The sequence below is a fragment of the Leopardus geoffroyi genome, chromosome C1, assembly GCF_018350155.1.
Source record: "Leopardus geoffroyi isolate Oge1 chromosome C1, O.geoffroyi_Oge1_pat1.0, whole genome shotgun sequence".
In the NCBI taxonomy this organism is placed as follows: Eukaryota; Metazoa; Chordata; class Mammalia; order Carnivora; family Felidae; genus Leopardus; species Leopardus geoffroyi.
This window is the reverse complement of record NC_059328.1, coordinates 99,517,102-99,587,761: the sequence shown is the minus strand read 5'-3', so window position 1 is coordinate 99,587,761 and position 70,660 is coordinate 99,517,102. Positions and strand designations below refer to the sequence as shown.

The 70,660-nt window shown below is 48.0% G+C and overlaps 1 protein-coding gene and 1 long non-coding RNA gene across 3 annotated transcripts; both read right to left on the bottom strand.

Annotated features, from left to right (window-relative positions):
• Nucleotides 1-25,530: 25,530 nt before the first annotated feature.
• On the bottom strand, nt 25,531-55,351 carry ATP1A1 (ATPase Na+/K+ transporting subunit alpha 1). 2 transcript variants are annotated; one of them, XM_045478787.1, is made up of 23 exons: nt 55,021-55,351; nt 44,108-44,212; nt 43,358-43,417; nt 41,248-41,451; nt 40,475-40,588; nt 39,946-40,080; nt 39,741-39,858; nt 39,028-39,296; nt 38,342-38,540; nt 37,969-38,078; nt 35,937-36,071; nt 35,195-35,387; nt 33,677-33,852; nt 32,532-32,668; nt 31,567-31,717; nt 30,854-31,022; nt 30,578-30,732; nt 30,130-30,253; nt 29,061-29,206; nt 28,812-28,942; nt 28,430-28,531; nt 26,313-26,404; nt 25,531-25,892 (listed from the first exon to the last, which is right to left on the bottom strand). In XM_045478787.1, the coding sequence occupies exons 1-23, from the start codon at nt 55,030-55,032 to the stop codon at nt 25,864-25,866; spliced, it is 3,066 nt and encodes a 1,021-aa protein (XP_045334743.1). In that variant the 5' UTR covers nt 55,033-55,351; the 3' UTR covers nt 25,531-25,863. The 2 variants fall into 2 exon arrangements, with proteins under 2 accessions (XP_045334743.1, XP_045334744.1); XM_045478788.1 differs by lacking the exon at nt 55,021-55,351 and adding an exon at nt 54,249-54,504.
• Nucleotides 55,352-61,684: 6,333 nt separating this feature from the next.
• LOC123598523 lies at nt 61,685-68,036 on the bottom strand. The gene is made up of 3 exons (XR_006712665.1): nt 67,630-68,036; nt 63,532-63,679; nt 61,685-63,435 (listed from the first exon to the last, which is right to left on the bottom strand). It is a non-coding gene; the product is annotated as an uncharacterized LOC123598523 (long non-coding RNA).
• Nucleotides 68,037-70,660: the final 2,624 nt, after the last annotated feature.

Sequence of the window (70,660 nt, the reverse complement as noted above, 5' to 3'; positions counted from 1 at the left end):
GAAGTTTGGAATGGAGCAGGCCCCAGGGCCGTTGGTATAGGCTCCATCATGCTCCCAAGGATGCCAAGCCTTAGTGGTGGGTTTAGCCTCAGGGTGATCGCACAGTGGCCCCGGAAGCTCCATGTCGCATCCAGAGAACATCCACGGACAGGAGAGATGGGCTGTGCTTGTGTCTCTGAAGAGGGAGGAAATCCTTCCTAGAAGCCTCCGGCTGCCTTCTCTACATCGATGGAGAATCAGTCACGACTCTTGTCTTAGACCCGTCCCTGGTGAGGGGGTAGGACTCCCTCAAATAGATGAGACTGAGCAGGATGTCCCCTGGAGCTGAAGCCAGGAGGGAGGGGGCCTCTCTGATCAGAAATAGGATTCTGACCGTGGACCAGAAGGCAGAATGGGAGAAGATGCTTTCGGCGTCTGACAGGAACACGTGACTGACGGCAAGAATACACAGGAAATTCCTGCGAGTCAGGAAAAAGAGGGCAACCCCAACAGAAGAATAGGCAAAAAAAGATAACACAATTTTCATAGAACAGTTAACCCTAAAAGCTAACAAACGTGTGACAAAACACCCAGTCATTAATCACCAAAGAAATACGTATTTAAATGAGGTTATACAACCATTAGATTAAAAGTTGGAAAGCTGGGTATCGAGCTGTTGGCAACCCAAAGACACAGCCCGTGGGAGTATGGACGGGTGCAGCCATTCTGGAAGGCAGTCTGGTCTTCCTGTCAAATGATGTACGTGCATCAAATATGGGACCAGCACGTCTCCTCCCGGGGAAGTTCTCACAAAGGCCACTGGGGACACGTCTGACCACGTACCTGAGGCTTTGTTTGTGGTGGAGGGGAGTTGTCCACAACTCTGCTGCCCATCCCTGAGAGAAAGAAGAGGTCAAATGTGGGCATACCAACAAGGCATTTTGTAGCACTTCTGGGCGATGGCTTAGGAGTACCCAGGACAACACGGATGGATCTTAAAAACAAAGTGTTTAAAAAAAAAAGAATCTAGGGGCACCTGGGTGGCTCAGTCGGTTAAGCGTCCGACTTTGGCTCAGGTCACGATCTCGCAGTTTGTGAGTTCGAGCCCCGTGTCGGGCTCTGTGCCAACAGCTCAGAGCCTGGAGCCTGCTTCGGGTTCTGTGTCTCTTTCTGTCTCTGTTCCGCCCCTGCTTGCACTCTGTCTCTCTCTCTCTCTCTCTCTCAAAAATAAATAAAGATGAAAAAAATTAAAAAAAAGAATCTACTTGGTTATGAATTTTTTAAAGGTCATTTTTTGTTGTCGTTGTTGTTAGAGACACGTACTGTAGTATTTCTGGGTGAAATGATACGATGTCTGGAATTTGTGTTAAAATACTCCTGAAAGAAAAAAAGTGAGCATGGGGAAGAGAGAACAGAGGAAACAAAATTGGCAAATGTTGGTAATTGTTCAAGCCTGGTCATGGCTGCATGGAGCTTTATTAATATCATCTCTCCTTTGGTGTACATTCGAGATTTTTCCTAACAAAAGCTTAAAACAACTCACTAAGCAATGCCTGGGTTGCAGGAACACACTGAAATAAAAAGACGCACATTAAAACGGTACCTGCAAGGCAGAAGAATGGAATGGAAGTTGGTTATGGTGAATAAAAGGGAAAAGAACGTAGAGAACACCCTTACCGTTCCATCAGAAAGGGCCAGAAGACTAAGGATGCCTGCCTCCCTCCCGGGGAGCCTGGGGTGGGTAAGGACACAGCATTTGTAGGGCCAATGGGATCTGCTCAGTGCCCACCTTTATTTTCTCAAGGAGCCTCCTCCTAACCCCCCGGGCTTGGTTAGGCTCTTCCTGTGGGTTTCTGCGCCACGGGGGGCTCTCCTGCTCCTGGCATTTACTTCACCACATCTCACTACGCCATCCTCCCCACCAGATGTGAGCTACAGGGCCTGGGACTGTGTGTTGTGTTTTGCTCTACGGCACATCCCCAGCCCGAGGCATAGAGCCCACCACACTGGGTGTGCGCTGCAAAATCTGTTAAATGGAAAACAATGGCCAGGGCTTGTGGGGCATTGTCTCGCTTTATTCTCACAGCAACCTTGCGAGGTAGGAAACAGTACTTTCCCCATTTGGTCCGCAGGGAAATGGAGGCTCGGAGAGGTTAAGGAACGTGCTCAAAGTCACACAGCTAGAACATGGCAGAGCCAGGATCCAGTCGGACCTTCTGCCGTTAGAACCAATATTCTCAACCACTGTACCTGTACGTACTGTCCTGAAGGAGGGATTGCATCCGCTGAGGCTGAGAGGAGATGCTAACACCCCGGAAGCTTTGAGAGCACCCAGCAGGGGCGCCTGGGTGGCGCAGTCAGTTAAGCGTCTGACTTCAGCCAGGTCACGATCTCGCGGTCCGTGAGTTCGAGCCCCGTGTCGGGCTCTGGGCTGATGGCTCAGAGCCTGGAGCCTGTTTCCGATTCTGTGTCTCCCTCTTTCTCTGCCCCTCCCCCGTTCATGCTCTGTCTCTCTTTGTCCCAAAAATAAATAAACGTCGAAAAAAAAAAAAAAAAAAAAGGAGAGCACCCAGGAGGCACTCCCAAACCAAGAGCCGAAGGTGGTGGTACAGGTTCTGATGTCAAAGACACGGTTGAGAAGGAAATGGCATGATCAGGGAGAAGGGAAGCAAAGGAAAAGACCCTGCTAAAGAAAGCTGCAGGAGGCCAGCATGTGACTGAATCCAGGAACATCTTTTCTAAACTGTGCAGGGCTGAAATTAGAGGCTGAGCCAGCCTCCCCAACGGTGTGTGTCTTCCCTTCTAGTACTTCTTTTATTTTAATGTTTATCTTTTATTTTTTTAAATGTTTTTAATGTTTACTTATTTTTGAGAGAGAGAGACAGGCAGAGCATGAGAGAGGAAGGGGCAGAGAGATGGAGAACTGGAACTTGAAGCAGGCTCCAGGCTCCGGGCTGTCAGCACAGAGCCCGACGCGGGGCTCGAACTCACAGACCGCGAGATCATGACCTGAGCCAAAGTCAGAAGCCCAACCGACTGAGCCACCCAGGCGCCCCAATGTTTATCTTTTATTTTTGAGAGAGAAAGAGTGCAAGCGGGGCAGGTACAGAGAGAGAGAGGGAGACAGAGGATCCTAGGGGGCTCCGTGCTGACAGCACAGAGCCTGATGCAGGGCTCAAACTCAAGAACTGTGAGATCATGACCTGAGCTAAAGTCAGACGCTCAACCAACTGAGCCGCCCAGGTGCCCCCCCTTCTAGTGGTTCTTAATCAGTAGTTCTCACCTGGGGGTGGTTTTGCCCTCTAGGGGTCATTTGGGAATGTCCAGAGCGAGAGGGTAACCAATGGCCTCTAATGGGTAGAGGCCAAGGATGCTGCTAACCATGGTACAATGCACAGGACAGCCCTGCCCTCGCCTGTGAGATAGTTCCATTCACCCCCTTGGCTTACTCTGGTCCTCTTTCAGCTTCCAGAAGCTCTAAATATAAGGACTTGGCAAAGACAGGGTGTTGTCAGGAAAAGCCTGAATGTTGGCTGGGCCTAGGGGGTCTCCCATGTCGTGGTATCATTTCCTCTGATGGTTTGTTATGGTCCAGGACCGTTGCACCACGCCGCCTTCCCACTCTCGGGTACTTGGTCCCAACGACGTGCTGGTTAGTGTTTAACAACCAGCTCTGGGAAAACAGGCTTTGGTTTCAACGTTTGATAATTTCCTTGGTGTAAACATTCCAACCTTGGCCAATTTCAGGCTACCCTGGTGAAGTCAGCTGGCATGCAGAATACCTGAAAATTAATCAAATGAGCTGGTAGAGGGCCGCTCTCACACACGACTGCTTAGACTCCCCTTCTAATCTTCCAGATTCTCTTCAGCCACATACACTTACCTACTGAGCCAATGGCTTAACCAAGTAAAAGTTTATTCCTCCCTCCTCCTCCAACCCGGGTATTCCTCATACAGTTCTCCTATGTGACTCTCCTCCAGACAGCTCGGGACCCAAACTCCTTCTATCTTGCAACTTACGTTCCTCTTGAGCAGTGGCTCTCAAGCTTCGTGTGCCTCAGAATCCGCTAGAGAGCTGGAAACCCAATTCCCCAGAGCCCTGATTCAGCTGCCCGGGAGCCTGGGAATAGCCATTTCCTTACAAGCCCCCCAAGTGATGCTGCTAGACGGGGCACACGTGTTGAGAACCACATTGGAATCATCTGGAGAGCTTTAGTAAATCCCGATGGTTGGGTACCACCTCCAGAGATCCTGATCTGATTGGCCTAGGAGGCAGCCTGGTCGTGAAGACAGATAGCAAGGGTCCCCAGGTGATTTCAGTGTGCAGCCAAGGATGAGAACCACTGTTTTAAGGGCCCATCGCTTTTTTCATTCAGCAGGTGGATGTAGGAAGAGAATGAGAACTTTATGCGGAAGGGCTTATGGGCCAGGCCCGAAGGTGATCTGTATATGAGCTCACGTCTCATCGCGTGCCTGCCTCTCACAGGGGAGACCGGGAAATGCTGGACACTCGGGAGGAAGGGGGGCACAGCTTGTTGAACAACCGGCAAGCTGCTGCCATGCCTTCCCCTAACTGCTACTCTGGAACAATTGTAAGGAGATGGACACCCGTGCGTGTGGACCCACAGTGTCAGCCATGTGAGTGTGTGGGAGTTGCTGGCTTTAGGATGATTGTGTTGATGTAAAAAACTACCGGAGGCTACATAAGGTGCACTTGAGTCCCTGGAGGGAGGCAGCCTGTTGTGGTGGGAAAACCAAGCTTGCAGATCCGTGCGCAAACCTTTCCTCAACCACCCTTTACAAGTTCCTAATCTCTCCGAGTCTCGGTTCCCCTCTGTAAAGTGGGAATCATTTCTACTTCTGGCTACTTCATAGGATTAGGTGAGATAAGCAGTGGGCTGCGAAGACAGTGCTGTAGGCACAAAGTCCACGTGCCCGCAAATGTCAGTTTCCTGAGGGCACCAGAGATCCGGGGACCAGAGCAGATGCCTCGGACGACTCTGGGCTTCTCTCCTGGGGTGTGCACGAAGAGCTGCGGGTGCTGGCTGAGAGCTAGCTGGCCTTCAGGGTTCTGCTGTCTGTTCTTTGGGAGAGAACGAACCCCCACCCCTCGCCTCGTCGTGAAGGATGAAACTATGTTTCTGGGACAATATTTATTGGGATTCGTGTCCTCGGAGGTCTGTCATTTTCAGGAAGGATTTGAAACCTTGCAACCAGTTTTCAATGGGGCAGTTATTTCTACTCGAGAAAGATCCTTTACATGACCGAACTGCTTCTTTAAACAGTTCCGCTTTCCTACGCACCTGTTACACCAAGGCCGTCCTGACGGCAGGAAGGGAAGGGATCCTTGCTGCCTAGAGAAGGCAGGGCCAGGAAGGACGGTGGTAGAACCACTGCCCGCTGGAGAGCAGTCCTTCACTTGGGGGCTGCGGGAGGTAAGGGACTCGCCGCCCTCCAGCTCTCAGCCCTGCCACTGCAGAGACGGCCTGGGATTAGAGCCGCCTGGCCTCACGCTTCCCAGTTACCCAAGCTGCAGCTCAGTCACCTGGCAGTCCCTGGGGGCAAATCCGTTCGAGTAACTGGTCAACAGCATGTGCTTGATTTCTAAGAAACTTTCCATGATCTTATGTCTAAACACCGGCTCTGACCTTCCCCGTGCTTTTTAATAAAACCGCTGCCCTTCTTAGGGGTCTTGGCCCCAGTCCTTGCCTTCCACCACAATGCCAACGCTTCCCTGGCACTTGCTTCTGAGTACCAGGTACAGAGTTTTAGGAGCCTGGCCTCTGAGCTCAGCTGTTCGGGTTTCAGGCTGACTCCCCCACTTCTGTCCCTTACTAGCCATGTGACTTCAGGCAAGCTCCTCCACTCGGCAGGGGCCTCACTCTTCTCTTCATAAATGGTTGTGGTTTAGGACATTCCCTGGCACAAGTAGCTATTTCTGTGCTGTGGGAGCCGCAAGTACGCTCTCCTGGGTTTATCTTCAGGGGCCCCTTGGAGCACAGTTCTGGTGGAGATGTGCGTATAGGCGGGGGTGGCTCTTCATGGTGCCCCCACAAGGAAGGTATGACAGTCTTCTCTGTTCTGTAGACAGAGGGGCTTGGAGAAAGTAAAGGCCTTGCACGGCTCACCTACCTATTACACTGAGGAAGCAGGCTTCCCAAACCACTGCTGACTCGACTTCTCTCTAGTCCCCCGCCCCGGGGGCGGGGAAGGAGGAGGGAAAATGAAACCCACCGCATGAAACTCTGCAGGCCCATGCAGCCCCAAGGCCAAGCCTGAGCCCGCCCGGAAGGCGCTCTACTCTGCCAAAGCCTCTTCTGAAGCTCTGTACTTGGCGGGTCTGCCTCCAGGAGGACAGGAGACAAAAGACCGCCGGCCAGAGCCACATGAGGTTCTGGAGAAGTCCTTCTGCGCCTTGGCCCTTCTCTTTATTTTTTTTTTTTCCACGCATCAAACGACTTCACTGCCGCTTTTCTTAATTGAGGTATAATTGGAATATGTATTACTTTCAGGTGTACAACGTTTGCATGTATTTCCAAATGACCACCACAGGAAAGTCTGTCACCAGACATAGTTACACTTTTTTTTTTTTTTTTTTTTTTTTTTTTTTTGCTTATGAGAACTTTTAAAATGTACTCTCTTAGCCACTTTCAAAACTACAATACGGTATTATGAGCCATAGTCTCCATGCTGGACACTCCATCCCCAGGACTTACTTATTTTTTAACCAGAAATTTGTACCTTTTGAACCCCTTCACCCATTTCACCCACCCCTCAACCCCTGCCTCAAGCACCCACCAATCTGTTCTGTTATCTATTTGCTTGGGTTTTATTTTTTGCTTGTTTTATTAGAGTCCACATATAAGTGAGATCATACAGTATTTGCCTTTCTCTGGCCGACTTATTTCATATAATAATGCTCTCAAGTTCCATTCTTGGGGTCACAAATGGCAAGATCGCATTCCTTTCGTGGCTGAACATTCCGTCATACACACGCCACGTCATCTTTATTCATTCAACCATTGATGGCCACTGAGGTTGTCTCCATATTTTTGGCTATTATAAACAATGCTGCAATGACACGGGGGCACAGATAGCTTTTTGAGTTCGTGTTTTCATTTTCGCTGGATAAATACCCGGAAGTGGAACTGCCGGGTCATGTGGTAGTCCTAGTTTTTGTTTTCTGAGCAAACTCCATACTGTTTTCCGCGGTGGCTGCATCAGTTTGCGGTCGAACCAACAGTACCTTTGTTTCCTTTACTCTGCATCCCAGCCAACACTTGTTATTTCTTGTCTTTTGGGTAAGAGGCATTCTGACAGGTGTCAGGTGCTATCTTGTGGTTTCGATAGGCATTTCTCTGATGATGAGTGATGTGGACCACCTTTTCCTGTACCCATTGGCCGTTGTACGTCTTCTTTGGAAAACCGTTCAGATCCTTTGCTCATTTTTATTTTTTTTTATTTTATTTTTTTTTCCAACGTTTATTTATTTTTGGGACAGAGAGAGACAGAGCATGAACGGGGGAGGGGCAGAGAGAGAGGGAGACACAGAATCGGAAACAGGCTCCAGGCTCTGAGCCATCAGCCCAGAGCCCGACGCGGGGCTCGAACTCACGGACCGCGAGATCGTGACCTGGCTGAAGTCGGACGCTTAACCGACTGCGCCACCCAGGCGCCCCAGCCTTTGCTCATTTTTAAATCAGATTGTTTTTGCTGTTAAATTGTGAGTTCCTTATATAGTTTGGACCTTAACCCCTTATCTGATCTATAATTTGCAAATTTTTTTTTTCCGTTTTGCAGGTTAACTTTTTATTTTGCCGATGGCTTTCTTTCTGTGCAGAAGCGTATAGTTTAATATAGTCCCAGTGTCAAATCCAGAGTCATCTCCAAGACCCATGTCCAGGAGCTTACTGCCTACATTTTCTTCTAGGACTTCTATGGTTTCCGGTCTTACATTCACATCTTTAATCCATGTTGAATTATTTTTTGTGTATAGTTTAAAATAGTGGTTCAGTTTCATTCTTATGTTTGTGTCAGTCCAGTTTTCCCAACACCATTCATTGAGGAGACTGTCTCCATTGTATATTCTTGGCTCCTTTGTCATAAATTAACTAACCATATATGCGTGAATTTATTTCTGGGGTTTCTATTCTGTTCCGTTGATCTGTATGTCTGTTTTGTTTTTTTATTAAAGTATAACAATCTTATGTTAGTTTCAGGTGTGTGATAGATCATTGTGACAGTTCCATACATGAGTCAGTACTTACCATGAAAAGTGTAGTCCCCATCTGTCGCTCTACAATGCTTTTAGAATATCATTGACTATATTCTCTATGCCATACTGTTCATCACTGAGACTAACTTATTTCATGGAAGTTTGTACTTCTTACTCCCCTTATTTTTCCCATCACCATCACCCGCCTCCTGCTGGCAACCACCAGTTTGTTCTCTGTATTTAAAAGTCTGTTTGTTTGGCTTTTTAGACTCCCCATATGAGTGGAAGCATATGGTATTTGTCTTTCTCCGGCTGACTTGTTCCACTTAGCATAATGCCCTCTAGGTCCATCCGTGTTGTCACAAATGGCAAGATTTCATTCCTTTTAACATGCCATCGTGCGTGCGCGTGTGCGTGTACGTGTATATGCACACCCATCTTCTTTATCCATTCATCTACCAATGGAGAATCAGGTTGCTTCCATACCTTGGTTATTGTAAATAATTCTGCAACAAACATAGGGGTGCATATGTATTTTCAAATTAGTGTTTTCATTTTCTTTGGGTAAATACCCGGTAGTGGAATTGCTAGATCATATGGGAATTCTATTTCTGATTTTTTGTGGAACCTCCATACTGTTTTCCATGGTAGCTTCACCAAATTGCATTGCTGTCAACAGGGCACAAGGGTTCCTTTTTCTCCACTTCCTGGTCAGGACTTGTTATTTCTTGTGTTTTTGATGTTAGCCATTCTGACAGGTGTGAGGTGATATCTCATTGTGGTTTTGATTTGCATTTCCCTGATGATGAGTGATGTTGAGCATCTTTTGATGTGTCTGTTGGCCACGTGTGTGTCTTCTTTGGAAAAACGTCTATTCATGTCTTCTCCCATTTTTTAATTGGATCATTTGTGTCTTGGGTGTTGAGTTTTATAAGTGTACACACACACACACACACACACACACACACACACACTGGAATATTACTCAGCCAAAAAAAAAAAAAGAATGAAATATTGCCATTTGCAACAAGACGGATGGAGCTAGAGAGTATTATGCCAAGCGACGTAAGTCAGAGAAAGACCGATACCGTATGATTTCACTAATATGTGGAATTTAAGAAACAAACAAGCTAAGGGGAAAGAAAGAGAAAGGCCAAGAAACCAAGCAACAGATTATTAACTGTAGAGAACAAACTGGTTACCACAGGGGAGGTGGGTGGAGGGAGGGGTGAAATACACAATGGGGATTAAGGAGTGTGATTGCAATGGGCATGGGTGGTATAGGGAAGTGTTGAACCACTATATTATATACCTGCAACTCCTATTACACTGTATGTTAGCTAACTGGAATTTAAATAAAAACTGAAAAATGAAGAAGTGTCAGTTGAGGTCCTTTGCCCGTTTTTTAATAGGGCTCTTTGTCCTCTGGTGTTGAGTTGTATAAATTCTCTATATGTTTTGGTTATAACACCTTATTGGCTATGTCCTTTCGAATATCTTCTCCCATTCAGCAGATTGCCTTTTGTTTTGTTGATCATTTCTTTTGCTGTGTTGTAAGAGCTTTTTATTTTGGCGTAATCCCAATAGTTTGTTTTTGTTCTCCTTACCTGAGGAGACAGATCCATAAATATGTTCCTAAGGGCAATGTCCAAGAGATTACTGCCTAGATTTATGTTAGAATTTTTATGGTTTCAGGTCTCACATGTAGGTCTTTAACCCATTTTGAGTTTATTTTTGTGTATGGCGTCTGAAAGTGGTCCAGTTTCATGCTTTTGCATGTGGCTGTCCAGTTTTCCCAATAGTGTTTATTGCAAAGAATGTCTTTTCCTCAGTGTATATTTTTGCTCCCTTTGTCATAGATTAATTGACCATATACACATGGTTTTTATTTCTGGGCTCTCTATCCTGTTCCGTTGATCCATACGTCTACTTTTGTGCCAGCACCATGCTGTTTTGATTACTTCATCTTTGTAGTATACCTTGAAATCTGGGAAAGGTTTTCTCCAGCTTTGTTCTCAAGATTTCTTTGGCTATTTGGGGTCTTTTGTGGTTCCATAGAAATTTTAGGATTATTTGTTCTAGTGCTGTGAAAAATGTTATTGGTATTTTGATAGAGATTGCATTGAACCTGTAGGTTGCTTTGGGTAGTATGGACACTTTAATGATATTCTTCTAACCCACGAGCATGGAATATGTTCCACTTGTTTGTGTCCTCTTCAGTTTCTTTCACCAGTGTTTTATCGTTTTCAGAGCACAGGTCTTTCACTTTCTTGGTTAAGTTTACCCCTGGGTATTTTATTCTTTTTGGTGCAATCGTGAATGGTATTGTTTTCTTAATTTCTCTTTCTGCTACTTCATCATTAGTATGTAGAAAAAATGCAATTGATTTCTGTATATTAACTTTGTATCCTGCAACTTTACTGAATTCAGTATTCTAATAGTTTATTGGTGAAGTCTTCAGGGTTTTCTCTGTATAGTATGTCATTTTCAAACAGTGACAGTTTTACTTATCAATTTGAATGACTTTTATTTCTTTTTCTTATCTGATTGCCATGGCCAAGACTTCCAGCACTATGTTGAATAAAAGTGGTAAGAATGGACATTCTTATTCCTGATCTTAAGGAATAGCTTTCAGGTTTTCACCATTGAGGATGATGTTAGCTGGGGGTTTATCCTATTTGGCCTTTTTTTTTTTTAATTTTTATTAAATTTATTTGTTTATTTTTAAATTTACATCCAAGTTAGTTAGCATATAGTGCAACAATGATTTCAGTAGGTTCCTTAATGCCCCTTACCCATTTAGCCCATCCCCCCTCCCACCACCCCTCCAATAACCCTCTGTTTGTTCTCCACATTTAAGAGTCTCTTATGTTTTGTCCCCCTCCCTGTTTTTATATTATTTTTGCTTCCTTTCCCTTATGTTCATCTGTGTTGTATCTTAAGTTCCTCACATGAGTGAAGTCATATGATGTTTGTCTTTCTCTGACTAATTTCACTTAGCATATAATACCCTCTAGTTCCATCCACGTAGTTGCAAATGGCAAGATTTCCTTCTTTTTCATTGCCTAGATGCCCTTTATTATGTTGAGGTGTATGTTCCCTCTGAATCTGCTTTGTTGAGATTTTTTATCATGAACAGGTGTTGAATTTTGTTGAATGCTCCTTTTTTGCATCTATGAAATGATCGTCATTTTTGTCCTTCATATTATTTGTTATATATTACATTGATTTATGAAATTGAACTATCGTTGTATCCCCAGAATAAATCCCACTTGTTCATGGTGAATGGATCCTTTTAATGTATTGTGGAATGCAGTTTGCTAACATTTTGTTCAACAGTTTTGAATCTATGTTATTATAGTTCTTCCTGATTCAGTTTTGGGAGGCTATCTGGTTTCTAGTAATTTATCCATTTCTTCTACGTTGTCCAATTTGTTGGCATATAATCTTCCATAGTAGTCTCTTCTAATCCTTGTGTTTCTGTGGTGTGGGTTGCTATTTCTCTTTCATTTCTGATTTTATTTATTTGGGTTCTCTCTTTTTTATTGATAAGTCTGGCTAAACGTTTATCCATTTTTGCTTATCTTTAAAAAGAATTTTTTTAAATGTTTATTTTTGAGACCATGCGAGAGACAGAGTGCAAGCAGCAGAGGGGCAGACAGAGGGAGACACAGAATCTGAAGTGGGCTCCAGGCTCTGAACTGTCAGCCCAGAGTCCGATGTGGGGCTCGAACTCACGAACTGTTAGATCATGAGTTGAGCCAAAGTCAGACACCCAATGGACTGAGCACTCAGGTGCCCCTATTTTTGCTTATCTTATTAACGAAACAACTCTTGACTTCGCTGATCTGTTCTATGGTTTCTTAAGTCTCTATTTCATTTATTTTGACTCTGATCTTCATTATTTCCTTTTTTCTACTATCCTTGGGCTTTATTTTTCTTTTTCTAATTCCTTTAGTTATAAGATCAGATCGTCTGGGATTTTTCTTGGTTTTTGAGGTAGGCTTGTATCACTATAAATTTCCCTCTCAGAGCTGCCTTTGCTTTGTCCTAGGGATTTTGGACCATTGTGTTTTCATTTTCATTTGTCTTCGTGTATTTTTTATTTTCTCCTTGATTTCTTCACTGACCCATTGGTTGTTTAGTAGTATGTTGTTTAGCCTCCACGTGTTTGTGTTTTTTTCCAGTTTTTTTCTTGTAACTGATTTCTAGTTTTATATTGTTGTGATCAGAAAGGATGCTTGATGTGATTCCAATTTTCTTTAATTTATTGAGACATGTTTTGTGGCCTAACATGTGATCTATCCCAAAGAATGTCCCATGTACACTTGAAAATAATATGTATTCTCTTGTTTTGGGATGATGGAATATTCTGTATATATCTGTGAAGTCCATCTGGTCTCATGCATTATTCAAAGACACTGTTTCCTTATTGATTTGCTGCCTGGATGACTGATCTATTGATGTAATTGGGATAATAAAGTCCCCTAATATTATTCTACTACTGTCAATTTCTCCCTATGGCTGTTAATATTTGCTTTATGTATTTAGGTGCTCCAATGGTGCATGCATACATATTTACAATTGCTGTATCCTTTTGTTGGATTGATCTTTTATCGTTATGTTTTTATGGCAGCATATAGATGGCTCTTGGGTTTTTTTAAATCCATTCTGTCACCCTATGTATTTTGATTGGAGCATTTAGACTACTTACTTATAAGGTAATTAATAGGGTTGTACTTATTGCCATTTTGTTAATTGTTTTCTGGTTTTTTGGACAGTTCTTTTCTGTTCCTTTCTTCTCTTGCCCGCTTTCCTTTTGAGTGATGACTTTGGTGTTATGCTTGCCTTTGCTTGGCTTTCTTTTTCTTTATTTTTTGTGTATCTATTGTAGATATTTGGTTTCTTATTGCCATGAGGCTCATATAGAACATATTGAGTATATAGCTGTCTATATTAGTTGTCACTTAAGTTAGAACACATTCTAGAATGACTTTAGGGGCACCTGGGTGGCTCAGTCAGTTGAGTGTCTGACTCTTGATTTCAGCTCGGATCATGACTTCATGGTTTGTGAGATTGAGCTTGCATTGGGCCTTGCACCAACAGCTTGGAGCCTGCTCGGGGTTCTCTGTCTCTCTCCCATGCTCTCTGCCTCTCCCATGCTCGGGGTTCTCTCTCTCTCTCTCTCCCTTGCTCTCTGCTTCTCCCCTGCTTGTGTTCTCTGTCAATCTGTCTATCTCTCTCTCTCTCAAAATAAATAAACGTAAAAAAAAAAAAAAAAAAAGAACTTGGGGGCACCTAGGTGGCTCAGTTGGTTAAGCATCTGACTCCAGGTCAGGTCATGATCTCGCGGTTCATGAGTTTGAGCCCGGCATTGGGCTCCGTGCTGACAGCTCAGAGCCTGGAGCTTGCTTCAGGTTCTGTGTCTCCCTCTTGCTCTCTCTTTCTGCCTCTCCCCTGCACGCACACACACACACACACACACACACACACACACAGACACATACACATTCTTGCTCTCTCTCAAAAATAAAAAAATATTTAAAAAAATTTATTTTTACTCTCCCCGCCACATTTTATGTGTATATTGTCATATTTTCTATCTTTTTATTTTGTGAGTTTAACTGAGTTTTTAGATATTTTTACTACCTTCTAAAATTTTTATACTGGCTTTGTAAGTGATTGCTCTACTACCTTTACTCTATGTTTACTTTTACCCATGAAATTTTTTCCTTTCTAATTTTCTTCTAAGTTCTAATCATGGCCTTTTCCATTTGAACAAGTCCCTTTTAACATTTCTTGTAGGGCCAATTTAATGGTGATGAGTTTATTTAATGTTTATTTGGGAAATTCTTTATTCCTCCTTCAATTCTGGGTGACAACTTTGGCAGGTAGAATGTTCTTGGTTGTGGGTTTCCCCCCCTTTCAGTACTTCAAGTATTCCATGCCACTCCCTTTTGGCTTGCAAAGTTTCTGATGAAAAATCAGCCGGTAGACTTACGGCATTTCCCTTGTACGTAACCCCTTGCCTTTGTCTCGCTGCTTTTAAAATTCTCTCTTCATTTTTTGGCATTTTAATTATTATGTGCGAAGGTATGGACCTCCTTGAGTTCGTCTTGTTTGGAACTCTCTATACTTGCTGAACTGGGATGTCTGTTTCCTTCTCCAGGTTAGGGAAGTTTTCAGCTGTTTATTTCTCCAAATAAGTCTTCTGTCCCATTCTTTCTCTCTTCTCCTTCCTGGACCACTATAATGTGAATGTTTGCTTGCTTGATGTTATCCAAGGGATCCCTTAACCTATCCTCATTTAAAAAAAAAAACATTCTTTTTCCTTTTTGCTGTTCAACTTAGGTGCTTTCCATTCTCCTTTCCAAATTGCTGGTCTGTCCTCTGCATCCTATAATCTACTGTTGATTCCTTCTAGTTTATTTTTCATTTCAGTTATTGTACTCTTCAGCTCTGGTTTTTTTTAATGTATTTTTTTTTAAATCTCTTTCTTAAAGTTCTCACTGAGTTCATCTACTCTTCAGTCTGATGAGCATCTTTATGACTATTTGAACTCTATTAGATTGGTTATCTACATTTCATTAGTTCTTTTTCTGAGGTTTTGTCTTGTTCTTTCATTTGTGGAGCATATTCCTCTGTCTCCTCGTTTTGCTTGACTTGCTGTGTTTGTTTCTATGAATTGGGTGGAACGACTGCTTCTTCTAAGTCTGAGGGAACGCGCCCGTGTGTGGCCATCCCCTGTATGGACTGTGTGTGCCTGATGACTTTGCTGGCTGGCCGGTTGGAGCTGTGGCTGGCATGGGCCAAGGGTCCTGGGGCACTCCATACTGGAGTTGCCCTGGTGGGATGGCTGGAGCTGAAGTGGACACGGGCCACAGCAGTTCCAGGGCACCCTGGCAGGACAGCTGAAGCTTCAGCGAGTGCAAGACAGGGGGTCCTGGTATGCTCCACACAGGACTGCCCTGATGGGGCAATTGGATCTGAGGCAGGTGTGAGCCAGCACTTCCTGAAGCCCTCTGTGTTGGGGGGTGCTCTGGCAAATCCTCTGAAGCTGAAGTGGCACAGGCTGAGTGTTCCATGGTGCATTGTGTCTGTGTCACCTCGGTGAGTCAGATGGAGCTGTGAGCACTGACCAGGGGTGTCCTAGTGTGTGTTGCACTGGACCGCCTTGTGGGACATCTGGGGCTTGTGTGGGCGAGGGACTGGGTCTCACTGAGATGCAGGCCAGCTAAGGCACCTGGACCCTCCCCCTGTCCATGTCATCAAGGTGGAGAGGAAACATATTCTGTGGTGGTTGCCAGTCCCTCTGACCCAGAGTTCCAGCAGCTCTCATGCCTTTTGCTGGTTTCTTTATATTCTAGTTGCATGTTTAAACCATGGCTTTTTCCTGTGCCCCACAGTAGATGGATCTGCTCATGGTCCCTCAGTGTTATCCCTCCCTACTGCCAAATCGCAGCGCTGGGGGGTGTGTGTTAGGGGGGAGGTGGCTTTTGTTACCATGTCTCCATCTCTCTTGCCTTTCTCTATGTGGTCTCTCTGTTGTGCAGACGCTGTTCAGACAGCCCTCAGTTCTTTTTCAGGAAGAATTAATTGCTCTAGAAGTATGTATATATTTGGTGTGTATGTGGAGATGACTTCTGGGTCTTCTGGGTCACCATCTTGGACGGGAACGAATCTTATTTCTTTTTCTTACTTAATTGCTGTGTCCAGGACTTCCAATACTACGTTGAATAAAAGTGGTGAGGGGCGCCTGGGTGGCTCAGTCGGTTGAGCATCCAGCTCTTAATTTCAGCTCAAGGCATGATCCCAGAGTTGTGGGATCTAGCTCTGCATCAGGCTCCATGCTGGGCGTGGGGCCCGCTCTTGGGATTCTCCCTCTCCCTCTCTCTGCCCCGCCCCACTCGCACACTCTTTCTCACTCTCAAAATAAATAAACAAACTTAAAAAAAATTGGTGAGAGTGGGGATCCTTGTTTTGCTCCTGACCCGAGAGGAAAAACTTCCAGCTTTTCACCACTGAATGTGATGTTTGAGTTTGTCATATATGGCCTTTATTATGCTGAGGTATCTTCTCTCTGTACCCACTTTGTTGAGAGTTATTTTTTTTTTAATCATAAATGGGTAAAACCATAAAAAATGGTTTTATCCATTTATTTGAGTTTTGTCAAATGCTTTTCTGCATCTAAATCCTATTTGATCATGATGTATGATCTTTTAATGGATTTAATGTAATGTATTGTATTTAATGTATGTAATGTATTTTAATTTATTGTTTGCTAGTATTTTGTTGAGGATTTTTGCATCTATGTTTATCAGGAATATTGACCTGTAAATTTCCTTTTTTGTGGACTCCCTATCTAGTTTAGGTATCAGGATATTGCTGGCCTCATAGATACATTTGGAAGTATTCCCTCCTTTTCTATTTTTTTGGAAAATTTTGAGAAGGATTAGCATTAATTCTTCTTTAAATGTTTGGTAGAGTTCACAGTGAAACCATCTGGTCCTGGACTTTGTTTTTTGAGAGATTTTTTTATTACTGATTCAATCTCCTTACTAGTAATTGGTCTGTGCACATTTTCTATTTTTTCATGATTCAATCTTAATAGTTTGTATGTTTCTAGGAATTTATCCATTTCTTCTACATTGTCAAATTTATTGGCATATAATTGTTCATGGTATTCTCTTACAATCTCATCTATTTCTGTGTCATCACTTGTAATATCCCTTCTTTCATTTCTGATTTTGAGACCTCCCTTTCTCTCTCTCTTCTTGGTGAGTATAGGTAAAATTTTGTCAATTTTGTTCATCTTTTCAAGGAACCAGCCCTTGGTTTCATTGATCTTTTCTATTATCTTTTTGGTCTCTATTTCATTTATTTCTGGTCTGATCTTTGTCATTTCCTTCCTTCTACTATCTTTGCATTTTGTCCCTTGAGGTATAATGTTAGGTTGTTGGAGATGTTTTGTTTCTTGAGGAAGGCATTTACTGCTATGCTACATCCCATAAGTTTTCGTACATTGTATTTCCATTTTCATTTGTCTCGAGGTACTTTTTTTCATTTGTGTTAAGTTTTTAATTTTAATTCCAATATAGTTGACATACAGTGTTATATTAGTTTCAGATATACAATATAGTGATGGAACAATTATTAAAAAAATTTTTTTTAATGTTTATTTCTGAGAGACCGAGTGTAAGCGGGGGACGAGCAGAGAGAGAGGGAGACACAGAATCTGAAGCAGGCTCCAGGCTCTGAGCTGTCAGCACAGAGCCCAATGTGGGGCTCGAACTCATGAATCTTGAGATCAATGCCTGAGCCGAAGTCTCAGTGGCTTAACGGACTGAGCCACCCAGGCACCCCCAGTGATTCAACAATTCTATACATTACTCAGTGCTCATCATGATAAATGCAAGGTACATTTTGATTTCTTCTGATTTCTTTTTTCTTTTCTTTTTTTTTTTTTTGACTGGTTGTTTTAAGTAGCATGCTGTTTTATCTCCACATATTTGTGAATTTTCCAGCTTTCTTCTTATAGTTGATTTCTAGTTTTGTACCATTTTGGTCAGAAAAGATGCTTGATTATATTTCAGTCTTTATTAGGACTTGTTTTGGGGCCTAACATATGATCTGTCCTGGAGAATGTTTCATGTGTACTTGAAGAATATTAGTTCTGCTGCTTTTGGATGGGATATTCTCTAGACCAGATGAATTTAATAGGCATCTAATGTATCATATAAGGCTGATGTTTCCTTATTGATACTCTATCTGGACGATCTATCCATTGACGAAAGTGCAGTATTGAATTCCCCTACTATTGTTATATTGCTGTCTGTGTCTCCCTTTAGGTCTGTTACTGTTTGCTTTATATATTTAGGTGCTTCTACATTGAGTGCATAAATACCTACAACTCTTCTATCATCTTGTCAGATTGACCCCTTATCATTATATAATGCCTTTCTTTGTCTCTTCCTACAGCATTTGTTTTAAAGTCTATTTGTCTGGTATGAGTATAGCCACACCAGCTTTCTTTTGGTTTCCATTTGTATGGAGTATCGAATATCTCTCCCCATCCTTTCATTTTCAGCCTGTGTGCATCCTTATATTTGAAGAGAGTCTATTGTAGGCAGCAATAGATGGGTCTTTTTTTTTTTTTTTTTTTTTTTAATTGTTTCAGCCACTGTCTTTCAGTTGGAGAAGCTAGTCCATTTACATTTAAAGTAATGATTGATAGGTCTATAGTTACTGCCATTTTGTTTTGTTATTTGTTTTCTGGCAGGTTTCGTTTTCACTGTTTTCTTCTGTGATTGGATGACTTTCTTCAGTGGTATGCTTAGATTTCTTTATCTTTGGTGTATCTACTATAAGGTTTTGCCTTGTGGTTATCATGAGGCTGACACATAACAACTGATAATTTATAACAGTATAAATTTATAACTTAAGTTTGAATGCATTCTAAGGCTCTACATTTTTACTCTGCTCCCCACCCCCACGTTTTATGTTTTTAATGTCATATTCTACATCTGTTTATCTTGTGCATCTGTTAACTGTTGTAGTCAACAGTTAACCTTCACGCTAGCTTTAGTGGGTGATCCACTATCTTTACAACTTTCATCGAAATTGTATGATGTATTTAGCTTTTACCAGTGAGATTTATATTTTTATATTTGCTACTTTCTTATATTTTCTGTCTCTTTTTTGAAGTTCTCACTGTGTTCATCCATGCTTTTCCTGAGTTTGGTGAGCATCTTTATGACGATTATTTTGAACTCTATCAAATAAATCACATATCTCTGGTTCATTAATGGTGAGGGAGCATGGGGCAAGCTGAGGGCGAAATACAGGCCGGTACCCACTCCCACCCCCAACTCCAGGTGGGATATGTGTGATATCCTCGGACATTCCTGGCTACCTAAGAACAAAGGGAAGGGGTTTAAGTGCCTGCCATGTGGGAAACTAAGGCAAAAATGAAAAATCAAATTCCCTTCCTGCCTACAGCCCATTGACAAGTCCTTGAGACCTGCAGAGTGACCTTTCCTCTAGGAGCTCAGCTACCTCAAGATGACACTTTGCTGGGGACAAAAGAGAATCTTAGCTTAACATTGTCCCAACCTCAAGGATCCTGTAAGTCTACTTCCTTTATCTCAACTGCCCTAAGATCTAGGCTGTCAATCATACTCCAAGCTTATGGCCCCCTGATATACATCGAAAGGGTCTCATGACTGAGGTTTTATTAAGTGGTAATAAACGGCATTTCCCTAGCAACAGCTAGCCCCTCAAGATCCTGGAAACCTTGCCTCCAAAATTCCATAGAGACTTACTTACATAGAGACCCTGATCCCCTCCCAACCTGAGGGTATATAATGAGTTACCTGTCACGACCCTAGTGTAGCTCTTCCTGCCCATGGGTCCTGTCTCCATGTTAATAAAATCACCTCTTTGCACCAAAGAGGTCTTCAAGAATTCTTTCTTGGCCGTTGGCTCCGGACCCCATGAACCCCCCCATCACCCCAAAACTTCATCAGTTAAGCACTTCTTCAAGGTTTTATCTTGTTCTTTCATTTGGAACATATTCCATTTTCTTCATTTTCCTTGACTCCCTGTGTTGGTTTCTATGCATTAGATAAAACAACTCCCTCTCCCCATCTTTAAGGAGCAGCCTCATGTAGGAAATGAACCTTATAGTTCAACCCTGCCTTAGCTTTTGGTTGTTGCAAACCTTTGTGATTGTCCAAGCATTGTTTTCAGTGGCCCTCAGTAGTTGAGGGTGTACCAACATCTGTCAGTGTCCCAAAGGGGAGGAGCTCAATCAGCACCTAAACTCAGGCTGATTGGAAACCAGACCCTTAGGCAGTATCTTTTAGAGAATGACTATATAGTCATGAACATTATGCCATGACCATTTTATATATATGTGTATATATATATAGTTATATATATAGTTATAGTTATATATATAGTTATAGTTATATATATAGTTATAGTTATATATATAGTTATAGTTATATATATAGTTATAGTTATATATAGTTATAGTTATATATATAGTTATATATAGTTATATATAGTTATAGTTATATATATAGTTCTCTCTCTATATATAGTTCTGTGGGGCTGCCAGCTCAAGTCCCACCAGACGCCAAACCCAGGCAATCTGGAGGTGCCCTCTGGGTAGTAGTCGCAGAAATTAGGGTGTCAGACGAGAGTCCGAGTTCCTTTCTGGGAGATGCTGGCGATCTGGAGCCAGGCAGAAGGACAGTGCAAAGATGGCGTCCAGTGGCCTCCATCCCCAGAGTGCATCTCAGCTGTGTACCAAACCCGAAGCCTGCTCTTGGGGCTGAGGCTCTTGGACAAGCAGATAGGTCTCTCACAAAGAGACTTAGTGCGTCTCTCAGTCTGCTGTCTGTGCAGTGCCCTGGAGGTGATAAACAGCCAAGAACAAGCCCCTGAATTGTTCTAGTTCCCTAGGATCCCGGAATGCAAGCCCTGCTGCTCACCTAGGACTAGGCAATCCAGGAGCATCTCCCGGGGGGAAGCCATGAAAGCCGGGGCACCAGACGCATGTACAAGCTCCTCTCCAGGAGATACTGGCACCGTGGAGTGTGGCAGAGAGAAAGCGAAAAGATAGCGCCCACCTTCTGTGGGCTCCGGAAAGGAGGACCGCAGGGCCTTGACTGTGTGCTTCATTAGAAGCTTGCCCCTCAGTTGATGCCTTAAGATCAGCAAACAAACCTCTTTCACATAAAGTCTGGGTTCCTCTCAACTGGCTGCTTCTGTGCTGCTCCCTGGGCCAAGTAAGACTGTGCACAAGCTTTGTAAATGAGCTTGTTCAGGGGCGCCTGGGTGGCTCAGTCGGTTGAGCGTCTGACTCTTGATTCTGGCTCAGGTCATGATCTCACGGTTTGTGGGTTCGAGCCCCACATCTGGCTCTTGCACTGACAGCGTGGAACCTGCTTAGGATTCTCTCTCTCTGCTCTCATAAACTTTTTTTTTTTTTTTTACAGCTGTTTTCAGTTTGCTGTACCATTATGGGCATGATGGATGTAAACCCCGTTGGTTTCCAAAGCTAAATGTTTTAGGGGCTTGTCTCTCAGGTGAAGGTGGAGTGCCCACTGTGGAGGACGAAACCTTTGCTCCCCCGGGGTAGTAAAAAACTCCAGGTTTTGAGTTCTGTCCAGTTGTGGCAGTCATGCCAGGGTTGGGGTTTCCGGAAAGGCTGTGTTTCCGCCTCTCCTACGTGCTTCAGTGTGGGTTTTTCTTGTTTGCCTGATGTGTAGGCATCACTCTGCTTCTTTGTAGGTTTTTTTTTCCCAGAGGAAGCTGTTCCATATGCAGCCGTAGATTTGGTGTGTCCATGGAAGGAGGTGAGTTCAGGATCTTCCTATGATGCCATCTTGAAGTGGAGCCCGCCTTTCTCCTTAAATAGGGAGTATTGGCCACTGTGCTAAAGTGCCAACTTCTCTTCTGAAGGCGCTGGGCTGAACATGATGGGGAAAACAGAAAAGACAGGCTCCTGGACCTCACAGAACTTACAGGTTAGCAGGGGAAAATGGATATTAATGATTGCATAATTGAATGACAGAATTGTGACTTCTGTGAAGGGGTACTAAGTAACCAGCTATCTAATAGGAGGTGACAACCTAGTAGGGAGTTGCAGTGGGGTGGGGGGTTTCAATGAGCTCGTTTGAGGCCCAAGACAGGGATTCAAAAGCTCTGGGATGCAGGCACGTCCAAGGACCTGTGTCCACCTTGGTGCCTCTGTTTGTACATCTCTTTGCCTCCTATCATCACTTGCCATGGTCTCCCACCAAACTTCTTCACATCCTCATTCCATGAATGGCTCCTGAATACTCTCTAAATTCCAGCCTCAAAGTTTTAGGAGACAGGCAAATTCATAGGCTCCTGCAGACCTGGGCATACATTTTCCTTGGGTGAAGCGTCAGCCCGGATTCAAGAAACTGAAATGCAGGGTGAGGGTGAAGTGTTAAAAAATATGGAAAAGGTCTGGTAATGAGCATTCATTCATTCAACGAGTACTCAACGTGCCAGATGTTGGGGAGGGTATGGCCTGGGCTGCGTGCTCAGGAACTCGTAGTTTATCAGGGAACACACTAATAAATAGGCGTAGGTGCTAGAAGGTGTGAAAACACGAGGGCCCACTGAGCCTTTCCCAAGGAGGAGAGGCCTGAATGGTAGCCGGAGAGTTGAGTCAGTCAGCGGGGGCAATGCAGGTTGGGCCCACGCGGGTGGCTTGCCAGGGGGACTTGTAGGACGGCGGGGGGAGGCAGTATGTAGCACAAAAGGGACTTCCTGGGAGCCTGAACGGCTGAGCAGAGATAGGTTTCTGTGCTGGAGTCAAGGGTGAAGGCGTGGATGGTGAGAGAGGCAGCCACGCAGAGCTTGGAAGGTGGGATTGAGCAATGCTTCTCAGATTTTGACACGCATCAGAATCACCTGGAAGGCTCCTTGAAGCAGATTGCTGTGTCCCGCCTCCAGTTTCAGATTCAGTCAGTGCGCATCAGAAGGTGCATTGCCATCAAGTTCCCCGGGAGATACTGGTCCAGAGACCACATTTAGAGAAGCACTGGACTGAAGGCTGAGAGTCAGGGGACCGGCCAGGAGCTCTTGCGGGTGTCCAGAAGTGAAGGGCAGTGCCAGAAGAGAAAGGGTTTTATCGAGGACCAGCCACCGTGCCAATCTCTTTACGTATAACCTCCGTGCTTTCAACAATTCTCAAATGTCATTGGGATTCTAAAGGAAGCACCGAGAGGCAAAATTCTGTACCCATGGTCGGTAAGTGACTGTGCCTAGGCCAAGACCCAAAGCCTGTTGTCAGCCACACTGGAACTGAGTGGCGATTGCATGGTGGCAGGGGCTGCAGCGGGGTAAGGGAGACAGAAACCTCACGTGACTTCCGGCTTTCTGATTTGGGCAACGGGGCGATAGATGTCATTGCCTAGACTATGTTCATTTTGAGACTAGCGTGTTATGCTTTGTGGGCAAATACCGATGTCGGGTCTGGGGGCTCAGAAGAGAGGAAAGCATTGTCGGTGTTGTGTTGTGAAACGCACGTGAATAGGAAGCGGGCAGAGGGAAAGGCATGGGGACCCCCCCTGAGGAAACGAACAGCCAAGGAGCAGGTGAGGAGGAGGCAGAAGGCTAAGGAGTGGGCAGCCATGATGATGGTAGAGGTGATGGGTCCGGTTTGGGCAAGGGGGTGATGGAGACACAGGTGCTGTAGAAGCCAAGGACCGGGAATCAGGTCGGAGACGACAGTTATCAGTGGACTGGTGTTATTAACAGGAGCCGGGAGGCGGCGGAGGGATGATTAGGTGAGCGAGTGGAGGAGGCTGGTCAGGATGGCTGTGTTGCAGATTTGTGGGGGTGCACCGTCTCTGGGGTCAGCATCCCTCAGCTGTTTCTGCCCTTGTTCTGGAGCCATACTTAGCTACTACCGAGAGGGCTAAAGTGAGAATTGGAGTGCAAAGCAGAAATGAGCCCAGGCGTTGAGTCTTTTAGAAAGGTTGGAAACATCTGACCCATCAGGAGGCCTGGTTCTGGTACCAGTTTTACGCATCACTTAGCTGGTTCCTCTGAAGCAAACTTTTGGCTGTAAAACTGGTTATTCAGTGATTGTCAGAAGGTAGAAATGTTCTGGTGGGAAGGGGGTGGGAGGTTCGGAGACTCCCCTTGTCCTGCCCCACGCTTCCTCCAGGTGTTTCGAAGTCGAGGGCCGCTTAGAGCAGTGAGAAGCCTGGCCTGGAATCTACCTGGGGTCACCCCCTGACCCTGACTCTACCGTGTCAGGCTGCTTCGAGCTCTTTGGGAATACCCATGACCTTCGTTGTAGTGGTGTTGGGTTCACCGGTCAACCCTCCAGGGGTGCCAGAGAGCAGACACAGGGGCAGTAGGGGTGGGGACAGCAAATCTGACAGGGCTGTGCCGGTTGAAGCATGGGGAGGGGGTAGGGTGCTCATGAGGGCCATCGTAGCAGTGAAGGGCAAGGTGTCCTCGAGTGGCCAGTTACCACCTGTCTCCTGGACTCATAATCCTGAGGACTATGTTAGCTTCATCCTAGTTTCCATGTTGGGCGAGCAGACGGCTATTTTGAAAGATGATTTGCTGGGGCATCTGATGGGCTCAGTGGAGTATCGACTTGATTTCGGCTCAGGTCACGATTCCGGGGTGGCGGGATTGAGGTCTGCGTCGGGCTCCGCACTGAACTTGGAGCTTCTCTCTCTCTCCTTCCACTCCCCTCCCCCCACCGCCCCACTCACTCTAAAAGCAAAAACTTAAAAACTGACTTGCTTACAAGTGCAGAGATCATCCCAGGGGAAAGTGTCCCGAGAGAGGAGGTTAGAACTGGTTAGACTAAGGTGAGCCCTCCCAGTTCCTCCAGCTGGAGAGGGGACAGCCGATGACAGCCAGTATGCGGGAATTCACTGGTTCCCTTCCTCTCCCATCGGTATAGCTTGGAAGTGAGCTGCAGTCAAGAGGCATGAGCAATGCATTAAGCTTTCAGAGAGAAAAAAAAAATACTTGAACTCCTTCTCTGCCTGCCTGTCGACGTACTCAGGTGCCAGAACTAAGGACTCTATTGGATCTGCTTGAAGCAGGGACAGCCTCAGAGCAAGGCTAGGTGACAGCAGGCACACTGTGGAGTGCTGAGCCCTGAGACGGAGGGCTGGGGGGAAGGGAGGGGGGTTACACTCACTCTTCGAGAACAGGTGTTTTCAGACTTGACCCTGACGTAAACAGCTCTCTCTTACCTTTTTCTTTAAGTGCCTTCTGGCACCTAAGCTCTTTCTGCAATGGAGCTGTCTGATGCTACATTAGGAACGAGCTATGTGATAGGGAAGCGCTTTGTGATACACGGGCCACGAGACCGTGTAGGCCTGCTTCTCAGACCTTGGTCTAGAGACGCTTGAGGCTGCTGTGGTGGGGACCCGGGGGGCTGTGCCAGCTTGACAAGAGGGTATGGTACTAAGGCACTGAATCCTTCACAGGACATGTGCCTCTGTCAAGGAGCAGATGTGAGACAGCTGGAGTTGCAGCCACACCACTCACCCTGAGGTAGGTCCACAAATGTATCTACTCAGAACAAAAGAGCCAGGGCACAAAGTTCCCCCTCAACAGCGGTTCTCGAACTTGAATGGGACTCAGAATCGCCTAGAGAGCTTTTATACAACCAGAGGACTGGTTAGCTTTGGTTTGGGGGGGGTCTGGGTTTGCTGTGCCAACAAGTTCCGGGCTGTTGAAGCAGCCAGTACAGGGATGCGCGCAGAGAACCACACTCTGACATCAGGGCCACGAAGGTGATGAGGGCACAAGATCGATTCCGTTATAATAGCCATCTTTATTTGTAAAAATCCAGATATAAAATGTATTCTTTCAGTCTTTCCAAGTTTTCCTTTTTACAAAAACAAAAAGGCACATAAAAACCTTCCCCGCTGTCATTCCCATAGACGGTGTTTGTCAGGCAGCCCTCCCCCCTCCCCCCCCGTATAGCTACATGCTTCATTCCGGGACGTCTCGCTTCCCCCACATGCTTCGGTGCTTTCCTACCAGGGTAGAGTTCCGAATTCCAAGACTGAAGTACACAAAGAGGGCGTGGGGGGTGGGTGCAGGTGCGTGGTAGGATGCTCCACGGCGTGCAGGACACGGGGGGCCTAGTAGTAGGTTTCCTTCTCTACCCAGCCTATAGGCAGCAAAGAGAGACAAGACACTTGCAGTAAGTCCTGGCTCTAGGGCACAGTGGGAGAAAGAGTGTCGAGGAGTGACCTGGGGGTGGGTGACGAAGCTCAGGGTCAGGGGGTGGGGGGGTCACTCAAATTCGGCATTAGACCTCAACTCTCTTTCTTTGTTTTTAGAAAGAACATGTTAATTGGGAAGATGGTTTAGGTTTCTGCCCAACTTTCCACTGGATCGTATTTGGTTTGTAGTCTAAAATACGATTGGTTCTGAAACCTCAATGGAGATCGTGAGGATGGGACTGTAGCGTTGGGCAGTTTGCAGTTGGCTGGTCCAATGGCCTGGGCCGAGCCCAGACACTTCAGAGGAAATAAAAGACACAAATACCGCCTCTCCCACAACCCTGCTGAAGGTAAGATGAAATTACCGCCAGGGCGTCGCCTGATGATGAGTTTTCGGACTTCGTCGTACACGAAGATGAGAAGAGAGTAGGGGAAGGCACAGAACCACCAGGTAGGTCTGGAAATAGAATCAGGTACTAATTTATACATGAACACAAGTCAAAGGAAAGAGAAGCCACATATCACCCAGGACAGTGGAATAGCCTGGAAGGAGGAGCCAAGTACAATCATGGTTAACTATTGAGCCATTAGCACAGAACACACAGAAAGGTCTTAAGAACAGAATGCTGCTCCCTGTGCCCAGGGCCTGGAGAGGCTGAGGAAACCAGACTGCAGACTTTATGAAGGAATCCCCTTTTACAAGTTTGGTTTATAGGGTAAGTTGAGATTTTCTGTTGACCATCCCCCAGCAAATGGGCATTTACTTTCTTCCCCTTTCTAAAGTGTTTGAGGAACTTGAGTGTGGTATATATATATTATATCTAACGTCCTGGCATCTGAAGATAAAGCACTGCCAGAGTAGATCAGAACCATGTATCCATCCCTTGAATTCAGTCAGCTGGGTGCTGAATCCCAGCGCCAGGGAATGAAAAAAGCTGAGCCCTAATAGAGAGCAGAGCTTTGGGAGCCCAGCAGCTGCTGCCACATCCCCAGCCTGGAGACAGGCACCCTGGACAGCCCTGTCAAGGGCCATGCTTTCCTGACTACCAACTTCTGCAGTCAACAGAGGAAGGCGTTCCCAGGGCAGAAGCCTGGCAATCTCTTCTTCCTGGCGCTAGAGGTCTTCCTTCACAGCTAAGAGATGATCTCCTTTGGCTCGGTCGCCCAGAGTAACTGAACCACCTTCCTAATTGGGTAGAACCTGTTGGGAACAAACTCTCTAGGCACAGCAAAGGAGGTCCTGAGGCCCTACTCTATTTCAGTGTGACTCTCCACTTCAGGCTTTGAGAGAGCTCGGTGGTTCTCCTGGCCTCCTCTTGACAAAGAGTGGGCTCAAGCAGACAGCATTCCCCTTGGACAAGGCCTGCCCCTGTTGTACGCCAGCTCTGTGCAGGGTGCTGGGGATGCGAAGTCAAACAAGATAGCCCATGCCTTAAAGATTACAATCTACGGAGGAGTAGACGTGACCAGTAATACCAAAGAAGGGGTGTACCTGCACATGTCTGAGGGGAGTGAGCTCCAGGGCAATCAGCCCTGAAGGATTACCCAGACCGATGGGGTGGGGGTGGGGAAACATCCTGACCAAGTACATGTGCAGGGGAAGAGTATCGAATTCACCTACAGAAACTTGCATGGCTACAAAAATGGCTACAAGAGAAGGCTAGAAAGACCGCTTAGACGCTAGTGAGACAGACCCTAGACGCCGGGCCAGCCTTGTACCGAGGATGTCTGCAGTGACAAGATGTCAGTGAGGCCCATGGGGCTTGGCTGGGGTCAATGGAAGGAAGTGTCGGCTACAAGCCAGGTGGGATGGGTCAGAGAGAGGCTGGGGAGACTTTGACATCAAAAGCTCTGTGCCTTAGCATCTTTTCATCAAATGCAGTCGCTTAACTTCAACCAGTGAGTAGACCCCACCCAACACCCTCTGTTTCTAAAAGTACCAGAATTTGGACTTCTGATAAACCCGAATTTTTCACATACAGGGGTTTACCACAAAGTCCTTCACTGTGTTTTAAAGAGGCCAGTTTGGTTCTGAGCAAAGACCAGCGGTCAGCTTTCTTTGGTCCCCTCCCCCCGTGATCCACCTCAAGCCCGCTTCCCCCACCTCCTTCCTGGGAAGGCAGAGGATTCAGAGGCCCACAACGGCTGGGGCCTGGGGTGGGAACACACAGGGGCTAGGGAAAGCAAATCAAGATCTGAACCTGATCCCCAAACCCCAGGGTACATCTGGTCCACCTCTAATGACAACTGGACTGGCGCCATGGGGCACGCAAGCACTCACGCGGTTGGCCGGTGAGCGATCTGGTACCGTGGTACCAGAGCCCGTTTAGCCAAAGCCTGAGCACTGGCCAGTCCTTCCTAATTTCCAGTCCAGAGGAATTCTGGACCAATTCCTAACAATAGTAGCTACTGGCACACGTCACGAGAGGAAACGCTCCACGTCTATCTCGCACTTTGTGGAGCTGGAAGAGGAGCGACTTACTTGAGGGGGTACATCCTCAGGGCCACGCCCATTCCAGGGCAGTAGGAAAGGAAGGCAGCAAGGGCCGTCTCTTCAAAGAGGCCGAATATTAAGATCTTGTTCCTAAAGAATCAAGGGGAGAGAAAGCTTAAGGACACAAACAGAAGTTTATCTTCGAAAGCCATCCATGCGTCAAAGGGCAGATCGAGGTCTCTGTGTAGGAGCTATACTCAGGAACGGGAGGGCAGATGAAAAAAAAAAAAAAAAGAAAATCACAATTTGCTTCCTAAATCTCCAAAAGCGAGATTCCAGAAACTGCCATGTGTCAGGTGCTGGGGGTTTTGCACAGAGTTGAGAAATCCCCAGACCCCTTGGGTGAGGGCCCCGAGCGCTCCCTACTCACTTCATCCCCTGCTGGAAGACGGAGTTCCTCCGGGTCTTACAGATGACCAGGTCAGCCCACTGCACCACCACGATGCTGACGAAGAAGGCCGTGTGGCAAGTGAACTCCACGATTTTCCTCTGTTCGTACGTCTGGGACACGGAAGGCAGCCAGGTAAGCTTGGCCCGCGGCCCGCACGGCCGGTGGCTGAGTGGCCACCGTACCCCCCGGGGGCTGGAGGGTCCTCCCACTGGCCAGACCCGTGCTCACCCACTGCTGCCCGTAGCTGTCCTCTACGTCGTTGATCCAGCGGTCATCCCAGTCCACGCGGAGCCCCAGCAGGTGGGTCGGGAGGAAGCCGTTCTCAGCCAGGATCACGAAGTAAGTGAAGAAGCCTCCCAGCGCCTGGATCATCCCTGCAGGTGCGGAAAAACGCCTTTAACCTGGTCTGGGGCATCTGCACGCACTTCACCTGACTGCCTTCAGGGCGGTCTTGGTCACCAGTTGACAGATGACAGGGAGTATGGAGGACCACAGGGACACATCCCTCACCCAGCGCCCTCTTCTCTTTTTGAGTCACTTTTCAGAGCTTTAAAAGACGACACACAGGTCTCACTCGGAGACATGTGCCCCCCCCCCCCCGGCTCTGACTTCATCATCTGCCTCTACCAGGGCACAGCCTTTCAGGGGAAAATGCTTCCCTATGTTTTAATCTCTGCTACATGGAGACTTCTTTCCCCATCTCCTTTTCCCATATTTGAAATAGTGAACAGCGCACTTTCTGACCCAACCCTCCCCCTCCTTCCTTTTCAGGGCCCTTCGCTTCTCCCCTGGCATCTGGTCTCACCACACTGCCCCGAATTCCCCAGGGCATGTTTCCTCCTATGCTCCGGACCTCCCTTAAAATGAGGTCTCCGAGACCACCTGTTAGCTCCACCGGTGGAGCAGAGATCAGCCCGGTGCGGGGTCACCATGTGGTGGTGACCAGCCAGCCAAACTTTCAAGCTCATGCAACTTCGTCAAAGCCTAACTCTCTATCCAAATCCGTGGCCAGTACTACGTACCCCCGGGAACGACTGCCTCTGAATGACCTGTGCCTGGCGAGCTGAGGGACCGCTGAGCCCAGGCTGAAGAACTACGGTTTCCACTAAGAAGTAACTGGGCAGACAGCAGAAGATTTCTTCTCACTCAAGAGGATTTTGTACAAAAAGCTCCCCTGAGTCTCACACTGTTTCCTGGCTCTTGCTAGATCTGAAGTCCCCCAAAGCAAGCCCCTAGGCCGCCCCCACCACTACAGACGCTCCCTGCTCAGTGCCGGTGTCCGGGGACAGTGGCTCACCGATCTGCCCGTAGGCCATGCTGATCAGCCGCTCGTTCACAAGCTTGTCCGTCTTGGGGTTTCTGGGCTGTCTCTTCATGATGTCGCTCTCAGCTTGCTCGTAAGCCAGGGAGATGGCAGGAACCTGGGGGGGGGGGAGGAGTATAAACGTCAGATACCAGGAAGCTGACTTCGTGAACCTTCCTTGCCCTCTCCCTTTTAAAACCGTTCTTTGTACCATGAGATGTTATTACCAGTCCCATCAAAAAAAAGAAAAAGAATCTTCCCTTTTATATAACGTTGCTCTCTGACAAACAGGCGTTGACAGTTGCCTCGGAGAAGGAGAGAGAACACGGCTTCCCGGAGGCCGTGACGTACACCGGTGTCACTACAGCGAGCCGCCACGGCCTCGTGGACGCCGGCAAGCAGCCGTGGGTGAGACAGGGCCTGAGCTGTGAGAGTCACTCACCATGTCCGTGCCCAAGTCAATGCAGAGGATGGTGACGGTCCCCAGTGGTAGTGGAATGTTTGCAATAATAAATATCAGGAAGGGGGTGATCTCTGGAATGTTACTGGTCAGGGTGTAGGCAATGGATTTCTTCAAGTTATCAAAGATCAGACGACCTGGGAACGCAAGAGTTTGTGTCACCGTGTAGCTCAAAAGAGACGGGCAGGCCGGAAACGGCTACAGACGGACAGCAACGGGAGGAGTTTCTGAGGGACGCTTTACACATACTGCTCTCACCTTCTTCGACTCCAGTCACAATGGACGCAAAGTTGTCATCCAGAAGAATCATGTCGGCAGCTTGCTTAGACACGTCAGAGCCAGCGATCCCCATGGCAACCCCGATGTCTGCCTTCTTCAAGGCTGGAGAGTCATTCACACCATCGCCAGTCACGGCCACGATAGCCCCCTGTCCGAAGAAGGGGGAGGGGTCTGTAAGAGCCACACAGTCCCCGGGCAGAAGTACCCGAGGCGCTACAGACTGTCCCTTTCCTACGGAGACTCTCTGGGGGCTCAGAACCGGCTCAGCCCAAGAAGCCACCCAGCCACTATTCAACAAGAGAATGGAGGAGTGATGACAAATACATCCTCCCCACCTCCCCGCCCCAACGAGAGCTCCTCAAACGCAGGACTTTGGGGAGATCTCTGGAAAACCCCATTCCTTTACAGGTCTTCTCAAGGTGCGGGATGACAGTCTCTCCTGGCCATTCACAGCCCCAGTGTAGACAGGAGGAGCCTGTACTGCTATTCCAGACAAGTGTGGGGGCTCAGACTCCGGGCCACAGTGGAGACGTGTGTTGTAAAGCGCATGGCACTGCTAGACCGTTATCGAGTCCCCCCCGCCCCCCCCGGAGCCACGCCCGGGGCATACACTGGCACACAGACGGTGAGTCTGAGAAAAGCCGGGCCCTGCCGTCACGGAGATCAGAGCCCGGTCCCGGCTGCCTGCTAACCTGTCTCTGGCAGCCTTCCACGATGATAAGCTTCTGCTGAGGAGAGGTCCTGGCAAACACGATCTCCGTGTGGTACTTCAGAATGTCATCCAGCTGCTCGGAGGTCATGTCCTTCAGGTCGCTTCCGTGGACCACGCAGGCCTTGGCATCTCTAGGATCGGGATAGGAAAAGAGGTCACCCCGTGCTTCGCCAACATGATGCTCGTCACCGAGCGGGGCTGTTCTTCGATGCGGAACACTTTGTAAGCAACGTAAAGCCAGAGGGAATTTTCCCCATCAGGTGAAAGCGATTCTCTGTGCGGTATTCTACAGGATACAAAGCATCTTCTTATCTATTCCTTCCATTCAAGGATCACAGACACCTGGGGGGCAGCCTGCCTGTCATTTTCCTTTCCTGGTCTTTATAGAAGACGCACTGAAGTAAAAGGACCAAATTCTAGACAGCAGAGCAAACCCTCTAATAACCCCGAAGTAGGCGAAGGGGTCCCAAACTTTAACGAAACATCAAAACAATACTGCTTTATCTCTCATCTAGTTTACCGTATTGCCAAATTCTCCATGTTTGACCTACTTGGACAAGTGAGTGTGGCCCTAGAAACTGACTTGCTGCTAGGTTTAGGCGGTATGATCTGCGGTTAACAGCAGGGAATCGGAAGCCCGGCCGCAGAGCGTACTTCAGGACGCAGCCTCAGCTTCCCTGCTCTGCCAAGTGGGAATAATACCTACTTTAATACATTGCTGCACCAAGTGCTTAGAACCGTAAGCACCACCTAGGGGTTGGCCATAAGGACTCGCTCTCAGGGCAACCCTCCCGTGGAAGGACAAGGTTGCCTTCTGGAACCGTAGGGGCAATCCCTATTCAGGAGCAAGCCTGGAAGCAAACCATCGGAGACCCAGGCTGAGGACTCCCAACTGCCAGCATCTGCACATTCAAGGCAGACCGTGCCTCGAGCTTCCCGCCTCACCTGGGGTTCACCTGGCTCACTGGGATGTTGAGGCGGGCAGCAATGTCTTCCACGGTCTCGTTGCCTTCTGAGATGATGCCCACACCCTTGGCAATGGCTTTAGCCGTGATGGGGTGGTCTCCAGTGACCATTATAACCTGAATAAGAAACAGGACAATTTAGCAAAGGCAGCCGCCAAGCGAAATGACCTCAAAGAGAGTCTTCTGTAAACAGGCACGAGGAAGTATTAAGGATTACTCATCTTGGAAGATCAAAAGGAAAGAATGCAAACTTAAATTGATACAACAGTGACTAACCAAAAATATAAATACAAACGTGTGTTTACAGAAAACACAAAGCAATAACCAGATTTGATCTTGGTACATGCTCACACAGGATACATGGTATCTGCTTCTCCTTTACACAGTCACATAAAAAACTCAAACTTACTAAAACTAGCCATGAAAAGGAAAAAAAAAAAAAAAAGATAAAAATCTGATGTGGATCACACTACAGGCAAAGGTGCCACATACTGCTGGTCAGCAATCCCCAAACTGGCCCAATTCGGGAGAGAGGGTAAGTATGTAAAAGGAATTCAAAATTGTGACTGCTCTTTTTTGACCCAAGGATTACATTCCAAAAAATATACTTAAGAACGCAATCCGAGTGGTGGGGGAGTAACTTTTCCAAAGCTTTGAGGGGCAGTCTCACTAACGAGAATGAAAAAGTGGAAACAAATCAGATAGCCGGCACCAAGGGAGACGACGCGCCCCGGGTCGGTGCACCCAAGCAACGTTCCGGGGCTTAGATTCAGAGGACACCGTCCATTAGAAAACTGGTTGACTGAAAGCAGAGAAGACGTGCCATGCACTGCCAAGCATTTCAAAACATAAAACCTTGCTAAGTCGTTTGCTCTTTTCAAATATTATTACGCTTCCATTTCTTTCCCCCAAAATGCGTGTGTGTTTTCTTTTAAACCCGCCCCCCCGTCTACTGATGGTACCCTTTTAAAACAACTTGGCCCTTTCTGGTGATAACTGAAGTGCTGGAGGTAAGACACTCATCGGCCAGGTGAGAAATCAAGCTGGCCATGTGGCTCCCGCGGCACCGAGCAGGGCGCCCCGGGGCACTAAAAGCTGATGCCAAGGAGGCACCCTGGACTCCACCTTAATTCCAGCACTTCGGCATTTGCCCACGGCATCGGGAACAGCAGCCCGAGGAGGATCGATCATGGAGATGAGCCCCACGAAGCAGAGGTTTTCCACAGGGAAATTCACATCATCAGTGTCAAACTGGAAGCCTTCAGGAAACTGTTCGTCTGGCAGATAAAGGTGGCAGAAACCTGCAAGGAGAGCAGGCAGCCCGTGAGGACCTCACTGACCGAACAGGCACAGGACAACAGCAGCTGGCTAGTCAGACAGTCCGCCTCCGGCTCCGTATATAGTGGGAATTATTTTTCTATAACAGAATGAGGCTTTATTTAACCTTTATGAATGATGTGGAATCACCGGAAGACAAAACATGCGAATGACAGAATCCATCACCAAGCCTCAAAGGAAGAGGCATCGTCCAATGTGGAGGAGACAGGTGAGCCCCAGGATTTCAGGCTTCTAGACCCGCCCGCTCAGGTAGTCAGATTTGGCAAAGCGTGTAATTACTGGTCTCTGCTTCCTTCTTAAAAAAATTTTTTTTGTTAATGTTTATTTACTTTTGAGAGAGAGAGAGAGAGAGAGAGAGAGAGAGAGAGAGAGTGTGTGAGCAGGGGAGGGGCAGAGAGAGAAGGAGATAGAATCCAAAGCAGGCTGCAGGCTCTGAGCTGTCAGCATGGAGGTTGACGTGGGGCTCAAACCCACAAACCGTGAGATCATGACCTGAGCCAAAGTCGGACGCTTAACCGACTGAGCCACCCAGGTGCCTCATCTGCTTCCTTTTTTAGGAAAAAAAAGAAAAAATCGAGCCCACATCTCTGCTCGCTATTCCTGTAGCATTACTGAGCACCAGGGTATGTTAAGAAAGACACCTCAAAATTAGATGAAGGAGAAGGTATGAACCAGAGTATGGAACTAGGCAATCAGTTCTGAGTAAGTTAAGGAGAGCAAGGAGAATTACATAAGGAACTTTCATCTGTCCACCTCCAAAATATCACAAATGCCACCGTTTCAGTTACATTATACAATCAGTGAAACGTCCTTCTGATCTGCACCAGCTCTGATGTGGTAGGAAGGACAGGCAGCATCCTAGGTGAAAAGTTTACCGTTAATCTAATTTGTGAGCTGACGCATAAGCTCTGGTGTAAACGCACAACCATTCTGTGCCAGTCAGGAAATGGTTTTATTCTGGAAGCCCTGGCAATTCATTTTAATTTCATTAAGTTTGTAGGTCAGGGTCATGGCAACAAAAGTTTGATAATGAAGCTCTTCTCCCCGATCTTTCTTCCCCGGGCAAACAGAACTGACCAGCATGAGACCAAAGGTCTAAGTACGGATCAGAAGCAAACCAGCAGGAGTTTGCTGCTCACGGGCCCAATGCACCAAACATTTCCCCAGCCCGGCCCTTGCAGTTTTCAGAACAAGGGGGAGGGGGCAGATCGAGGAGGAGGATTCCTCCCGAAAGGCTTCGGGGAGGTCAGCACAACGTGCAGACGCAGACCGGACGGGTGGCCGTGCCGCCGGCTGCCCACTTACCTAGCACACGCTCTCCGAGGCCACCTAGCTCCAGGTAGGCGTTCTGAAAGGCGTCCTTCAGCTCCTCGTCCAGGGGCTGCTCCTTGCCGTGCAGGAGGATGGAGCTACAGCGGTCCAGGATCCTCTCCGGGGCGCCCTTCATCACCAGCAGGTGCCGGGGCTCAGACGTGTTGGGGTTCTTATGGATGGACAGCTATAAAGGACAGTGGAGACGTGAACGCCAGGTGGCTGGGCGTCGTTGGCCCGAATGGGGAGCACAGCTCACTTGCTCCTGGGTATCGGTCATGAAAACCACCAAGACCTCCTACATCTGAACTTTTGGGGTCTCCCACCTTGTAGCCTGCTTTGAATGCTACCAAAAAAGCAAGCAGAGTGAGCCAGCCCGAAATCCCTGGCACGGGTTCGTATCTAAAGCTTTCCTGAAGGGACAGTGGCAACAACGAGGGGCACATCCTTGGACACCCAGCCCCCTCCCCACCCGCCCCCTCCAAACCCTTAGTAAGTATCCCAGAGAGCCCCAAACATTTTAGGGGAGGCTTCGTTTAGCCTAATGATACGCAAATAGATTAGGACTATCTATACGCAGCCTGGGGTAAAACTTAAAAGCTTTCATGAAGTTTGAATAGTTCGGTTTTAGGAAGCGTGGAAGCTTGTAACATTTCAGAAAGGTCAAACAGCCCTTCTTCCAGCTCCCGTGCCTCCCCGCCCACCCCCTCGCCCACCCGCATCGACGCCAGGTGACCTGGTACTTGTTGGTGGAGTTGAAGGGTATCTCCACGATTTTGGTGTATCTGTCTCTCATCTCCTTCACAGAGCCACAGCACAGCTCAATGCATTTCAAGAGCGCGGACTCCGAGGCGTCGCCTGCAACTGCCCGCTGTGAAGGCAGACATCGTTCTTAATTAGCCTGAAACGCTTCACCCAGGCACCACGGAAAACTCGGTGTAACCCGGATGTACTCTGATCGTGTCAGAAGTGGAGGATCGGGCGGGCGAGGCAGAAGCAGTGCTGTTGGCAGGGCCGGGCCTCCCTGTGCTCAGACCCCCGGCCGGTCACAGCCCTTCAGACACACACCCTAGCTGCCTCCTCCCGTCAGCCCTCCTTCGTCATCCCAAATCCGGCTTCTGGTAGAAGAGGGGTGCCTCGAGGGGTCCCCCACCCTGGGGAAGACCATAACACACGCTTCCAACCTACTTTAGCCTTTTTTTTTTTTTTTTCTTTAATCTTCCCCTGTTGCAAAGTCTCAAAGCCAACACTATTCCCAAACACATATTTCTGGTTATGAATCTGCAAATACCAAGTGAGAATCCAAATATTTACAGCACCTCCAACGTAAAAGAAAATCCCTTAGGTGCGTTCCCAGGACTGGGGGCAAACTGTGTCAAGGGCAAAACAGAGAGCTTTAAACATAATTCAACTGTGCAAAATTATCTGGGCCTGAATGGTGTGAACTGAAAGCTATTATTAGCTCCAACAGTCATATAATCAGCTAACATCTTAAGTTCAAGACCACACTTGAGGTAACACATACTTCTTTTTTGTGATATACTGTTGACACATGTATGTTTTGACACACTAAGAACGTTTGGGCTTGTAGCCAACTTTTATATAAATACTTTAGAACTGGGGACGTACAGGACTGACTGCACATGCAAGTGTAGCCTCATTTAAGAAGAAAGGTAGTCAGGTTTGGTAGGAAATGTGAAATAAGTGGGATCATTTTTAATAAAGGCCAGCTAGTAAAGCTGAACAGGACTGCATGCCTTTTGTGGGGCGCAACCCCTGAAATAACTCAGAAATACACCCCATGCTCCCTTTTCTGGCACTTTTAAACTGGGAAAGGTCTGATACCTGTTGAGTTCTAAGCTCAAAGCCTACAAAATTTCCACTGTGACGCAAGGAAATACGGGAGGCAGGCATCTCAAGTTTTATCCCAGGAAAAACACCCCCCCTCCCCAAATCGACATCAATTCAATGCCAAGAACATCTCCCTTAAAGGACAAAAGGGTCCTATCTTCACAGTGGAAGCCATCTCTGTTCCATCTAAGTGAGCTTTATCCTCTTTGACAGCTTGGTCCCCCCCCCCACCCCGGAAGCACCCCAGGCAGCCTCACTGAGAACAGGCGAGCCCGGGGGGCCTTGCACATGCCTTCCTCATCCTACCAACCCCATGCTCGGCTCGTGACCTTTCTGAGGCAGTGTCTCCACTGGGCAGCACAGTGAAATCACAGCCATTTCCCAATTCCCATGGATTCCATGAGGCTGAGCTTAGTTCTGCATCATCAGTAAGCAAGCGGAGAACAAATAAGATAAGAGAAAGAGCTGAGCTATTTTAAGAAAACACACGGCTTAAGGGATTTATTGGAATCTACTGTATCCCTGTATCCCGATATGCAAATGCGATCATCCAGTCACAGAAGCAGCCCCTCCCTCCCTCCCTGCTAGGTTAGGTGACACTGTAGAGGAAGGCTGGATTTTGTTCGGTTTTTCACAGTGAAGACTGCCTCCCACCTCTGGTCGGTTTTGACCCTAAGTCCCTCTTCTCTAACCTCTCTGAACCACAGGGTAACCAAGGGAATTCCGGATCCACAGGCAATACAAGCTACACACAGCAAAGCATCACACGGGCCATTCCGAGTGTCGCACGAGGAACGGTTCCGTTACGGGACACAAAGGTCACGTGCTATTAAGGAGAACACTCTCGGGGGAGGTCTCGGGTGGTATCTACACCCCCGAAAAGCAGCCTCACCGCTAACAGGAACTTCTGGGCATACCTTGAGGATAGGCAGGTTTTCCTGGTTAGCCTGAAACACCGCCCTGTTACAAAGACCCGCGATCCTGGACAGAGCGAGCCAGGTGGCTGAACTCTTGTCGAACGACACACCTGACGGAGGCAAGGAAACAAGAGCGGAAAATCACACATTCAACTTTGTACGCAAGTCCCATAAAAGGTGAAACGATGACGTCTCCTTCCCCAAGTAATGAAACTCATCAGGCTTTTGGGCAAAGTCAAGAAAAGTCTAAAACCCACGCCTACGACTCCTTACCTAACAGTAAAAAAACTAAAACCAAAAACCACTTAAAAAAAAAAAAAAAGCCATGTGAACAGGTGGGGCCAAAGCGTGCGGCGGCCCCCCCTGCACCTACCGCTCTGATTCTCTGTCGTGTCGGCTTCGTGGATCTGATTGTCAAACCACATGTGGGCCACTGTCATCCGGTTCTGGGTGAGAGTTCCAGTTTTATCCGAGCAGATGGTGGACGTAGACCCCAAGGTCTCCACGGCTTCTAAGTTCTTCACCAAGCAGTTTTTCCTCGCCATGCGTTTGGCAGTGAGGGTCAGACATACCTAAACACCAGGAGGAAGCAGAGGACTTCAATCTCGACCAGGAGGGAGTCTTATACCAACTCTGGCTACATCCTAATACGGAAGAAGTTTCTCTGAAGTTAAACCTCTCCAGCCATCCTGTGAAATGCGAATTGTCACAGGACCACGTACAGAGAGTGCTTTCTCTCTCCCCCCAATAAAGCAATAGATGAAGTGAAAACAACTAGGATTTACCACACTGTAGTTCTCCCGCTCACCCCCAAATTCTTCATTACACTGTTGTGGGTCACGGGGTAAGGCCGAAACGTATGCTTTGGGGCTACTATCTCCCACGGAAAACCATGCCGAGGCCTTCGCGCTGTCTAACCCTACCATGTGGCTCTGAAGAAAAACTATACACACGCGTCCGATCAGACATGTGGTCGGCAGCCGCTCTGGAGAGGGCAGGGGAGGAGTCTCACATGCAAGCTGGTCTAAGAGCGAACGTCGCCTTCCCCAAGCTGCTCACCGTGACAGTGGCCAGCAAACCCTCTGGCACGTTGGCTACAATGATACCGATGAGAAAGATGACGGCCTCGAGCCAGGTGTACTCAAGGATCAGAGAAAGAATGAAGAAGGACACACCCAGGAACACAGCCACACCCGTGATGATGTGGATAAAATGTTCAATTTCGGCAGCGATGGGGGTCTGGCCGCCTTCCAGCCCGGACGCGAGTGTCGCGATTCTTCCCATCACCGTGCGATCCCCAGTGTACACGACAATGCCACGTGCGGTGCCTTAAACGAGAGAGGGAGGGGGAACTGGATGTACCTCGCTTCACCAACGAGGTCACGGAATCTGCGCGATTACCTGGCACGGTTAAGAGAGAGACACAAGCCACACACGTTTTTAAGGGCTCGCTCTTTGGTGGGGGGTACGCTCTTTCAGAGACCGGCAGAGGGCTTTCTATCCATGAGCAGAACAGCTCCAAAGTCCATGCCAGCCTAGCATGGCCAACAGGAGATGTGTGCTGGGGGTGGGGGAGCAGGACAGACCGCCCACAGGCTTCCTGAACCTCCCTGCCAGCGAGTGAACCGCATCTGCTGTGCTTGACCACAGGGGTCAGACACGGAGCCAATAAAGCAAGAAGAGAGACGACGTCTCTGGCTTTTGTCGTTGTTGCGAATGCCCGAGACAGACACCGTGCTGCGGATATGAACGGGGGCCTCCAAAGGGCCTACCTTCCACACAGTTGGTTGAAAAGAAGGCGATGTTCCTCGTCTCCAGGGGGTTTTCATTTGTGAAGTCCGGAGACCTGGTCTGGGGCTCTGATTCGCCAGTGAGCGAGGAGTTGTCCACCTGCCCGTGAGACGGGAGGGCTGTGTGAGCGCACACTGGGCCGCCCCACGCACCCCGCCCGAGCCGCGCGGGCCCCGCTGAACCCACCTTGCAGCCGTTGGCAGATATGATTCTGAGATCGGCGGGGATTCGGTCTCCTCCTTTCACTTCCACCAGATCCCCGACTACAACCTCCTCGGCATTGATGCTCATTTTCTCACCGTTTCGAATCACAAGGGCTTGCTTTAGAGGCAGAAAAGTCGACAGAGTTCAGTCAGAGAAAAGCGACTACCGACAAGGCCAGGGTGGTGGTCACACGAGAAAGCCAAATTAGAAAATGATCGCTGATGTGAATTACCCGAGTGCATGACAAAGATTGCTGATCTTTCCATTTATACAAGCTATAAAATCTCGCTCATCTGGAGGTGGCTCTCTTGTCCCCCTCGTGTGCTCTGTCAGGGTATGCTCAGAAAGGAGGCCATCACTTTCTGCCGGGGGTCTAAGAACAGGTGTGGTTTTGGGTCGGCGGGGGGAGGTTTCCCTTTCTCTGACGGAGTCACTAAGTACTCGGGAACTTAGCTTCACACTAGTTCACACCTGTGGGGCTGCCAACGGGGAAAGACCAAGCAGCAGGTACCTGAGGGACCATGTTTTTGAAGGATTCCATGATCTTTGAACTTTTAGCCTCTTGATAGTAGGAGAAACACCCAGTTATGATGACGACAGCAGAGAGGACCACGCCAAGATACAGCTGGAAGGGAACACACAGGTTAGAACCGCGGGCTCTCCGTAAGGAGCCGCGAACATTCAGGTAGTTCTTGACTGAATACAAAACAAATCTGTAACAGAGAGGTCAAGGCTTCAGGAATTATCCAATACAGAACTCGTGTCTTCACATTCAGCTTCCCAGAGACCGTGTACAGGGCCAGAAATGGGGTCCCAGGGACTCGGTCGTTCCACCTCGACAGGCTTTTGAAAATCTTTTAGGTGAATCTGTTTCTCCCATTTTATGAAGACAAACATGTTTCTGAAACAACGTGTGACTTCTGAGGGATGGCCACCACACATCTCTGGACGTGTATTATGTGCCAACATTAAAGGCTGTGCTCTGCCATGTGAGTGGCAGCCGGACCCGGGCCGGGACCTGGGCAGAGCCGCCTTGTCACAGCAGCGACATGCAGGATGGACCTCCAGCCCAGAAGAGCATCTAGAGGGCCGGAGCTGGAGGGAGAAACCGCAAATGAAGAAGAATGGATGGGCCTTGAGGGCCCCAGTTGCTAACCCTGCTTTTGCCTCATGCTTAAAACATCAGCCAACCAGCGGTAACCGGTGGAAAACTGGCAGGTGGCAAAGACCAGGAGAATACTTTGTGCACACTTTGTCATCTAAGTTAGGAACTACAGAACTCACATTATCATTTTGAGGTTCCTCTTCTGTGGCGGCCTGGATGCCATAAGCTAAGAAACAAAGAATTGCTCCAATCCACAGCAACATTGAGAACCCCCCAAACAGTTGCCGACAGAACTTGACCCATTCGGGAGTGGTGGGCGGTGGGGTGAGGGCGTTGGGGCCGTCTCGGGCCAGGATCTCAGCAGCTCGAGCGGTTGTTAAGCCCTGAGAAGCAGAGGGATGGATACACGTAAGACACCCTGCCCCAGCCCTTACAAGAGGATATACCCACCTGATAGCTGGAGAACTAGGATAATGGGTTCAGGAGGAAACCAAATTCCCCAAGCTACAGAGCCTATAAAACCTGGCCAGTTCTGATGAGGACTCCTCCCACCCCTCCCCCCCACCCCGGGCCAGGCACGGCTGCCCAAGGAAGGTCCCGGAGGACCCCACCACATCCACACTGAAATTCGTTTTAAACTGGTCCATGAATAAATCTGAATCCAGTCTGATCTCTTCTAAATTTAGATGAGGGGCTCATGACAAAGTGCGTTTTTACCAAAAAGATAGAGCAATGTTAATTCATTAGTTCATTTATTTTTTTAAAGTGTATTTATTTTGAGGGGGAGAGAGCACATGCATAAGAGCAGGGGAGGGGCAGAGAGAGAGAGAGAGAGAGAGAGAAAGAAAATCCTAAGCAACAGCGTGGAGGCCGACACGGTGCTCAAACTCACAAACGGTGAGATCATGACCTGAGCTGAGATCAAGAGTCGGATGCTTAACCGACTGAGCCACCCGGGCACCCCAACTCCTTGATTCAGTTTTACAAATTAAGAGCTTCTGAGTTTTTTTTTGCATTATTGAATCTGTCAGGGAGGGGAAGACAGAAAGCCTCTGTAAACAAAAAAGGAAAAAAAAAAAATATCTGTGGGAATCCAACCTGTTAGTGGTTAACAGCCAAGTTTTAAATAAAGAACTTTATTCTTTGGATGGCAACTGACACAGGGTCTGGCTGGAGAGGGTTCATGTAGGTGCATGGTCTAGCTAACCCCCAGGCAAGTTGCCAGTTTAAAAGTATTCACTGGAAAAATCCATTGTTACTAAAGGCCTTACGCTTCTTTAAATAGGCCTTAAAACACATGGGACAGCAGACAGGAGATAAAAGGCTACCATTACAGAATCTCGTATTATCAAAATGCCCAAGTCAGAAAAAAGGAAAAAAAAAAAAAAAAGGCACAAAGCTAATTTCTGCCCAAAGTGTCTGTTACTACATAGTTTGTGTCCACATTATTTTAAATATCTGAATTCCCTAAGGAGTACGGGCACCAGGGAAACGAAAACCAAGAAGTTAAGGGGAAACGAGGACTCAGTTAGGACCTTCCTCTGCCTCATGTTCCCATGTGACCCCACCCCACCCCACCCCACCCTGAGCAGAGTAACAGACAGCACCACTCAGCATCGGTCTCACCGTGCCAGGCACTGAATCCAGAGCCTCGCCTGAATTCGCACAACAACCCTTTTAAGGTGTCATCGAAAGTGAGGTGATGAGGGGCGCTTGGGTGGCTCAGTCTTAAGCGTCCGACTTCGGCTCAGGTCATGACCTCACGGTCCGTGAGTCCGAGCCCCACATCGGGCTCTGTGCTGACAGCTCAGGGCCTGGAGCCTGCTTCGGACTCTTGTGTCTCCCTCTCTCTCTGCCCCTCCCCCGCCCGTGCTCTGTGTCTCTCTCATACTGCAATGAACTCACTGGTAGAAGTACAAAAGATGAAGTACTGGAGGGTCAACTATTCAACTCCCGTTTCGTGAATGTAGAAAAATGGAGAGAAAGATTTGTAATCAAGGGCCAGGGAACGCGCGGCTGTGGAGTCATTCAGGATCAAATCCTGGTGCTTTCCCTGACTGGATCTCACCTGTTACAAAGTGGGGAAAATAACATCTACTTTCAAAGTTTCGTGGGGAAACAAGGTACTGAAGAAACACATAAAAACCCAAGCTCTGCATGTCGCACAGCAGATACTCGGATGGTGCCTGTCATCACTGTCTTCCCAGGGTCCCCAGGGTTACGCCCAGGACACAGAGGAGATGCCACAGGGACACGTGAGACTCTGTACAAGTTGGAAATTCAACATACTCGGCTCAGGTCTGTTCCATATTTGCGGTGAAGCTCGTCAAGGCTAAGTTTATGGTCATCCTAAGGAAAAACAGAAACAGAAGACTTAAACACTGTACCAGAAAAAAAAGATTGGGGTGAAGCATTCATGTGGCTCATTGCTGCTACTAAGCTCCGAAAACGGGCTTTTCTCCGGTGCAGAAGGCGATATACGTCTCTCACCGCGGCCTAATGGATCTGCCACCACACAGCTGTGCGCCGAGCGCCCGTCACCAGAGGACAGAGACGGCTGTGGCGTGAAGTCCCTGGGTGCCCGCCACATCACTTCAGAAAACCCCATCAGTCCTGGAGCTCGAGGAAAACCTTGCTTGCCTTCTCTGATGACCAGGGAGGTTCTAGCCAGCCTGTGTCTGTGGAAGCCTCCAGAGCCCGGAAGGTCGGAGGTTCCCCGGGTTTGGTATAATCCAGAAATAGAGAAAAGCAAAGGCCCATGATGTATCAACCACACTTCCTTCTGTGCACCTTTGGCTAGGCCAGGGTGCCTGGATAACTCTTCCAACCCTTGTAACAGCCTGGAAAAATGGAAATTTTCCATACTGACCTCTATAGTTCGGTAAGGTCTGTACAATGACCGCTTTCCTTTTAAAATAAAGCCAAGTCTCTGACTCAAATGACTGGGGGGGAGGGGGGGCAGTGGGGGAGGGGGAAGATCATACAACAAAAATGATACAAGTAATTTTTAAGGAGAATGAAAAGCATCCTAATACTTACCATAGAAACTTCTTTCTTCAATTCATCCATATCCCTCTCTTTCTTGGCCTTCTTTTTGTCGCCATGCTCTGAAACAGCCGCAGGTTCATATTTATCACGTCCAACCTACCAAAGAATGTGGGGAAAGTGTGGTTGTGCATTATGAACGAACAGAAGATTCTGGGGCAAGGGATTTCGGCATTTTTTAGGGCAGCCATCATTCTGAATAGTCAACGGGATGATAATCATGGAAACGTACTGCTTACATGACATCCTAAACAAAAGCAACGGTCCTCAGCTCAAGATGTGCCATCCGCGCCCAAGGGCAGTAAGACCAGTGAAGTCACGGCAACGACGGGACAGTCCTGCCAGTCACTTCCATTTGGGGTGAATAGGGAGGGGCCTGCACTATCAAAATCTCTATCCCACAGCCTTCCACCTTCCCCACTGCAAGAATGAAATCACCTTTCCATTATTAACTTAGGAGTATCATGCTCAGGCCTTTGCATTCTGAGCAGAAGAGTCTGAGTTAGAATCCGCACTCTACCACTCACTACGGAACCTGGGGTCGGTCACTGACTCTTGCTGGAGCTTCAAGTTTTTCTTCCACAGCATGGAGAGAATAGCGCCAACCTCCATTTCTGGGAGAACCAAATGGTAACTTAAACAAAACACCTAAATGCTAAGTGGCTTTTGTTATTATGCTCAAATTCTTAGATTTGCAAAGAAGTCATTAAATATCGAATTTAAGTTCTTTCAGGGCTTACATCAGAACACCAACCTTTCCATCTTCTAATCAAAAGCCATCCTAAGAATCCTTGAAATTATTGGAAAAAAAAAAAAAAAAAAAAAAAAAAAAGAGTTCTTACCCCCAATCTACAGCCTGAAAATAAACCCCCCAAAAGAAAGTCACTGGAAATGTTTTGACATAAGCAGCGTGTAGGAAAAGCATGTGCGTTAGCACACAATTCACAGGATCCACCCACGCCTCCGGAAAACTGGAACAATTTTTAGAGAAAATGTTGATTCTATAGTTTAAATTTAGATTGTTCCACACACCCCTCCCCCCACTCCATTTAACATGCTTGAGCTTATCTGCACAAAGCCTGAACCTGGTACTCCAGAGCTCAGTCTGTGGAGAAGGGGCGCCCCCCCCAACCCCTGCTCAGACACCCCAACCCCACACATTGCCTCCCACCAACCACCACCCCTAAGAAAGGGCAGGGGAAGGAGATATTAGCATTTTTCTTCAAACAGATGCGGGGTGGTGCTGTTAACTATTATTCGGTGGCTCTCCCTTACTCAGTTCTAACTCTACCAGCCACTGAAGAATTAAGTGGGAACTGGTGTCCGGATCAACATTTTACTGGGCTAAAAATCAAATTAAAAAAAATATATATATATATCAAAGGGGGAATAGGTGTATTTCAGTCGCAGCTAAGACGGTGGCGACTAAATACAACGTTCACTTGAATTTGAAAACACCCTCTTCTCAAGGCTCTAAAGCGAAGTCCTGCCCCAAATGGGCTGGTGTCGCCCACAAGCAAGGACGTTTATGTTATTCACGTGGTTCAACTCCGGTGGTCACTTCTGCAGTGTTCCTTGACTAACTTCTTCTTCCAACAGAGTGGAGTTCTTTTGTTTCTATCTTATCTGTGAAGAATGAAGCAGGTCTAAAGATAGTCAACATTCTTGAAATTCTCTCCACTGTGGAGCAACCACATTTGTAAGTGCCTCTTTGCACAGGGCCCCTGGTGCCAGGGTTAAAATGGAAAATAATCACACACGCTGAAAGCAAATAAAACAAAAAGAAAGGACAGGGCCACCACCAGGCAAGAACCACAGTCTGCAGTGGGATTTCTTTCACATATTTCATGGGAAAGCTCAACACTTAAAAATCATTTTGAAGGCATTGACTAGGGAATCTCTAAAAGGCTATGTGGCCGGTTTGTAGCATTGATTTTTAAAATATACTTCACAAATTCTCTTTTACGCAAGGGAATATCATTAAAATAAGTTTAATTTCAGAATATGAAAACCAGCCCCCACCTCCCACTCCTCCAACCCCACTGGGATGTCCATGGAATATTGGCATTTCTGCAGGATCTTGAACTTTTTTTCTTCCCATTTGAGGTGTTGTTAAAAAATAAAATTGTGTAACTTTAAGAATAACAAATCAATATATAAAAATCAGAGTTAAAATCCCTCTGCCTTACCACCTATATGCTTTCGCCTCAGACTTTCAACATTTTCCATTTCTAAAGAGGGAGAGAGACTGATTGGAGAGCGAGGCCCCAGACAGATTCCCAAGCTGTATCCCTATTTACAAAGTATGTTGCCTCCAGCCTCGCAATTATCAATGGTTAAGTGAGCCGGGAGTTTCATATCCTACTAGCCACCCCCTCCCCTTCCTCACCAATTCATGCTACACAGGGCGTAGTTTCAAATGAGGATAGTTGTGAAAAGAGACATGGGAAGTATCATTATGTGAAATTTCTCTTCTTTCGCGTTTTAAGTATTGCCTATTGAAAAGTTTGTCCAGAAGACCAGATGGCTTCGACAGTGTGGTTCTTCCCTACCAATAAAACAATGATTTAATACTAGCTTATTGTGACAGGAACTAAACATTCCTGAAGTCCCCATGGGTCTCAATTATCACAGATTCAAAGCAGAAAAAAAATCTGTGTGCGTAGGTGCGTGTACATGTGTGTCTGGGGGCGAGGAGTGCAGGGTGGGATAGGGGAACAATGCTAAAAATGGGGAGACGGGGCATCTGGGTGGCTCCATCCATTAAGCGTCCAGCTTCGGCTCAGGTCATGATCTCACAGTATGTGGGTTCGAGCCCCGCGTCTGGCTGTGCTGCCTGGAGCCTGCTTCGGATTCCGTGTCTCCCTCTCTCTATGTCCTTCCCCAGCTCATGCTCTCTCTCTCAAAAATAAGTATTAAAAAAATTTTTTTTAAAAAGGGAAGATTGACTATAAAAACCCCCAAAGGAACTTTATAAAGGGATATAAATTTAAAAAAAGGGGGGGGGGGAGACAGCATTTTCTTTACTTTTTAAAACCATTTGGGGAAAACATAGGTTACGGCAAGGGAGAGAGAATGAGAAACGTGGTTTCCCCAGTCAGTTGACTCTAGGAACCTGCCCACTCTTACTTCCTACTTCTTCAATTACAAAACTCCAATGACACTGCCCACCTCCTGCCCCCAGCACACTCGTGATGGATGGAGCCCCTCAGGCACCCCCATGAGGCCTCTGAAGAAAGTCAGAGGGAAGCTCAAGTTACCAGGGCCACTGGTAAAACAGATGAAGTGAGTTAGGTTCTGGTCTGTGCTTTTTTTTTTTTTTTTTCCATTCTAATGTAGGAAGTGGGACGTTACCACGAGGACAGGGGCTTGCCCAGGGTGACACAGCTTCACATGTGTCATTACTTCATCCTGTGCTTCCCAGGGGCTCCATCCGCTCAAAGATGCCCTAGGTGTTTTGCTACCGTTGGGTCCGGGCAGAGGGCAAAAGCGCCCAGGAGGTGGGGAGAGAAAACTCTTCACAGGACAAACCAAGGTTAGCATGAGTAGTAATCAGGTTCACTCACTTAAAACCACGTACCCCCCCACACCCCCCGACCCCGGCCTGCGCCTTCCTCTCCTTCACTAAAATCCGCGGGGTGGACAGGACAGGTAAAACCATCCTCAGGTTCACAAAGGCACACACGAAAGGTGCAAGGACGTGTAGGAGAGAAGCTTCCATGGCAGAGTTAAGTCACTTGAGGCCTGCGCACACCACAGCTGCGCCCGGGGCCTCCATGCTGCACACCGTCTCTCCGGCTCAGGCCAGGCTTCGGAGGCTCTCCCCAGCCTGGCGTTCCAGACGCACTGGCCAGCCCACCTGTCCCCACCGCAGCAACAGATGGCCCTGTGGCCAGCAGGGAGCTCCGAGTTCTTAAGATTGCTGGACGTGCCCCCGAGAGGCCTCTGGGGAAGCTCCGGTGTCCGTGCCCTTCAGACAGGAATGCCGACGTCCTTCCAGGAGGCCCCTGGTCCTCCTCACTCTGCTGCGTGCCAGCTGCGGGGACCCTGGACAGTCAGCCTCGGTGGCCTCATCCCCACAATGGGAATACCACTTGGCGTGACTCCTGACGGGTCTAGAGAAGGCGTTTCTGATCGTCTGACTCACCAAGGGGCTCCCGTCAAGTCTGAAAACAAAACACCTAAAAGCTGCACCGTTTCTGAAAACCCACTCCCACACACAAAGGCCTTGGGCTCCGAAGAGGGGCCAGGAGGAGGGCTCCGTCGTCCTCTGCGTGGAAAAAAGGGGGCCAGGAAGGCACCCTCCCGTCTTCTTGGGGCCGTGTACTATTACATCAGTATCAGACACAACCGTGTATGTAAAGGTACTTGGCGAGGCTCTGCACTAAGGTTACTATTATAACTGTGTTCTAATTAACGTATAAATTACTGACATTCCTCACTATAACTCCTCTTAATCTTAAAAAACAACTCATTTGGGGTATTATTTCAACTCATTAATTAAAACGTTTTTTTTTTTTTGAGAGCAAGCGAGCACGTGAGTGGGGGAGAGGGACATAGGGAGAGAGAATTTTTTTTTTTTTTTTGAATTTATTTTGAGAGAGAGCGAGGGAGAGTGGGGGAGGGGCAGAGAGAGGGGGAGAGAGAGAATCCCAACAAGCTCTGCACTGTCAGCGTGGAGCCTGCTGTGGGGCTCAAACTCATGAACCTGTGACGTCATGACCTGAGCCAAGATCAAGAGTCTGACGCTTAACTGCCTGAGCCACCCAGGCCCCTCTCATCCATTAAAACTGAAAGAAAATAGAAGAAATGATCAAGCCCAGTTCGTTTCGCCTCCAGTTGCTCCTTAAGTAGTTTGGTTTACGTGCAAGGAATTTTCTACCCCGGGATCGAGGGCTCGGAGACGGCTGGGGTTGAGGGAGGACACGCGCCGCCTGAGTACTGCAGCTGTTCTGTGGCCCAGAGCAGCATTTTGGGTGGTGAAGGAATAGCTTTTTTTCTCCTGTAGAGGAGGGACTACCATGGCTTCGTATTCCTTCTCACTCACCTGGACGTACAGCAGGCTGGAGAATGTCATGTAGCGAAGCCACAGCAATGGGTCCCTTTGGGAGGCCAGCTCACTACCTCCAAACTTGGGCCACGGCCCATCAGCCATTGGGGGGCAAAAAAAACATCTCCAGCTCTAGCCGGGTTCCCTCAGCCCAAAAGGAACTAGGCTCCACCTTCCTCCCCAACCTGCTGGTAAGTAAATTCTTAACGAGCCTGCCAGCCCACCCTCCCGCAAGGGCTGAGAATCAGATTCCAAAATGTCTTAAGGATCAATATATTCTCTTTTATGTATTAAGAGATTTACTGTCTCTTTTAAAATATGCCCTGCTTTTCCAGTTACCAATTAGTAACAAAAACAAAACAAAACCCCAAACACCCAAACCTGTTTTTTCATGGGGGTTAACCCTACCTCTACCATTAGGCACCCGGGTTACCAAGAGTTAAAACTTTCTGCCTGTTCCCTCCATTGGCTGCCCTCCTCACCCCTCTTCTCATTTTATCAGACCCCTCTTTGGCTAGTGCTACTCAAAAGATGTGGTCAGGTGGAGAGAAGAAGGATTAGTAACTGGCACCAGCACCACGAGGGGCTGAATAAATTCTGAGTCCTCACCACTCCTCCGTTGGTCCCCTGAAGCATAGGATACGGAGTTAAAAGGGCTGGCAGGCGGCACAAGGCCCGAGAGACAGGGCACCTGAACTGAAACAATGAGACAAATATGGCCCCAGGGAAGCATCCTGTGGAAGAAGAAAGAAAAACACAAGAGGATATTCACCCCAAAGTGCAGGAGAGCCCTCGCCATGACGACGGACTGGAAAGATAAATCAGACACGAAGACCCACCGATCCCCACGACCTGACACTCTTCTTCACCATCAGGCCCCCAAACAACACAAACCCCAAGGACAAAGCACAAGCCACCAGGAGCCAACTTTTCTCAGATCGCCAACAGACACCACCTAACAGCTGTTACTAAATAGAGGGTGAACAAAACCAGACACAGAGATAATTAATGTTCAGATACCATTCATCGTAGAGTCGCAAAGGAACCAAGGAATGAGGTGTACGGGCCCAAATTCCCGTGGCTCAGGATGCAAAGGAAACCAGAGAGGAAAACTGCTCTAGTCTGACAGGATTTGCTACCCAAACATCAGTCAAATAAATGTGAAGAACTTCTTGTGGATTCCTGACAACACATTTCCAGCACAACTAATGAGGTGAGTCATATGCAAAGAACAGTCTCTCTGAGATTCAAGCCAAAGAATCCACTTCCTCTCATACACTCAATTCATAGCAACGTGAGAAAGTTCAAACCTGACTTGGTTACGTCTCCTTTTCCAAAAATATAGAAACGAAGGAGAGTTTAAAAAAATAGCCAGTGGACTTTCACATTGTCTTCACTTCGCATGATCACAGTGAGTTACTGGGCATGTGTTTGCAGAGCAACTCAGAACTGGACAGCTCTGGCAGGGCCGGGGAACATTCTGCCCAGCGCCGTGCTGTCCAAACGCAGCCACTCTGATTACTGTGAGCCCATCTGATCTGACACTCATGTTTCTTCTTCTGGCCTGCTGGCTGGCAGAGAGCCCCGGGCAGCAAGAAGGCACGGCAGTACAAACGTTCACCCTCCTCCCATCACAGATGGCTGAAAAGCACGCTGCCCCCCTCACCCCCTTTTGCAACTTTTACAAAGACGCAAAAGATGTAAAGTCCCTTGCTTGAAAAGTGAAAGTAGTCAAAGACTCTAAGATGTTATTAAATAGGTCAACAATGTCAACAGATTCTTTCACTGGGCTTTCCTTTGGAGGGTCATTAATGGTATTTCCTATGATTTTCAATCCTTAATATGTTTTCCAGGTGAGAGAAAAAGCCTTCTCTGGTTTTGAAGGGCTTAAGACTAACGGGTGAACAGGAAACCTACAGTTAATGAAGATCTGATCTTCCCTCAGTGCCCAGCACTTGGTGAGCCCCACGAAAGCGGTGATGTTTACTTGCACTGACCTCACGCTGGACAGAACAGAGATGACTTTGCTTGGTCCTCAGGGCGAGTAGGTCCACCTAAGGGCCAGTCAAGAACCTCAAGCTTCAGGGACTTAAACATATATATATATATATATATTTTTTTTACCTTTTTGTTTTTAAATCAACAAACTAATTTTACTTACTTTCACATACACGATCCTTCTAAATAGTTAGAGCCTTTTTCTCATTCTGAAGTTTGGTTGTATTTAAGAGAACAGAGCCTGCCTTGAACAGAAAGCCACTTAACTGTTAATTTGTTGCTACAATCATCCCGAACCAACAGCTCTCCGAGGGGTTCTGGGATGGAACATGTTTGAGTACCCAGTCCATTGTGCTTTGTAATTTTGAATTCACTTTTTATTTTCAAATGCGATTTGGCAATAACGTTTCCAGAGGTCTGTACATTTTCAGTTTCAGCCCCCACCTGGATGAACAGGTACTAGATTTTGAAAAATCCTCCTTTGGGGAGGGGAATTAGGGAGGGAGGGATACAGGGGTTAGCCTATTCTCAGCGTTCTCCCATTTATGATGCAGACCTCCCCCTTTCCTACCCTCCCACCCAAAGGTGAGTCACTAGAGTGTTACAAACTTACTGGCAAAGAACACTACAAATTAGCAACCAGTTAAGTTACCAAAAGAGGATACACCCTCAGAACGGTACAGAAAGAACCCCAAGGGGGGAGCCTGTCATACTCACACACTGAACCGCTTAACAGGCAAAGGGGTGTGATGCAATCCCAGCCCTCTGGTCTGGCCCCAGTGCTGGTCACCAGTTCCTCCCGTTAAGGGCTCTGCTTACTCCTGGCCAGGCCTGGGCAACTTTCCACCCTGAGGACTCTGCCTCACAATGTTTTCGGTCTAAAGTGCTAGCTTTATAGCAGCCAGAGGCGGTTCAGTCACACTTTCAAGTTGAGCTCCCAGAGAGCAGTTGATAATGTGACCATACAACCAGGATTTCTGCTGACAGGCGTGTTCCCTGTGCAACCTTCACCTGAAGCTTTTTCCCCTTCTCCTCTTGAAATCACCGCCCATAAATAAGGTAGGATTCATTTTCTAGGTAACTAAGTTAATATTCAAACAATGGAGAACTGCACCGCAGGACCTAGGGACATCCCTTGCCCCCACCTTTTGTAAACCTGAGAAAAGACACAAGTTTTTGGTGTACCTTTGGTGAACCAAACAGTTGCAGGCGGTAGGCCTGGCTGCCGGTTTAAGCCAAGTCACTGGCAAAAACAACAACATGAAAAAAAGGACAAAATCCTATCTCATCCAGGAATGATTCAGCAGGAGCAGTTCTTTCATTTGCTTCCCAAAAGCCCAGGGGCTAGGCTTGTAAGGAGAAATAAAATCACCTGAAGTATCATCAAAACCTGGGCCCCCACGGCAGCAAGGAGAGGAAGGGAAGAAATTAACAATGACCTTAAAAATTAGCTGCCAGCACAGGCTTCTTGGTTAACCAATTATCAGCAGGGTTTTTTTTGTCACCACTCCACCCACATTTTAATCCCCATGTGGAAAAATCCCAACATTTCAGCAGAAAATATCCTTCTGAGCATTTGGACTATCACAATAAGTCACTGGGGACTAAAGGGGGAAAGGCTATCCCAGGAGAATCACCACCAACACACACGTCTCCCCCCCAACCCCCCTTAATGTTCAATTAATTTATCAGAGCACCCAAAACACTAACTACGACCTGGGCACATAAGCGGCGTATCATCCCGTGGACCAGCTGTAATTCGATTTGGCGTCTACTAGCCGCTGGTGTTTTCTTAGGATCCGTAAGACATCTTGGGTGAACCCCCACAACCCAGATGTGTGATCTTCACCACTGCGGTGCATGTGTTCGGTTACGAAACATACAGATATGTGGATATACAAACATACAGATATGTGGATACAACTTAGTTACTCTGACATCTCTCTGGTCCATTAGTTCAATTATCACAAAGACCCCCGTTTCACATGAAGAAGAATGCTGGAGCTCTGCACATTAAGGCAACGTTAAGTAGGGGAGTGTTCAGGCTGGGAAAACCACAGGCTGCTCAGAAATCAGGCAAGTCTGGTGTGTCAGTAACCAACCATTTGACCTTGAGCAAGTCACTTCACCTTCCTAGGCCTCGGGTACACATCCATGATCACTACACCCCCCAAAATCAGTAATGTCCGGCTCAGGAAATTAACTTTTTTCCTTTTTTTTTTTGCGGGGGGAGAGATAAAGGGGTGAGCTTTACAGGGCTCGTTTATGGGAATGACCTAAGGTTTGACAGAATGCTTGCTACAAGCACAGGCCACTAACCCACTTTTCTGTCGTGGGGAACACGGAGGCTGGCACTCAGCTCTTTGCCACATTCTGTGCTTTTAAAAGATACCAGTCGTCCACTCCACTTCTCCACACTCTTTCTACCATGTCCGAGCCCTTCTAATTACCGCCTTCAAAATCCAAAATTAAGAATCCCCCAAGAATGCACCCTGCCTCTACCCCCACCTCTGACTCCACACTGCAGAGCCCTAAAAACCTCCAGAGACCTACCAGACGCCCGCACTGTGCAAACCCGGCAGATAATGGAGAAGCTTCTCTCCTATCCGTGTTCTCACGACCTGGTCATTTTAACCCATGAACTGATAACTTTGGGCTGTTATCTGGTATAAACTTTTCTCACTTGACTTTAGCCCCGTTAGGGTCTGGGGCTCAGTCTTCTGCTGCGGCTCCGGGTTATCACGGCTACCGGTTACAGAAACACAGAAACGAGCTGTGGCTCTCTCTGGGGTTCCCAGAGCTTCCAGCATTCTCCTCTCCTGCCCCGGAGACCCCTGGTTTCTTCGGGAATGCCTCGGCGCTCCTACCCCCGCGTCCTGCACCGCCCCCCCCCCCCCCCCCGCCTGCAGTCCTTTTTCGAGTTGATTGTACCCAGAGGCCCTGGTGCGCCAGCCTGTCCCCCCAGCAGACTCACCCCCCAAGAAAACTCTACTCGTCCCTCCCCACCAAGGAAATGACCACTCCAGCCGCCCCAGGGCGCATCTAGTGTTTATGGAAGGCGTCCCATTAAAGCTCGCAAAAGTATACCTTAAAGGCCATCTTAGGGCGGCGAAGACACACCCTTTCTGGCACTAGCCAGCTCGACCGGCTCCGCAGTGAGGGGAAGCCAGTTTTTTTGGGGGGGGGAGGGAGGGGGGAAGGGGGAGGGCGGCCGCCAGTGCGGGAAACGGGCTAAGCCCCAGCGCCGTCGGGACCGGGCGCCTCGCCCCCCAGCGCAGCCCCCGCGTCGGAAGCCCCCGCCGGCGCCCGGGCCGGGGCCGCGGTGGGAAGGCAGCCCGGGAGGGGCCCGGGCAGCGCGCCCCAAGGGAAGGGGAGGAGCACGCCTTTCCTCTGGGCACGGAGGGCGGAAGGAAAAGGGAAGGCAAGAGATGGGAGGTGAGGGCGGGCGGAGGGAGGGAGGGGAGCCGGCTTCGGGGATGCCGCGGCGGCCAGCGCCTTCCCGGGGCCGCCCCGCGGCGTCCGCTCTCCTCCTCCCAGCCCCGCGGCTCCCGAGCGCCGCCTCCAGGAGCCCCGGGCCCGCGGCGCGCTGGGACTCGGGGGTCGGCGGCCCGCCCCGCGCTGCCGCCCGCCGTCCCCTGGCGCCCCCTCCCCCCACCCGCCGGGCCCCCAGGGCTGCGCTCGCTCCATTTCCAAAGTGCGTCGTCTTTTAAGCCTGGCCGCCCTGCCTGCCTGCCCGTCCACGCCGCGCCGCTTCCTCCTCCGCCGCTTCCCGCTGGCTGCGGTCGCCCCCCTGACTTCCTCCTCCTCCTTCCTCTCTCCCGGCGCCCCGCGCCCCTCCCCAGGCTCGCCGCACACTCACCCCTTTCCCCATGGTGGCGGAGGTCTGTGCGCGGCGCCGGGTCCTGTCGCTCGAGAATCAGAGAGGAAAGAAGAGAGCAGCTCCCGGCCGAGCTAGCGCGGCCGGGGGAGCGGAGAGGAGGGAGCTAGGGCTGCCGCGGGGCGGGAGGGAGGGAGACCGGCCGGCGGCTCGGGCCGATGCCGCCGCTGGGGCTGCTACCGCTGCTGCTGCCACGTGTCCGCCTCCTCCCGCCGCTGCTCCGCGCCCCAGACCCAGCCGCAGCTCGAGCCCGCGCCTCCTCCTCACTTCCTAAAATATGCAACCTGCGTGCTTGCCCCGCCCACGCCGCGGCACGTCACCGTTACCGGAGCAACCTGACACCGGCCGCGGGCCTGGCTCCGCCCCCGCCCCAAACCCCGCCCCCGGGCCGGGGCCGCGCCGGCTGCGGCCAGTCGGGGCTCCCGGCAGGAGGGCGCCGGGGCCTGGGGTGCGCGTGCCCACGTCCCGGGAGGCCGCGGCCGCGCCACTGCGGGGCGCGCCGGCTTCCCGGGCCGCTGGGACTCGGCGGCTTTGCAGCTCTCGCGCCCCTCCTCCCGCCGCCCAGCGTGACCGGCCTGCTTTGTAGGACAAGCGAGGTCCGCAGTGGGTGCGGGCACGCTTTCGGAACTGGGCTCCCTGAATCTCTGCGGACTGGGGACAGAAACCTCGCGCGGAGGGGCCTTTCCAACGTATCAGGGCGCTCCTCCGGGACCGAGGGCGCTCTGGGGTAGGAATGGGGGGGGGTCGGGTGTGATGGTAGCCCGCGCCCGCCTGAGGGACTCCGCCTCCCTGGGCAGTCCGAGCCCAGCGCCCACCTGCGGATCGCCTCCCCGGTCTCTCGGTGCCCCCCCAAACGCCTCCTGTGGTCCGGGATCCGCGTGATCTACTTCCCCCTCGGCCCCAGGAGGAATGGGTCTGAGCTGGTCTTGCAGAAGGCCCGAGCGCTCTCCCCCTGCTTTTCTTCATGACCCCAGTGACCACCCAAAGGGCGTCCAGTGAATTTATTTAAGCTGCTGTGTGAAATAAACCTGCTTGCCCGGTTTGGGGATTCTGTTTTTAGGGAAGGAACACAAGCCTAAAGCAATGCCTGTCTTTAGCAAAAGGCGCTGACTCGGTGGGGAGATGTTTGAGGCCCCCCCCCCCCCACCTGGTACCACAGCGCCTTTGCCAGGGCAACCGTGGCTGTTCTGAGGGACTCTGGGCCTGGCGTATGATGATAAGCCCTGGGACCCCCCCCGCCCCAACCCCAAACCCTGGCCTGGCTGCGCTGTGGGACTTCCCTCCCGTTACAGCTTCTGCTTCTTAGCAGAGGCTGCTGTGGTTGAAGTTCTCCAACGTTTAGAAAGCAGAGTATTATTACTAACAAGGGTTTCAGGAAGTCAGAGAGACTATAGGAAAGCACAAGATTCGCAGGAGCAAGTCAGTATGCGTCTGGGAATGCCTACAAAAAACAAGGAAAATATTTAACTTCCTAACCAAGTTAAAGTTGGCCCTGTGGACTCTTAAGTATTAATTTAACATGAACAAATAAAGATAAGAAGCTTGAAAGAAATAGGGAAGGAAGGAAGGAAGGAAGGAAGGAAGGAAGGAGAAAAGGAAAAATGAAAACTGTATTATCAGAACTTTAAGGTAATTTCTATTACTTCTTAAAAGATACTGTTTCTTACAGGAGTCTCTTCCTCTCGCGGAAGAAGGCTTTGTTAAGGGCTGGTGCCTCCTCCAGGGATCTCCAGGCTTGGTTACATCCCCCCATGAAAAGCAGAGGAATTCAAATTCGTGACTGCTAGGGAAAGAGCCCTCAAGTCCAGAACAGGGTTCTGGCCATTCAAAACCAGTTACAGACCATTATCAGGGCTCTGTCTCCAGGACTCTAGAAAATGGTTCATGGAGAAGCCCTTATAGCCCCCATTGCTGTTAACCCCTAGAAGGCCTCTGCTTGCTAAAGATCTCTTAGCTTGTTTAAGATTAATCATCCCCTGGGCCCTGGTCTGAATGGGAAAAGTGCAGCAAGAAAAACAACAAAATGTAGAAAGGATAAGGCTGAATGATGTAGATGTTTCCTGCCAGCTGATGTCCTTTTTCTCCCTTCTTAAGTAAAACTACCTTTTTTTTTTTTTTTTTCTTCATTCAAGAATATAACTGTGATAGATCAAGGCATTTCCCTTTGTCTCTAGAGCTGTTTATTTGGCTTCTGGAAGATTGCTGAAGGTCCTTCCTGGAAGACCTCAAAGTTCTAGCTATATTCCAGAGTGGGGAAAAGGCATATAAATGTAAGAAGCGTCAACTAAGATCTGTACATTGCCTGGCCTTCACAAAACTGCTTTTTAGTGTTTATTTATTTTTGAGAGAGAGAAACAGAGTGCAAGCAGGGGAGGGGCAGAGAGAGAGAGGGAGACACAGAATCCAAAGCAGGCTCCAGGCTCTGAGCTGTCAGCACAGAGCCTGACGCGGGGCTGGAACTCACCACCTTCTGAGATCTTGACCTGAGCTGAAGTCAGAGGCTTGACCGGCTGAGCCACCCAGGCACCCTGCCATCCTCCTACTTCTGAAGTTTGGTATCTGAGCATAGCACCAAAGAAGTTAGGGTGGAGGGGAGACCAATTGCTTCCAACATTGCTGTCCTCACACTTCCTACACACCTCTCCTCTTATAACCAAGAAGACCTCGACTAGAGCCTTTCCCCACCGAGCCCCACTTTTCATCAGTCTGCTGTGCAACCTCTAAGGCAGAGAACCTTTCTTTTGTAGAAACACCCTAAATAGATCAACACACACACCCCCACCCTCGTTCTGATCCACCTGACCACCTCCAGAGGCAAATCCCAATCCATTTTCAAGGTTTTTGATAATGTCATTTGCCATTGCAGTCTTATTGAAAGAAACATAATTCAACAAAAAATTTCAGAATATCAGATAGGGCTTCACTCTGGGTCCTCTAAGGTTGATGCTTTCTCTAAACAGTACCCCCAAGTGATACGGTCTAGGCACTTCTGGGCAGTCTTTAGGGGTGTTTTTAGGAGTAAAGGTTATTGCCAGGAGTGAATGGCTAATTTTAAGAGGTGAAGGTGAAAAGTATGGTCAAGAAGCAAGAGTTGCAAATGTCTTCTGGGAAAGAGTAGTAGAAGGAATACCCACCTGGTTGTCATATGGAGCTCTGGACAGGTCTGTGGAATCAAGACACAGGGACAGCATGGCAGCACTGAGGTGCAGGCGTCTCAGATGTGAGAGAGGCACTTTATTATTTTTTAAATTTTTAAAAATATTTATTTTTGACACAGAGAGAGAGAGACAGAGCATGAGGCAGGGAAGGGCAGAGAGAGAGAGAAGGAGACACAGAACCCAAAGCAGGCTCCAGGCTCTGAGCTGTCGGCACAGAGCCCGATGCGGGGCTTGAACCCACAGACCACGAGATCATGACCTGAGCCGAAGTCGGACGCTCAACCAACTGAGCCACCCAGGCGCCCTTTGAGAGAGGCACTTCAAAATATAGATGACCAAAGGAGAAAAAAGTCCTTTTCTTGGGAAAGCCTTCTTTCTTCCTCTCAGGAGAAGCTTCTGAATAGAACTTTCGAGATGGAACACTGCCTTCATTTTTTTAATGAAGGCCCCGAGGCCCAGGGAGTAATTGACACTGGATGGTCCCAGGAGAGTGGCTGAGTTTTGTGTACCTTTTCCAACTCCTAGAGCAGTGCTGGGGAGAAGCAATACTTCCAGAAGAGATAGCTGGGCAAGTTCTGCCTCTCTATTCTACCTGCCTCTCATCCTATCAGCTCTTTTTAAGCTCCTAGCTTGGGTCACAATGAAACTGATTGGCCCTGGAGACTCAGCATTCGTAGACCCAAGGCTGCCAAGAGTGGATGGCCTCGAGGAGGATCTGACACAACCAGGGAGGCTTGGCCCAGCCATTGTGAATCGAGTCAGCAGATGTATGAAAAATATGATGCAAGTGAGTACTTTGAGCCAAGAGTGCTAGCACTTTGAACAAGCACTTGCCGAAAAGTCCTTTTGGCCCAGCTTGCGTGCGAGTTGGTGTGGAAACAATTGTAAGCATGCATCTTTATCTTTCATTATATCCTAGGTCCCCCAGAAAGCCGTTTAGTTACCACTGTCACTGCATTAAAGCCAGCTCTTCTCACTGTCCAAAGTTCCTCTGAGACCGTGTCTATCCCACCATTGCAGATCTCTTTTCTCCTGTCCAGCAGCAGACAGATTATCTCCCAGCACGGCGCTGGGCACACCACCGATATCCGAAATCTGTCAGTGAAATAAATCTGCCCACCGCACGCCGCCCCCCCCCAACTTTTCCTCACAGCCTCCATTTTCTACTCATCTCTTAATTCCCTCTTAGGGCTCCTTAGGACTCTCCTGAACATATTTTCTTCCTTTAATGAGTTTTGAAGCCCTCAAGTTCTGCTTCTGGAAATTCAGAAAACAGCATTTCCTTGGTGCCTGTCCCGGGAACGATTATCACCAAAGAGAGTCAAGCGCTCGGTTTCCCCTCAGCATCCCTTTCGTGCAACCGCCACTTAAATCAGTTGTTCTTATTAAGCAGTCCTAGTAGGGAAGACGGTAAGTTGTTTTTCCACTGCTTCTCCACAGAATCCTGACATTCAGAGCCGGGGTTTGCTCTCCTCCTCCAGCATCCACTCCCTGGACGTGTCTATGCCCCTCACTCCAACTGCAGATCTGTCGAATGTTACAGTGTCCTGACATGTGAAACCTCATCATCTGTCTTCTAGAAATCAACGACCACTGGGGCACTGCAAACCAAAATGGCAACAAAGAAAGGATCTAGACCGGAAAATTGTCTATTGCCAGAGTCCCATCTGCGCTCAGCCAGCGGAGACGTGGCTTTGGGCAGGCTTACAACCCGGTGTGGGCAAGCCCGCCACAGAGGAGGCAGGAGGAGATAACTGCTGTGTAGCCCTTCTAGTTCTCAGGGGAATAGAGTCATGAGCACTAAGGAAATGAATGCTGCCACTGGGGTGGATAGATTTGCTATTCCTGGCCGCTAAATCTTCCATGGAAAAACAATTGAGAAAGTCCCGTGGAAGACGGTCCTACTGAGAACCATCTACACTCTTCCATAGATGCTTTTTTTGCATGAAAACTGGGTTTCAGGGACTGTGCAGATTTTCCTTCCAGTGGAGTGAAAACGAGAGAATACAAAACCATCGAAAAGCCGTTTGGTTCATTTACACAAACTCCCAGAGTTTTTGTAACTCTAGCAGTAGAAAGTAACCCAAAAGTAGGTCAGGGACAAAAATAGTAACCGGCTCAATTCATTTTTAACAGCTTGGCTTTTACTCTAGAGGCTGCCATTTTGGTTGATGGGTGACCTCCACATATGGACTCCCACAGATAAGCCCCGAAGAAAGGTTTCCTCTCTTTCTTCCCGTCTCACGAAGAATCCCTTCCAGCCCCTTCCTCTGGCATGCTACGTTGTTTACGCATTTAACAAAAGAGGAGGCTAGTTGATGCAAAGAAACAAAACCCAGAATAGCCCTTTATTGGGCATCTACTCTGAGCCTAGCATTGTGCTTGTTGCTGGTGGCTAAAGGTGACCAAGACACGTTCTCTAGCCTCAAATAGTTCCCCATCTGGCATAAAAGAAAGACAGGCAGAGGTATTAGTAACAGGGCGAGGGGTGCCAGATATCTGTGCATGGAAGCATGTATCAATCATGAGGGCGTGAAGGAAGGAGGGTCCCGTCTGTCAGCAGAGCTGGAAAGGCTTCCCTGGCTGGCTCTTGAGAGACGGGTAGGAGTTCCTGAAGTAGAGCAGTATGTGTCGGGGAGGAGGGGGGTGGAGGTAGGAGGGGGGTTGTACGCAAAAGGCGTGGCATAGTCAAACCCCACAGGACATAGACTTCGCGTGTTGGGAGCCAGTAATTTAAAGTGGCTGGAGCGTCACTAGTGAGGGGGAGAGAAGCGGGAGATCAGCCTGGGGAGGTGAGCAGGGTCCACGTCGTGGAGGGCCGGGATGCCAGTCTAAGGGCTTGGACTTCATCCTGTGGGCCATGGGGAGACGCGGCAGGGTTTGAAGCAGGGAGGTGGTAGCATGATCAGATTTGTGCTTTGGAGAGATTTCTCTGGCAGTCCCAGAATGCCGGGCTAAGCCTTCGCAATCAGGCCATTTATCAAAGCTCTTCTGATCTTATTGAATTCAGATTCCCAAGACATCTGTGTCTCCCCACGTATCTTTGAGATAACACGCTAATTTTGTTTTGCTTTTTGTGCACACACATGCATCCTTAATTCCCACTACCCACTGCTTCCCCCAAACAGAGGCTTTACATTTCTGGATATGACAAAACACACACACACACACACACACACACACACACACCTGGGATTTGGACATAATTTTAACAGTCTGTTAGCCTACAACAGCCTATCCCTAGAAGGTAGCTCAAGTAGCTGAGGAGTCGCGGGCCTTTTTTTTCAGTTTTTCTAATGGTTTTCTGCTAAACTTGAATTCTAGATAGGCCAAGGACTTGGTCGGTTTCTTTTTTTTTTTTTTTTAATTTTTTTTTAACGTTTATTCATTTTTGAGACAGAGAGAGACAGAGCATGAATGGGGGAAGGTCAGAGAGAGAGGGAGACACAGAATCTGAAACAGGCTCCAGGCTCTGAGCCGTCAGCACAGAGCCCGATGCGGGGCTCGAACTCACAGACCGTGAGATCATGACCTGAGCCGAAGTCGGCCGCCCAACCGACTGAGCCACCCAGGCACCCCAGGACTTGGTCGGTTTCCACGGCTCACATAGACCAGCTCTTGAGGCAATTCCCCAGACTAAAGGAAAGTTAAGCCACCTGGCTCCCAATTCCCCATGTAAAGACTGGGACAAGAGAGGGTAAGGAAGACAGCGTAAAAGGCCAAAATAATGCAAACGTTAGCTTCAGTTGTCCAGCTAGCTCAAGCAGAAGATGTTTGTGTATAAACAAATCTCAACTCTTGGTTTTGTTTTTTATTTGCGGACATCCCCATCCATTTGACATTTAGCGTCTGGTGGGAGGCATGGCGGTGGAGGGTGATAGGAGAGATGGTGGGGGGAGCGGAGGGGGAGGCGGGGAAGGGGCAGGTGGGGGGACTCGGCAATGACGGTAGAGGCAGTAGACTCGAGACGGCTGATCAAAAGACAGGACCCCAGTCAAATACGTCTCCCGAGCAACAGCATTTTCCTTATTCCCACGAAACTCCTGAACCTTTTTATCAGTAACTCCATCACCAGGCCGCCACAACCATCAACTGACATGATACACCTGAATGATTGGAACGTCGCCCGGCCACACGGTAACTGTCCAAAACTCGTGAGGAATTGTCCCGATTTCAAACTCCTACTCAGTCTGAGAGAAAGAAGACCGAAAGAAGGAGGAAGGCGTCCACGAAAATTCTTCTAGAGGAGAAGGGTGTGAGCACAGAATCTACTTGACGCTGGCTTTTCTCTCCCCCCACCAACCTCCTTTACCCAACCGTGGGCCCGTCTGCCGATATTCTGCCAGCCTGCGGCAGTAACCAGAGTGCAGAGGGCAGGAGCGGGGTGGGTGGGGGCCGCTGGGCTCTCCACTTGTCTGAACTGGTTCTCCCCAAGCCACAGGTGAGGACCGGGGAAGTGAACCCACTGCTAACGCACGGCACCAGCAGCCCACTGGGACATGTTCACCGTGAGAATAAGACGCTTGAGTAGCCACGTTCTGAACCGGGAGGACTGACACGGCAGAGCCTCCTTAGGAAAAAGAAGGCATGGTCTCCAAATGCAATGTCCTCTTCTTATTTTTCTCTTCTCCTTAAATAACAAAACAAAACACAGCACAAAAAGAGAGAGATACCATCTGCAAATGCAATCGCTAATGAGCAAGGGAGAATTCTTACAGTTTCCCAAGGAGGGGCCCAGGAGTAGGGCGGTCACTGCTGTTCATGGAACAAGCAACCAGTCATCCAGGCACTGCGCTGCAGGCCGGAGCTGCAGGGAGCTGGGGGAGGCCAGGGACCCGTTTCCCTATCTTGCCTCTAATCTCATAAACCAGAAATGCTCAGACTCTATGTATTTTCTGCCCCCTCTCATTTTTCATAATGGAAAAAAAAAATAATAAGGCCAATGTTAAAGCTTTGAATTAGGAAACAGTTGCCATCTGGGTAATTGAATTCGGCTTGAAGCAGGCCACCTGGTTCACATCAGCAACTCCTGGCAGGTGTGGAAGCGTCAGCTGAGGTCCTGCGCTGACTTCTAAATACAGGCGCGCACAGCCCGTGCACGGTGCAGAAACGTTACTTTCTAAACAGTGCAAGTCGTTTTGTATCCGGTTACCTCAATCCGGTGGTGGATTTCTTAAGCTGCAGGCATTTAGAATTACGGCAGTAATGTTGGTCTTGTCCATCCCTGGCCGCGTGCTGCCTTAAAAAAAAAAAAAAACCCAAAACTGAAAAGCCAGTTCCTTTTGGTTTCCTGTTTGGACATCCATGTCATAGAAATATGTGTGACTGAAATCACCTTGTTCTCCCAGAGGATCCAGGAGGCTGCTTCCAGCTCCTCAGACAGCAGGAGAGAGGGTTGGGCATCCTGGGAGGAATGCTGAGGGTCTAAGAGCCGGATGTCACAGCATAGGCTTCTCTGCAGCTTTCTCGATTGCTAGCCACTCCTATTCCCCAAAGCAGGGGGGGGTGCGGGGACGGGCACGGTCAAGTTGCAGTCCTGTTTCCCAACCACACACACCTGCATACTAAGAGAAAAGGATCCAGGAGCATTGAGTGCACCTGCCAGCCAGGGCCCTGTGGGCCAAGTGCGTCTTCCATATACATGGGTAGACAGAGCTGGTGTCATACGGCTGGGTTGGCAAAGACAACATATGGGAAGGAAAAGAACTGCTGGGCACTTGGGTGGTCTTGAGGCTTGTCCTTTCCTTTGAGCCCCTTCCCCGCCCATCGGAAATGTCTACAACAGAACCGAGAGCAAGGGAGCAGCATGTGGTTCTTGAACTGGTGGAGGGCTATGCAGGGGATAGGGCGATTGCTTACCAGCAGTGTGGGTTTTACAAAGGACGCTGAGCTTCTGGAATGAAAATTCTACACCAGAAATAACTGGGGCTGACCTCCTGTTTTACAGAGTGGAAACGAGGCTGGGAGGGGGCACATGTTTTCCCAGCATCACAGAGCTCCTGCTTAATGTCAAAGCAGGACCTCAGCCCCTTCACTTGTCATTGCACTGTGCTGTGTCCTTAGCTGAAGGACCGCCAGAAGAGTCAGCTCTAAGAACAGGAATGTTTTCCTTCCAAACAGAAAAAAATGAGGGCTATCCAAAACGTGTAATTTGAAGGATTAGCTCTTTAAATTTTTTTAAATGTTTATTTATTTTTGAGAGAGAGAGAGAGAGGGGGGGTGGGGAGGGGCAGAGAGAGAGAGAGAGACAGAATTCAAAGCAGGCTCCACGCTCTGAGCTGTCAGCACAGAGCCTGAAGCAGGGCTTGAACTCACGGACCACGAGATCATGACCTGAGCCAAAGTCGGACACTCAAACAACTGAGCCACCTGGGTGCCCCAGGATCAGTTCTTTTAAAATAGAGTTTTCCACGATGCCCTGGGTACTCATATAGGTTCCTCTGAAAAGTCCCACTCAACCTCCTTTTATCCTTTTCTCAAGGGAGCTGCATCTGAACGCACACATACACACAAACACACACAGAGATATACACACATTTGCACTACTACTCGGAATTGCAGAGAATTCAAGGAAGCCTCTTCCTCTTTGCGAGCTGGCGTCAAGGTAACATTAAATTAAAATCTCTTGCAGGGCTCCTAGCTCAGGAAGAGCCCTATTTCTTTCGTGGGAAGCCTCTTCTTTCTCCAGTGACTGTCCCCGGGGCCCTGTGTCACACCTGTCTGGGGTCTCCTCAAGCTACTGAGTGATGTCGCGCGGCAACACTTCATGGCCACCCGGGCTCCAGCATCCTTGGACTTTTCTCCTCCCTCTGCCAGCTGCTGGAGGAGGACGAATCTGAAGAGAACGTGGAGGGCAGTAGCGAGGGGGCAGGGTCTGGGTCTGGAGCTGGGGTAAGGTTTTGGCAGACATTGGAGATAGGGCAGGGGGTCGGAAGTGCCAAGGCAGCCCCAAGTAGCCTGTTCCAACTCCCAACAGGCTCTCTTATGTGCCCTTGGCCTCAGATCCGTTCACTTACTTAAATTTGAAAAGCAGCCCTAAGATGATTTTATCCACTGTATCCTGTCCTGAAGCAAAGTTCACCAATTTCCTCTCCAAAACTAGTTTCTGATACGGCTGTTTTGATATCGATCTGGAATCATAAATAGTTTACAGCCCCTGAGGCATTATTGTCTTTTTCCCATCCCCTTTCTTGCCAGATGGACAATGCCTTGAATCTTCTTGTTCCTTCACCCACTCTTGTTTCTTTCTCTGCCACAACATCCGTCCAGCCACGTCTCTGCCTTTACGCAGAAGAGCCTCTGCCCCTGGCTCCTCTGAAAATTAGTCAGAACAGATTCTATCTTTCTGTGCCCGGATCTGTGCTTCGTATGTGGAAGATCAGATCCCCGCGCTGTGGAAGAGAAGGCTGGTGGTGGGGAAGGACCGATTCTGGACCCAGTTGAGGCGAGGCTGGAGGGCCCCCTCCGGGAGCCCAGTGCCCTGGGGCGAGGGCTGCTGGCTTAGCAGCAAAAGTCTTCCCTTTCAACACAGGTAACCGAGATTTCTTTGGTATCCACATTTTCCTTTTTAAAGGCTGCTCTTGCTACCCTCAGTAGCATATCCTTCTGTTAACAAAGGGCTGGGTTCTCGTAGAACTGCATCGTGATTTTCCCTGGGTGTTGCCCACAGCCTCTAAAACCATCAAGAAAAGAGATCTGGTAAAAGAGTGACAATTTTCTCTCTGAGGTTGGGGGTGCGTGCCTGATAGCTACTACCCCCACCCACCCACTATCACGGAAGTTCTGTCCTGCGTAGGCAGCGGTTCAGCCCGTGCCCTCCAGTAACGTCCCCCTCTGCACAGTGGTTGGTCACTCCTGGGAGTCAGCTGCGGCCCTCCCTGCTTCCCCATCACCCGTGGGTTGCAGCTTCCCATGGTAGCCACGCCTCCTCCAGAGAAGTCTGAACCTCAGCCTTGGTGGTGGGGAAAGGGACCCTTTCACATGTCCTCACTATCCAGAGGGAGTAGCTATTTTTGGTGGTTGCTCCTTCCGTACCCCTTAGGGTCACCCTCTACCCTTGTAAGAATAGATACCCACCTTTGTTCTAGCTGTACTAGTCATAAAATTTTTTTTAATATTTAAAAAATATTTTTGATATTTAAAAAAATTTAACATTTATTTTTGAGAGAGAGAGGCAGAGCATGAGCGGGGGAGGGGCAGAGAATAAGGGAGACACAGAATTGGAAGCAGGCTCCAGGCTCTGAGCTGTCAGTACAGAGCTGGACGTGGGACTCGAACTCATGAACCATGAGATCGTGACCTGAGCCGAAGTCGGACTCTCAACTGACCGAACCACCCAGGCGCCCTGGACATAAATTTTTATATTAAAATTTCCCCATTCAAATGACTGATCTGGTTTCCATCTCGTCACTGGACCCTGGCTGATATAAGACCTAAACAGATTCAGGAATAAATAATGTTCACGGTTTGGAAGGCTTAATACTGCAAAGAAGTCATTCTCCCTAAATTGAGCTACAGATTTAAGAAAAACAGTTTCTCCTAGTGCTTCTTCAGAGGGTATTAGACAAATAGAAAATATCCGACAATACTTGATTGCTGCTGCAGTACATTTCTGGAAATCTCATGGAAAATCCTAAATCTGATCTTACCCGTGGGATCTGTGTTATAAATTGGATGTTACATTCTTGACCAAAGACTTGCCATCAAATAAATCATGGATACTAAATATGGCATAGAGCCGAAATTCAGACTTTAAATTAATAGTTCTCAACCCTGGCTGAGCATTAGAATTATCAAAAGAGATTTAAAAGAATTCCAAAGCCTGGGCTCCATTGGGGGTCAGTTGAAGCGAAATCTCTGTAGGTGAGCCCAGGCAATCAATTTATCGAGAGCTATGACCAAAAGAAAGAAATAGTTGTCATTTGGCCCTTCAAAAAATTAAAAGAGCCACTTGAAAGTAAATCACAAGATTTATCGATTCTCTGAATGGCAATGTAGAGATCCCACACTGATGAATGAGTCACCTCACATCGTAATAAGATATTGCACATTGCATACACTGTCCACCAGGTTTGAATTTGAAGAAGTTCCCTCAAGGTACAATGTTCTAAGGCCAATGGTTAGTGAGTTAATGAGTATCTAGAAAGATTACGTGGCAAGCGTAATGTCTCTGTATTGGGAATTTGGCTAGGAGCCTTCGGAAAAGAATAGACACAATCCCTATTCTTAAGTGTTCACGGATTGAGGACACGACGTATCTGAAGTTAGCCTTCCAGTAATTTACGAACATGGACACATTGCTCTTTGCTGACAATAGCATTTGTATCTGGAGCGATCTCAGTGGGATAGAGCCACTCATTTGGAAATCGTGATAATCCAGAGATGTGTTTCCAGATTCTTCCCTTCCCGTGGCAAAAGGCTGAAGAGAGTTTACCTGGGAAGGGGAGACTCAGCTCACTCTCTGTCTGGGTCTCCTCCAGGGGCTGTCAGTGCAGGGAGGAAGGAAGTTCCTCTGAACCAGCCATGTAGAGGCTCTGAGAAGATACCAGCCCTGTGCTTTTCTCACCAGGTTTATTAAGTGAGGCCAGGACCAAGTCCAAGAGGTTGGTTTCTCTTTCAGATTCCAGTTCTCTGTCATGAATTATGTGATTTGAAGCAGGGCTCTTTATGATGTCTCAGGAATCTACTTTAAATGAGAAAAATTGTACCTATTTCCTACCTACCTCAAAAGATACCTCCAGGACAAATTAACTTCCATCAGAAAGACATGAGTAATTTTATACTTTTTTTCGGATTGTAAGAATGACATTTATGGAAGAGAACCTGGAAATTACAGAGGAGAGCTACATAAGGAAGAAAATAAAACCAACCCATAATCCCATAATCATTATTTTAAACATCAAAAAACTCAAAAAAGAATATTCTCTATATGTGGTTTTGTATCTTATTTTTTTTTTATATAAGATTATATAATAGGGGCGCCTGGGTGGCTCAGTGGGTTAAGCGTCTGACTTCAGGTCAGGTCATGATCTCGTGGTCCGCTGCCCATGTGTTTGAGCCGCTCGTTGGGCTCTGTGCTGGAGCGTGGAGCCTGCTTCAGATTCTGTGTCTCCCTCTCTCTCTGCCCCTCCCCTCTCTCTGCTTATGCTCTGTCTCTCTCTCTCTCTCTAAAATAAATAAACATTAATTTAAAAGAAAAGATTCTATATTAAACATTCCCATATATCTTAAACTTCTTTAAAACACTATTTAAATTTTTTTTTTCAACGTTTATTTATTTTTTTGGGGACAGAGAGAGACAGAGCATGAATGGGGGAGGGGCAGAGAGAGACGGAGACACAGAATCGGAAACAGGCTCCAGGCTCTGAGCCATCAGCCCAGAGCCTGACGCGGGGCTGGAACTCACGGACCGCGAGATCGTGACCTGGCTGAAGTCGGACGCTTAACCGACTGCGCCACCCAGGCGCCCCTAAAACACTATTTAATGGCTGCATAATATTCCAGTCTATGGGACTATTATGACTTGCTTATTCATGGCCAGATAGGCAATAGGAGTATTTTTTTTTAATATAAGGGAAAGTTAATAATGCAAGAAACTTTGATTACTATTATTTATGACGGTACATTTGGAGATTTTAAAAATATACAGATACCAGTTGGCAACAATCTCAGAGACACAGAAAATGAGATTTAAAAACAATCAAGAGCAATTTTATTTTTAAAGGTCAATTCGCTTACAAGGGACACAGAGAACATGCAATAATTGCCTATAACTGCATTTCCATTGACTTCCGAGTGGTAATTTTATCTTTAACACCCCCTACTGGTTCGCCTTATGGTTTTAGTGTTATCATTTTCTTAAAAAAAAAAAAAAAGTGATTTCATTAGAAATCTGCCACCTTTCCAGTCCTGTCCTCTTCATTCTCTCCCTCAGAAAAACAAAGTGAGGGGAGTAGAAGCAAAAGGAAAACAAAAACAGAACAATCGATCGTCACTTCATATGACCTCCCTTCCCACAACTCCACCCACTATGTGCCAGGAGCGGAGGCTGGAAAAGCAGGAGAGAAGAGGGAGGAGATAATCTTCCAACCTTCTTTGAAGAACTTTGTAACTTGTTGCATTACTCATTCATTCAATAACATTGCCATGGGCTCGATATCTCAGGTTACTCAGTTTATCAGGAAGATAAACTCAGGAATGTGTGGATTCATTGGAACTAAGGGGTTAAGTCAGGTCAGGGGCAATGTGGATTCACTCTTCCGGTTAGAATTCCAGGCAGATCAATTCAAAGTGCTCCCTGAGATGGCCCTTAACTAGGCAGTTGTTTGCACCACGAAAGCACTTTATAGCAAGTTGTATCTGGTGACCTTACTCCCTGCCCCAGAGGTTGGTGGATGCCTGTATATGAGGTGAGGAAACCAGAAGGAGCTGATGTCCCGTTTCTGATAGATCTGACTTCCCTTCATTCATTCCAAAAGCGTTTACTGAGTGCCCATTCTGTGCACGGCACCAATCTAAGCACATGAACAAGACAGACCATGTCCCTGCTCTTGTGGAGTATCTAGCCCAGTGGAACAGGTGAACAATGACAGAGCAAAAAGAGGGATATTCCGAGAAACTTAACAGAAACCCATGGAGGAGGGGAAGGAAAAGAAAAAAAAAAGAGGTTAGAGTGGGAGAGAGCCAAAGCATAAGAGACTCTTAAAAACTGAGAACAAACTGAGGGTTGATGGGGGGTGGGTGATGGGTATTGAGGAGGGCACCTTTTGGGATGAGCACTGGGTGTTGTATGGAAACCAATTTGACAATAAATTTCATATATTGAAAAAAAAAATAAAAAGACTTCAAATAAGAAAAAAAAAAAAAAAAGAGGGATATTCCTATTTGTTTCAACTCTACCTGCGAACATTTGCAACATTCGCATTTGAATACAGATAACTCTAGGTACTATTAGGGATTCTGCTCCCCAGATTGCTTTATAGTTCATTACAAGTCCAATCAAATTCACAGCAAGCATTTCTGGGATTGTGATGAACTGATTTCAAATTTTATATGGAAGAATAATGGCTCTTGAGGAACCAAGCCACTTTGAAAAAGAAGAAGCAAGGGACTGAGCCACTCTACTTGAAAATGAGACATTCGAGAAAGAATAGAAATGACAACTGTCAGGCTGAAGTGCAGAGCTAGCAAACATTCCAGTGGAAAGGATGAAAAATCCCCAAATAAAGCATGCATCTGGGAGAAGCAAGTATATGATAAGGACTGCTAAATGAATATAGAGTAAAAGTGTAGACTATTTCAAAAATCGTGGAGAAGACGATTTTACTAAATGGAGAAAAATAAAACTGAACCCCTATCTTGATGCATTAAAAGGTGTCTCAAAATGCAGTGACTTCAAAATGTGCTAATTGAAGAAAACACTGGGGAATACTAGTTTGCCTTTGGGTTAAGTAAAAACCTCATAA

Excerpts from the sequence above, each read along its gene's own strand:
- ATP1A1 (XM_045478787.1), bottom strand. Across the intron at positions 43,418-44,107 it reads TGAAGAAAGAAGTTTCTATG|GATGACCATAAACTTAGCCT; the intron begins GTAAGTATTAGG and ends GTTTTTCCTTAG. Across the intron at positions 41,452-43,357 it reads ATGGAACAGACCTGAGCCGA|GGCTTAACAACCGCTCGAGC; the intron begins GTATGTTGAATT and ends TCTGCTTCTCAG.